This window comes from Mixophyes fleayi, chromosome 2, assembly GCF_038048845.1.
Source record: "Mixophyes fleayi isolate aMixFle1 chromosome 2, aMixFle1.hap1, whole genome shotgun sequence".
Classification (NCBI taxonomy): domain Eukaryota; kingdom Metazoa; phylum Chordata; class Amphibia; order Anura; family Limnodynastidae; genus Mixophyes; species Mixophyes fleayi.
The window spans coordinates 95164044-95236132 of record NC_134403.1 but is presented as its reverse complement, the minus strand read 5'-3'; the positions used below and the strand labels follow the sequence as shown (position 1 = coordinate 95236132).

The following is a 72089-nucleotide window of genomic DNA, read 5'->3' as shown; positions in this document are numbered from 1 at the left end:
CCATCTCCACAACCTCAGTATCACTGCCTTAAATAGTTTACATCACGTGATCACCATTGCAAAAATAGAATGTCGTGGAAGAAAAATAAGGATGAGAAAAACTCTGAAAAAGGAAAAACAGAAAAAACACTGCTCCATGATGGGATAACAGTCTTTGCAAAGTCCTTGGCTCAGGTGTTATTAACTGCGACCTTAGATTTCCCAGGAACAAATTCACGAGTGTCATCCTCAGCTATATTTTGAACCTTCTCCGGGTTGTTGACTTCTCTGCAGTGGATGGAATGTGGTGCAGGTCACCAACACTTGGAACAAGCCTTCTCACCTGTCTGTTAAACAACTTGAGCATGGGAAATTACAGTCCATAACATATTCTCCCAGTCCAACATCATGACAGTTAGTGTATAACATATCTGTCACACACCAGGCTCTCAGGTGCTGTCACTTACCTCTCCCCTCTCTTTAAAAGCTGTCCCTGCGGGCCTCAGGATCTACTGGTTTCAGATATCTCTGCAAGATGCTGCCAAGTCCGTTTCCACTCCAGAGGTCCCTCAAGAATCATGGATTCGGTCACATAATTCCTCTCAGCCAATCGGTATATCAGCCTCCTTGGATATAGTCAACTGATCCATCTGTCCGGAGTCTCCAATCAGGAATCAACAACTACTATAAAAGGACTTTCTGGAGTCGTCCAGTTGCCAGTGTAACGTAATTTCAAACGCCAACCTGGTTCCCAGCAGTCTGCAATTCTTTCTGTTGTTCCATTCCGCATTCTGGTTCCAGCATTCCAGTTCCATTCCGGTTCTGTTCCGGTTCATCCATCCCGGTTCCAGCAATCCACTTCCTGCCTGGTCTTCTCTGCTAGTTTATCACCACCTGCACCTGTTCTTTCACCTACATGCAAAGGAATATAATCAGGTCACCCAGCTTTGTGTACATAGTCACCAGCCTAACTCCAGAGACACAATCCAGTCTGGGTACAGATAGATCCTCAGACGTGACAATATCAAGAGACAGTGTTTTGAACTTCCTTTGTTGCTGTCTCACTATTTGCTTCTTTTTATAAGATTTTGAACAGTCTCTTCATCATTATATTTTAACTCATCTTGGGAATCTACCATCAAGCGAGGTTGCTTGTCAAAAGCTTTTCAAAAGGTTAAGAGGTGGTATAGGAGTGGTTCTGATGTTGGGTTCCGGCTACGTCAATCCAGTTTCAGCACATTACATTATTCAATTTATTCTTGATAGTATCATTTATCCTCTCTACTTTCCCACTGTTTTGGGTCCTATAGAGTGTATGTAACTTACAATCAAAATTCCCATAAGTTTTACACATGATCTGAAAGATATCACCAGTAAAATGAGTACCCCTCTCACTTTCTATAATTCTAGGGATATAATAAGTTCCTGGGTATGAAACATCAGTATTAGTGGCAGCTGGAAATGTCTTTACCCAGTTAGAAAATACATAAGTACACACCAATACATACTTGAGATTCCTGAAAGATGGCACTTGGATGAAGTTGATTTGTTTTACCTGGAAAATATCCATCTGTAGGAGGGATATGGGATGGCTCTGTTTGTATTTTCTTTCCAACATTTTTTCTCAATCAAGTCAGGACATTGCCTTCCTACTAGCTTGAAAAGAAAAGTGTGTTGCATACCAGTATGTTCTTACCAGCTTGCACATTCCTTTTTTACCCAGATGAGTCAGACCTTGTGCTGTCTCAGCTAGGCCTGGAAGATACGTTCTAGGAGCCACGGGCCTACATCGTCCATCTCTCCAGAGTCCTGAGGACTCCTAACCACATCCCTTTGCCTTTCAGACCGTCTTTTCCTTTAGGGAACACAAATATTACATTTTAATTAATTCTTGTGTGTTTATCGTTTCAAAGATCATTAACCTGCTGCCCACTTGACAGCTCCGTCCACCTTGTTATTACCCATTGATATTGAGTCTCTTTATTGCTTCTTGTGTGTCGTGACTGTGCTACTGATGTCCTGTTACTGTCATAAAAGTTCCTAAGTCACCATAGAGCCCCAGAGTCATGCACTATCTTAAAACGTACTTAAAGTCAGTGTATATATTAACTCTGCCAGCTCACATGTCTTTCTCAATCTCACGAGTTTGACTACTTGGGGTAAGTGAGGCAAGCCAAGGTTCAGCTTCTATAGTGCTTTCGTCATCTATATAACAATATAACCAGTACATGTCCATCTGTCTATAAGAAATATAGAACATAAAACATACAAAAAAATTCACATTTTCTAAGGGGATGTCAGGTCTTTCTGGTAAAAGTCTGATTCAAATATTCTATGCAATCATGCATGGGATCCAATTCAGGATCTACATTACCCCCACATCCCTAAGAAAACACAGATCCGTTGCTTGTTCTGCGGTAGTGTCATGTCTTGTATGGCCTGAATCCTGTCTGTTGTCAGGTGTCTCAGCCCCGGGGTGAAACAGTGTCCCAAGTATTTTAACCCTTGCCTGGCATGACTAATTATTCTTTGCAACCTTGTGTTGTGTCTGTGAGAAATAAAGTAACAAGTGTTCAGTATGATGACATAAACAAATCAGACACAGCAATACTACATTTACATACTACTTAAAACTGACCCATTACTTTGGTTGGACAATTAAAAACAGTCACGCCAGGCTTGAGCCAAAACACTAAGGATGTCCATGTACATTGTACCCTTTTATAACAGAAAGAAAATAGGTACTTGACAGTGAAAAAAATGTAAGAACTGAGGATAAAACAGCAAGAGATAATAATAATGAAATGATTTGCAGAAAAGAAGATTTACATCACAATGACAGCTGGATTGGGCACTACGGGTAATTGACTGTCAACTATTTCATTAATTCCCCTTTAATCTTGAACTAACCTGTAGTCCCTCCCCCATTCTTCCTAATTATAACAGAAAGTTACATCAGCCCTCCATCCAGCGTCCTGTCCATCTTTTAGCCCATAAGGGACCTGGTATCTTTGATCACAATATTTCTACTACCTGTGATGGACTTGTATCTATAACAGTGAAGTGCAAAATTAACTCTTGTGAAACATATTCTGTACCTCCCATGAGTGTCTTTCTGGAATATCTTAAAACACCATCAGAACTACAGTATATTACACATCCTAATTTAAATAATATATCTCGGCCAAATAAGTTAGTATGAGCCACCGCAACTAGTCGAAAGAATGTTAGATGGACCCAATATTAACTTCTGCCGTTGACCTAAAGGAAAAATTGTACACTTCCCCTGTAACCCCCTGTTATGTGCGTATTGTCGCTAACCAATAACGATTGTCGAACCTCGATTTGTGTTTCCAAAGCACAAAGATTTATTCGCAATAAGTAGAATAATATGCTCAAGCGAAGTAATAGTAAATACAGCCGTTACTTATCGCAGGCGCTCTGGATCCAGTGCAGTCATTCAATCCTGAAGTCTGGGGACAAGATGTCTGCACTCTGGATCACAAGCTGCTGCTTATATACACAATCACATACAGTAATACAATGAAGATGGAATAGCTTGCATCTATTGGTCCAGGTCTCAGGAAGGTCCAAGGGGTCGTGATCATTGGCCAGTTCATACAAAGGAGTCCAAAGGAGGGGGTCATCTCAGCAGGGGGTATGCTCTGCTTTTCCCGCCAATATTCCTTAGTCTTAAGTAGTTCATAATTCCCTATCATTCATAACTTGCGTATGCACTCTGCAATTCCCTCGCAGAGTGAACCAAACAGTAGGATATGTGACAAGGTTCATTATGATACCACTCATGATATGATTCCTTCAACCTGTTCCGTGTATTTCACTAATATGCATGTAACTCTGATATAACATATAAATACTACTATATTTCGACATAACTGACTATGTGTTGCAACTACCATTAATGTGTACTATTTTATAAGTATGCGTGTTTGTGCGAATGTATGGTAAAAGACCGATTACTGTTGCTGCCACGTGTAGTGGATGCGCACGCCCTTTCACGCCGTAGCGTACCGTACGCATCTTTTCAGACAAAGACAACCAAGTTTGCTAGACTTTAATTGATATGACTGTATCCAATTTGCTGACTTCGACACCCCACAACTAATAGATATATAAATCTCTCTCTCTCTCTGGCTATCCTTTTCTAAGGAAGAGAAAAAAATGTAACTAATACCAGGTAAAACACCTATTTTTTCGTTACTTTTCGATTCTTATTATTAGTCAACCAGACTTCAGACCTTAGTCTGTTTACTTATTTATCCATTCAATAGCAGCAAATGTTATATCTAGATGTTATTTTATCACTAGTCTTCTGTCTACTGGGTTTAATTCTGTAATAACAGTGCACTCAGAGTCAATTAGCTGGAACCATTGTCTTTGCACAATGGATATCTCTGTTATCTCATCTCTCAAGTATGTGTGGGACAGTATTCCCTCCATGATCTCTGAAAATAAGGCATTACAGGGATTACAACAAATTATAATTCCCTTCACTAATATTAATACATTATTAATACATTAATACATTTACAAGGCTCACAGTTTTCCTTGGCTGCACTTTGATTATCATCCACATAAGATGGGTGTGTTGAATTTTTTTGTTAAAATTTTGAAACTCTAGCCTGTCATTGACTGGAATACTAATCTCTACCAGTCTCACCAATTTCAGCAACTGTCCGAGGGTGGGAACGCTCCCCCTTTCTCTTTCCTATGTGGCAGTTCCTGTATATTAACAGCAAGGCTGTGGCTGAAAAAAAGTGGATTAATCATTTTCTTCTGAAATGTTGCCATTTTATACCACTCAATATAAAGTATAAGTTACATTTGTTATTTTTATTTGTTTTCTTTGGTATCGTTTATAATTTCTTCCAATGTCTGCACCCATCTTTCCACTCTACAATCTCTGTCACTGTTCCTTATATGCTGCAGCACTCTACAAATCACAAAACTGTGTCCCCATTACCTCCAGAATTTATTTAATTCCACTCACCTAAAAGCCTTCACCAACTCCTCCTTTTCATAAATGTCCTTGTCTTGAGATGACACTTCCTTATGTCCTCTTAGATCTGCCTCTGACCTGTGCCTCTTCTCTGCTCTAATAACTACCATTCAAATTTGCCTATAAGACTTCTCTCTGCCTGACCAGACTGTCCCCCAACCTTCAGACTTTGAAGCACTCTTTCAAAACTCACCCCTTCACTATAGGCCTACCAACCATCCATTTAATCCCCTCATCTTCTCTACTCAGTCTCTCCTCTCTCCTCCTGGCCTCCCCTTTCCTCCCCCAGACTTCAGCTGCCTCCCCTTGTGCCTGTTTGTTTACCCTTCTTTAGGATTCAAGCTCATATGAGTAGGGCCCTCTTCCCTCTTGTCTCCACTCCTGTTCTTTTGCTCCACCTCTACTGCATTACCCTGCCAGAATTTCTGAAGTATTGGTATTTTTTGTTTATTGTTCTGTACCGTCTCTCCCTGTATAGTCTACTTTTTGTTCTGTGTACGGCGCTGCGGAAATCTTGTGGCGCCTAACAAACGATAATAATAATATAGCATATCCTACTCCACAAGATACTACTCCCTCTTAATGTTCTACCAGCTACAGTTTTCCCATCTCCACTGTGAGTTCTACTAGGTCCAATGGACTTCTAATTGCCCTTAGGATTGCCCTTAGAAGTGTTACAAGTTGTATTGCGGGAATTGGTAATTCTATTCCATTTACAAAGCCTTATCTCTGTTTGTTTGGGCTATCCATGAATCGAGTTGTAGATAGAATAACTAGGCAATATCCAGGGCCGTAACGAGGGTGGTGCGGGCGGTGCCGTCGCCCAGGGTGCAAAGCCAAGTGGGTGCAGCAGCCGCCGCTACCTGCCTTCATACTTTCAGCCCTTAAGTTCCGCTTAAGGGCTGAAGAAGAGAGAGAGGGAGAGATTAACTAACCAGAGTTTGATGCTTCACTCCTTAACTTCCGCTGTGGAACGCATGTGCGTTCCACTGACAGGAAGTTCGGCATTTGGAACGCAAATGTGCGTTCCAAATGCCGAACTTCCTGTCAGTCGAACGCACATGCATTCCACGCGGGAAGTTAAGGACAAGCATCAAACTCTGGTAAGTTAATCTCTCTCTCCTCCCCCTCCCTCTTCTACCTCCTTAGATGGGGGGCGCCGGTGCCCTGTCTTGCCCAGGGCACCAAAATGTATAGTTGCGCCAATGGCAATATCTGATACATTTATTAATGCTAAAGTATGCATACCTGGATGGCCAATACCACCCCTAAAGTAAAAGACTGGATAACTTTAGTAAATGATACAGTTGGACATGAGACATTTTATGTATTCTAGAAAAACTGTGTTTGATAATTTGATCCAATATGGGGTAGGTGGATCAAATTTAGATATGTGTTGAGCTTGATTGATAGATCTGCTGACAGAATTTGTGGGTGACCAGCAAAAAATAACATTATATATAACATGTTGGTTTTGTCTATTTATCTGGATATTATCTGGATATTCTTGAAAATGTAGTATTGGAAATTTTTGATCTGGTTATTATTATTATTATTATCATTTATTTGTTAGGCGCCACAAGGTTTCCGCAGCGCCGTACATAATACAAACAGGAGACCATACAGGGTGACATAGTACACAGCAATAAACACAAAGTACCAATACTTCAGAACTCCGGGCAGACATATGAGTGAAGATGGAGTAGAAGAACAGGTATGGAGACAGGAGGGGAGAGGGGCCCTGCTCATACGAGCTCACATCCTAAGGGAGGGTGGACAAACAGGTACAGGAGGGAGCCATTAAAGTAAGGGAGAGAAGGGTGGGGCTGGTGGAGAGAGGGGAGAACAAGAGAAGGATGTTTGCGAAGGTGCAACGAGGTAAGGGTTAAGTGGATTGTTGGTAGGCTTTGAGGAACAGGTGAGTTTTGAGTGCCCGTTTGAAGGAGCACAGACTGGGTGAGAGACGGATGGAGCGAGGGAGGTCGTTCCAGTGGAGGGGAGCAGCTCGGGAGAAGTCTTGGATTCTGGAGTGGGAAGATGTGATCAGAGTAGAGGAGAGGCGACGGTCGTTGGCCGAGCGCAGGGAGCGGGCAGGGGTGTGAATGGTGAGGAGGTTGGAGATGTAGGGGGCAGTAGACTGGGAGAGGGCTTTGTAAGTGGTGGTGAGGAGCTTGAAAAGGATCCTGTAGGGGAAGGGGAGCCAGTGTAAGGCACGGTAGAGAGGGGAGGCGGAGGAGGAGCGGCGTGAGAGAAAGATGAGTCGGGCGGCCGCATTAAGAACAGAGCGAAGGGGGGCGAGGTGGGAGAGGGGGAGGCCAGTAAGGAGAAGGTTGCAGTAGTCGAGGCGGGAGATGATGAGAGCATGTATGATGGTTTTGGTGGCATCTTGTGAGAGGAAGGGCCGGATGCGGGCAATGTTACGCAGCTGGAAGCGGCAGGTTTGGGCTAGAGATTGGATGTGGGGGACAAAAGAGAGAGAGGAGTCAAGGGTGACACCCAGGCAGCGGAGCTGGGTGACAGAGGAGATGGTTGAATTATTAACCACGATGGAGAGGTTGTGGTGAGAGGGGAGCCTGGGGGGAGGGAAGACAATTAGTTCAGTTTTAGAGATATTAATTTTGAGAAAGCGCGAGGACATCCAGGAGGAGATGGCAGAGAGGCAGTCAGATACACGAGAGAGGAGAGTGGGAGAGAGATCAGGAGAAGATACGTAGAGCTGAATGTCGTCAGCATAGAGGTGATACTGAAGACCATAGGAGGAGATGAGAGTCCCGAGTGAGGAAGTGTAGAGCGAGAATAGTAGGGGGCCGAGAACAGAGCCCTGGGGGACACCAACCGGGAGAGGGGAAGGGGTGGAGGCAGAGCCAGATGTGGAGACAGAGAAGGTGCGGTTGGCGAGATAAGAGCAGAACCAGGCGTGGACAGAACCAGAGAGGCCAAGAGAGAGAAGAGTTTGCAGAAGGAGGGGGTGATCCACAGTGTCAAAGGCCGCAGAGAGGTCGAGGAGGATGAGTATGGAGAAGTGACCCCTGGATTTGGCTGAGAGGAGGTCGTTGGTGACTTTGGCCAGGGCGGTTTCAGTAGAGTGGAGGGGGCGGTAGCCAGATTGGAGAGGGTCGAGGAGGGAATTGTCTGAGAGGTAATTGGTGAGACGACAGCAGACTATCCGCTCAAGTAATTTGGAGGCATAGGGGAGAAGTGAGATGGGGCGATAGTTGGCGAGGGAGGTGGGGTCAAGATTGGGTTTTTTGAGGATGGGAGAGATGAGAGCGTGTTTGAATGAGGAGGGTACAACACCTGAGGCGAGTGATAAGTTGAGTAGGTGTGCAAGGTAGGAGCAGGCAGTAAGAGAGAGAGAACGAAGGAGGTTAGAGGGGATGGGATCAAGCGGACAGGTGGAGGGTGGAGAGGAAAGAATAAGGGAGCGAACTTCATCGCCAGATGTGGGGTGGAAGGAGCACCAGAGTTGCATGTTGGATGGGGGTGGAGCAATAGGGGCAGGGGGAGAGGGGGAGGAAGAAGAGATGTTAAGTCTGATGGCCTCAATTTTGGAAGTGAAAAAAATGGCGAAGTCAGCAGCGGTGAGGGAAAGTGGGACTGGAGGAGAGGGGGGAGAAAGGAGGGAGTTGAAGGTTGCGAAGAGGCGGCGGGGATTAGAGGACTGAGAAGAGATGAGGGATTTAAAGAAGGTGTGTTTAGCAAGGGAGAGGGCAGAGCAGAAAGAGGAGAGGATGAATTTGAAGTGAAGGAAGTCAGCGAGGGAGCGAGATTTCCTCCAGAGGCGTTCGGCAGTGCGGGAGCACTTTTGGAGGAAGCGAGTGAGTTTGGAGTGCCACGGTTGAGGAATAAGGCGGCGGCGGCGGATAGGAGCGGCGGGGGCGACAGCATCCAGGGCAGTAGTGAGTGAATGGTTGTAGAGAGAGGACGCTTGGTCTGGACAGGCCAGGTAAGGGAGGGGAGAGAGGAGAGAATCAAGAGAGGAGGAGAAAGAGGTAAGGTCAATCGTTTCAAGGTTGCGTCTGGTGAGGGTGACTTTCGGCGGAGGGGGAGCAGGGGAGGAGGACAGAGTAAAGGAGAGGAGATGGTGGTCCGAGAGTGGGAAGGGAGAGTTTGAGAAATCAGAGAGATCGCAGAGGTGAGAGAAGACTAGGTCAAGGGAGTGGCCAAGACAGTGGGTGGGGGAGGAGGTCCATTGGGTGAGGCCAAGGGAGGTGGAGAGGGTGAGAAGTTTGATGGTGGCAGGGTCAGAGCAGTTATCAATAGGGATGTTGAAGTCGCCGAGTATGATGGAAGGAAGGTCAGAGGAAAGGTAGTGGGGGAGCCAGGCAGCGAAGTTATCCAGGAAAAGGGAGGTAGGGCCAGGGGGACGATAGATGACAGAGACGCGGAGGTGGATAGGAGAGAAGAGACGGATGGAGTGAACTTCAAAGGAGGAGAAAGAGAGGGAAGGTACGGTGGGAATGACCCGGTAAGTGCAGCCGGGGGATAGGAGGAGGCCCACTCCACCTCCTGGACGCTCATCCGGTCTGGTGGAGTGGGTGAAGGAGAGGCCCCCATAGGAGAGGGCAGCAGGTGAGGTGGTGTCAGAGGGAGTGAGCCAGGTTTCAGTGATGGCAAGAAGGTTGAGAGAGTTAGAGATGAAGAGGTCGTGGATGGAGGTCAGTTTGTTACGAATGGACCTAGAGTTCCAGAGGGCACATGAGAAGGGGAGGGAAGGATGAGGGGAGATGCGGATAAGGTTGTCGAGGTTGATGGAGCGAGGGTGGGGGTGAGAGTTGGACCAGTGGGGGGCAGTGGGGGAGAGGTTATTGGAGCCCGGGAAAGAGAAGGGACCATGAGAGGAGGACCGGTAAGGGTGACTCTGGGAGAGGATGGGAATGGGAAAGGAGCGGGGCGGCATAGTGAGAGATGTGTGGCAGGAGTGAGAGTGAAGAGGCAATGGAGGCAGGAGGAGAATACTCGAGTAAGGTCAGGTGACACTAACGGAGCGTGGAGAGACGGGAGGTGAGTTGCACAGAACCAGACGGAGTGAAACAGAAGGGTAGTGGTATAGCAGTTTAACCAGTGAAGACAATGAAACAATGTAGATGGAGAAGAGGAGTGGCAAAGCAGAACAATGTACAGTAAGCAGTAAAATAAGGTGGAGTAATTAAATAAATAGATAAAATTAAGTTAAATAAATGGATTGGTGGTGGGGTGAAATAAAACACAAGAAAAAATAAAATAAAATATTAAAACACAAGAAATAAACACAAATAAAATAAAAAGAAATAAAAAGAAATAAAATAAAACACAAGAAATAAAACCCAAGAAAAAATGAGGAGTCCTCCGTACCAGGAGAGACGAAGGACACGGGACAAGGAGTTCCAGGTAATCGCAGGAGTAGTTCGTGGGGACCAGAACCAGGAAAGGTCCAGGGAGCAGGAGAGGTCCAGGGGTCCAGCGATTAGGGGGATCAGATTTCGGAGGGTCGAGGCAAACGGACCAGAGTTCATGTGGACCCGGAGGGTAGTGCAGGCGGTGTAAACGGTCCAGAACGGGTTCAGATGGACCCGGAGGCTAGTGCAGGCGGTGAGAACGGTCCAGAACGGGTTCAGGTGGACCCGGAGGCGGGTCAGGACATTGGGTGAGGTCAGTAGGCCTCAGTAAGGGCTGTAGGTGGGGGAGGGCAGGGGCACGTGGGGTAGCCTACGGAGGCAGGAGGCAGAGACTGGGGCACTAAGGCCAACAAAGATGGAGGCCAGTATTGATGAGGTACGAGGCCGTGGATGCCTCCAGGCACAGGGGCACAGCCAGGGAGAGGCAACAGCCGGAGCAGCGAGGGCGTCTCAGGAAACTGTATTGTCATAAGAGATCACAAAAAAATATTTGTGCTCACTGTGTATTCTCTTTGATCATATTATTATATCCTTAATAGGTGTTTACTTTATGTAGTTTTGTCTTTCTCTGTACTATAATCGAAAAGTTTAAAAACTGAAAAATAAACTTGATTTAAAAGAACAGAATTCCCTTCTCTATCTAGACTGTAAGTTCTGATGAGCAGGGCCCTCTCTACCCTCTGTGTCAAGTTTTCACTTTCTTCATCAAATTGTAATGTACTTGTTCTGTATTCATGTGTGATTTGTTGTTTGTAGTATATGTCATTCTTACTGCCTGGCACTTACATGCTGCTTGGCACCTCACAAATAAATCATGATGAAGATCATTATAATTAAATAAAATGGTACATTGGTGCTTTTTGCCTTGGCAGAGATCAGGTCTCTTGCTTTAATTTTATGAGACAAACACTTGCCATACACAGTCTGCTGTATAAAAAACAAATAAATAAATAATAGGCAGCGTGCCCCCCAAACAAATCATCAACCATTACTAGACAGCCTGGGCAGGTTTCCAAAAGAGACCATGAGTGTGGGTACCCCCTGCTATAATCAAAAACAACTCTAGGCTCATCAGTTCAGGTGTCACACACTGCTCTCCGGGTATCTCCACCCGAGCCTCAGCACACCTACCCTCACATTAATTCTCCTCATTGTGTGTCAGCAGCAGTTTGCACCTGTGCTATGCTTTACCTGTGTTATGGCCTGTCTAGTGTCGAAGTCAGCAAATTGGATAAAGTCATTTCAATTAAAGTCGAGCAAACTTGGTTGTCTTTGTCTGAAAAGATGCGTACGGTACGCTACGACGTATAAGGGCACGCTACGGCGTGGAGGGGCATACGCAGCTGCAACACGTGGCAGCTACGGTATTTGGTTTTTTACCATACATTCGCACAAACACGCATACTTGTAAAATAGTACACATTAATGGTAGTTGCAACACATAGTCATTTATGTCGAAATATAGTAGTATTTATGTTATATATTATAAGTTATATGCACATTAGTGAAAAATATGGAACAGGTTGAAGGAACCATATCATGTGTGGTATCATAAACCTCTTTACATTTGCTATTGTTTGGTTCACTCTGCGAAGGAATCGCAGAGTGCATACACAAGTTATGAATGATAGGGAATTATGAACTACTTAAGACTAAGGAATCTTGGCGGGAAGAGCAGAGCATACCCCCTGGAGAGGTGACCCCCTCCTTTGGATTCTTTAGTATGATCTAGCCAATGATGACAACCCCTTGGACCTTCCTGAAACCCTGACCAATAGAAGCAAGCTATACCATCTCCATTGTATTACTGTATTTCTGTGTTCATATAAGCAGCAGCTTCTCATCTAGTGTGCAGACATCTTGTCCCCAGACTTCAGGATTGAATGACTGCACACTGGATCCAGAGCGCCTGCGATAAGTAACGGCTGTATTTATTATCACTTCGCTTGAACATATTATACTACTTTTTGCGAATAAATCTTTGTGCGTTGGAAACACAAATCGAGGTTCGACAATCGTTATTGGTTAGCGACAATACGCACTTAACACTAGCCATTGGTCAGTGCTCCTTTATAAGGCTTCATCTCTCACCTTTTCACTGCTGGTTCTTCGAGTCTTCACCTGCCCTGTAACAGCTGTCTACTCTCCGTTGTATCTACCCCTGCTACCTACTCTGCATGCACCGCTGACCTCCACTGATCCATTCCACTTCCATGTGGTAATAGCTGTGGCTCACCATCTGCTGCATACATGGATCTCTGCTCACCTTTTCCACTCCTTAGTGGTATTTGCTGTGATCAACGCCCACTATTCTGCATGCACCGCTGACCTCCGCTGATCGGTTCCACTCCCCAGTGGTAATAGCCGTGGTTCATCGTCTGCTGCATATCTTGTACTCCATTGAACTCTGCATACATGTTCCACTCCTTAGTGGTATGTCCTGTGATCAACGCCCGCTATCTATTCTGCATGCACTGCTGACCTCCGCTTATCCATTCCACTTCCCAGTGGTATAGACATGGTTCATCATCTGCTGCATAACCTCTACTCCATTAAACTTTGCATACATGTTCCACTCCTTAGTGGTAATTGCTATGATCATCATCTGCTATTAGACTGTATATCTCTGAACTCTGCCTAGTCACCTCATCGTGAACTTACCCGTTCAGGTACATCATCTCCTCCTCTCGGGTGTTCTACTAAAGACTTTTGTAGCTGCCTGTCACTGGGTCACTCCTCAGTGTCAAGTTGCCTCTCAAAGCCACCTCTCTATTCTGTCTCACTGGGAACTCCACTAGAGGGCCGCAACTTGCAGGGTGAAAGCCGCTGAAACCCAAATCTCCTTGCGGGGATCCCTGGTGAATACCTTCCACTCTGTTAGACCCCGCGCCTCTGGGGGAGTCTAGCCAATACCAGCTGAGACAGCAGGATCTCACTCATTCTTCGTGTACAAACCTGACATCAGGGCTATTTAAACAAATCATCAAAACCCTTGTTCGCCACTTTATTAAATAAAAAATAAATCTAATTTTGATTTGTAGTAGTCCAAAAAAACACACAAAATTCCCCCCAAAAAATACATTGCAAACAACAGACTTGAAACAACACTGGTTAATAAAATTTGTATTACTTTTTGTCACGAGTGAATATAGGTGAGTGTAATAGTATTTTCTGTGAGGAATTCAAACATTGTTTTAGATTGTCTTTGTCATCCAATTAAAGTTTATAATATTATGTTTATTAACAATACATACATAGTAAACGATTAAGTTACTTAAAATGTAGAAGTATAGGATTTTCTGCTGTATTTTGCCTCAGGAGCACCCCTTTTAATGGTCCAACAAGTCAGCAAGCAAACTTGGACTCAGCTTGCCCTGATACCGCTTTTTCATTACGGAAATATCTTGGTGGAACTGTTTACCATGTTCATCACTGCTCTAGGATTTGCTGGGAACAAATTTTCAAAGCCATGTTACATCCCATGGTATTGTAAGTTTTTAAAAGATTGTCCACTATTTCTTCGTAGTTGTCTGTCTTATGTTTCCCTTAGAAGTTCTGGAAAATACTCTTGAGAGACTTCCATGCAGATTTTTCATCCTGATTCAACTGACCATCGAAACGCTCATCTTGAATCAGTTTTCTTCTTGTCCAACAAAGATCCCCTCTTTGATCTTTGCATCACTGATCCTAGGGATTTTTGTTTTATTAAGTATGCAAATCCAAGTCCACTTCAATCCATTGGTTTAATAAAGATCTTCATAAGACCAAGCTTGATATGTAGTGGAAGTAGATCAATAAGTGGTGTACTGACAACATATTTCTTTCCTAGAGTTAGTAATGCTGCTTCTGAGTGTAATGATTTCTCTGGTCTCAGCTGTCCCACTCACAAAGAAAACAACATTACATTGTGTAATCAAGTTGCAGTCCAAGCGAAAGAGCAATGACTTTAAGCTATAACAGACATTCCATTTGCATTCTTCATGCATTCTATTGCATTCTTATCCAGCAGGAGTTTCATGTTCTTATATGTTTCTTTCATATCAGCAGCATGACCTAGTGGTACTTATGGAAACTTATTTCTATTGTGGAGAAGCAGAGTTTTCAAGGTAACTTTAGAATAATCGATAAGTATAAGCCAATCTTCTGTTATGTACTCGTGACCAAGTGCTTCCATAACAGAATTCACATCATTGCAAAAAACAAGTCCATCTTCAAGGAAAAAGAAATCCTTAAAGTCACTATGCTTATATCTAAAAATACATACTTTGTTTCTTTGTGGAGGAGATTTCAGCCTTTCAATCTGGAGCCTAAAACTTCTACTTGCCTTTTAGATAGGTTGAAATCACGGACAATGTCCTTATGATCTCCTTGGGTAAGTAAATGTGGTTCAGAAAACAAACTAGAAGCTTCAAAGGTTGGATCAAGTCTTACATGATCATCACCATGCTGCACAGGCTTTATTTACGTGTGACATTTTCGGGATCCTTTGCCACAGGCAATTCTTCACTATGACACACCAGCCTTATGTTAGATAGTAAATTAGGGAATGTGATAAGGATATTCCATTTTCTAATATAATATATCAGATTCTGCCATGCTTCCACTTCCACTCCAGGAATCTCAGTCTTGTTAATTATCCCAGCACCCCCTAGCTGAGAGGGGCTGGTGAGTGCCCCAGAGCATCAAGTATGACTTTAGCTTCTGGTTAGAGGGACACACTGTCACAAACCACATAAAAGTTTCTACAGACTCCTGAAATATGTGATCAGATCAGTTATGCAGTTAGGACTAGTATCAACAAACTTCTTGCTAGTAAATACTGTTCACGTACTTTCATTTCTGTTGATGTGCAAGGCAGGGTTGGTTGTACAAGTCCCAGGTAGTGATGGCTGCCAGAGGCATCGCCCAATGGCGATTTTACATTAGACCAGCGGCTGTACACTTTGAAGGAGCTTTTATGCACTTGGGTGTTGCATCATCACTGAACATACGGAACATCAAACGGAGCCTACACACCCACAGTGTCTCACACCATTTTCACTTAAAACACAACAGTGATCCATCCTCTCTTATATTCATGGCAATCTCAAGAATCAAGAAGAATTGGCGAGGTGGTAATCTCGCCAAAAATATCAACAAAGAAGAACATAGATGGATTTTTGAATTAGATACGCAGACCCCCAAAGGACTTAATATTGAGTTCGATATCTGTAGCTGTCTGTGAAACTCATCACGTACGGCAAGGTCAGATGCGCACCGTGCTGACATACCACACAGTCCATGCCCGATCTCATCCGAACTCGCAAGCGATACTGTGTGGGCCTGACAAGTACCCTTTGTGTGAACAGTGGGGAATATCAGGTTCAGCACGGTGCGCAATCTGGAGAGTTGATCTCCCTACCCAGTGACAGAGAACAGACGCTAACTTATAACGGAACTAACACCATTGTGTGACTGCTAGCATTTACAATCATCACAGTGATTATATTAGCTATATATTGTTAATTACCAATATACACTCGTTCCCCATTGTTTCAATAAAGATACATTTAGATTAGCGCAGTATCACAATATCTCCTCCATTATTACATCTCTCCAATTGCAGTCAACTTTTTCGTTCCAAATCGCAGACATATGAACCATATGTATGTTATCTATATATAGACATAGCTGTCTAATTCTGTAATATACATGTATATTTGTATACATGTGTACACCTTATATATGCATCTCTATGTATATGTATACATGTCCACATGTAGTGGTATGTAAGGCATATGCCCCAAATCGCACCCAAATGTTCCGATCAGTTACCCCCCCCCCCCCCCCTTTTTCCTTATATCTAATATGCGGCACTTCACCCTTTATAAAACCATAATAATATTGTGTTGTTAGTTTGCTCAAGTTGCAATGCATATATGTTATGCCTGTGTTTTGACACATACCAGTAACGCTTACAATCAGTTTTTATATATATGTATATTTCTAATGTTTTAAATGGCCTTTTTGTTCCAATCAACATCCATCAACGCGACAGGACATATTCTGTTGAACATCAAGGACACTGAACAGACGGGGAATCACAAAAAACACATGACTCAGACTGTTTGAATATCTTTGCACAGCGTATATAAGACCCGCCTCCATCTACACGTATACCACTGCCTTGAAAAAGTCACCTAGGTGACGAAACGCGTCGGCCTATCACCCGCCACATCCGGTTTTGTGCACATCCAGTCGTGGACACTCAGGAAGCGTGCGTTCCACGTTTGGCACGCACGCCAACATCCCGCTCGTTACTCTGCCCGCTACACCTACCATAACATTCTCCTGATCCCGTATATCCGGCACTTAATATCTATTGCGAGGATTACCTATCTATCATCTGGACCTCACACGGACTATATTGGACATCTTGAAGATCACCGCTATATCCTGGATTGTTTCAAGCGCAAGTAACACAACCCCCTTTCTTTTTCTCCTCCTCTGGACATTGTTTTAACCTGCTGGAATACTTGAGACTGTCTCCAAGTGCAAGTATCGCTATTTCTCTCCTCCCCCTTTATTTTGGGCACTATTGTATTTTCTGGACATTTTACATCTCCAGGATTTTTCCGCTACAATATTGATCAATCCCTCATTCGATTCAAATAATCTATCAGCATCAGTGCAGCATGGCACTATGTTAACCATAATGATTTATATTTCCATGCTATGATGTATCCATGATGTATATTTATACCATTGCTTAATGTTTTACATGTCTTGTATTCCACTGACTGTATTACCTATTATCAGTTGATAAAGATAAATATTAACATATTAGGACATTTCATCATTATTTCACTATTTAGGTCTAGCGCAGAATATTATTATATATTTGTATCATCACTGAGTGCGCCTCAGCTATTATATTAACTTAGCAAGCTGAACTCCTGCTCATCGACTGTGTACAAAATCCGAGCTTTGTCCCTGACCATGATTATTGTTACGCTAGTGTCTATATGTACTAAACTATGAGTACTGTGTACCGAACCCTTGGCTTTCACTCCAACTACAGCTACAGATACCAGTCTATACTGTGTATCAGACCATTGGCAGTGATCCTGATCATGGCTACAGATTCCTTTAGTGCTAACTCTAACTACAGCTCCATTTCTTACTGTGTGTCAAGTCCCGGGCAGACTTTTTATCATTATACCAAGTATGGCCCTAGTTACAAATATTCTCCAGGCTCCTGATTACTATTATCAGGAGGCATACTTATGCATAGAGTTGGTGCTTTTTCTGCTAAACTTACATATTAACCAAAGGGTAGCCATCAGCCACTGGGGTCCATTGCTAAGAAACCCAACTGTGCAAAAAATCTACAACATTCATTATATACACCACTTTGAGGCACAAGCCCAGCACTGGGGCAAGGCACACTGTCCTTTATTTGTTTGCAGTTTTTTACTCAGGGCACTGTATGTGGGGACTTATTTTACAGATGACAAGTGCATCAACAACAGATCTTATTAAAAGTAAAGGATTTTGTTGGAAAAACATCTTAAATTTTCAATCTCACATTTACAGCACATCCTAAAGCTCACCAAGGCATACTGTTACTTTGCAGAGGCTGCTCCCGAGCGCTGAAGGGTGCGAGCATCTTGATATGCACTTAAAAGGTCATCAAGGCACAATGGTACAAAGCAAGAAGTATACAGATCCACTGTATACTCTAAGGGAGAAGTACAGTGAGGGGAGAGGGACACAATACATGCTGACTATAGTGTGACAAGCAGCCCTGTGAGCCTTTTTATTGCAAGTATTAAAAGTATTAACTGTTATATTGATTGGGACCATGGGTTAAATTCTGATTCAATCTTTGTATGTTCTCCCTGTGTTTGTGGGGGTTTACTCCAGGTACTCTGGTTTCCTCCCACACTCCAAAATTTATCCTGGTAGGTTAATTGACAAAAAAAAAATGACTCTAGTGAGTCTGTGTTTGCATGGTAGGGGATTGATTCTGAAGCTCCAGTGGACAGGGACTGTTGTGAATTATTACATATTCTCTGTACAGTCTTGCATAATATAATGGCACTACTTAAATAAACCATAACAAATTTACATGCCATAATGCCCTGTAGCTATGCATTGTAAATCTGCTGTTCATTATGTGGCTGCACCAAGGAATAAAACAGATGTAGTAGTCTATGAAAACTTTACTTTACAATTATTTGATCACACTGATACTGACATGCTTTTACAAGGGGCAGAGGTTAATCAATAGAAATACAAAAATGCACTGGTTTATGTTACAATACATTTGGAAGTCATGTTTCATTCTATAAGTTGGCATATCCAGTGAAACAAGAAAAATAAGTAATTTTGTTTTGGAAAGTTAAGGTCAGCACTACATTCTTTTAACAATATGAGCAGATATAATTTTGACCCCAGTTAGAGCTTCACTACATGTTGCCTTTATTAAGGTTGGAGGAAGTAAAAATCCATAGGTCCCTTTATCACGAAGTTCAATGGTAAAAGAATACTTGATACCAAGGTCATACGCCCAGTCGTCAGAGCCTCCAGGGGCCAGGTCTGCAAAAATGTAATGACAAATGTTTCCTTTTTAGTTATCAGTTGCTTTCATGAAAAGTACATTTACCAGGGTAATGAATAAACCATGTAATATATGTTCTACAAAGCTCCACAAAGTGGTAGGACATGCTGGAATGATACAGTTACACAATAGCTAAGTGGGGCCAGTGTATGACTATAGTGTGTGTGTATGTGTGTGACAGTGTATGACTATAGTATGTGTGTGTGGGACAGTGTATGACTATAGTGTTATATACAGTATATAAATATAATGTGTGTGGGGGACAGTAAATGACTATAATGTGTGAGTGTGAGGGGGACAGTATATGAATATAATGTGCGAGGGAAGGGGGGGTCTTAATATAATGTCAGAGGTAGGCTATTTATCTAATGGTGAATTGCAGGTGGGGGCTAATTATTGTTATTTGTGGGGTGATGGTGGGGCCATTTAATTTAATAGTGGGGCCTATCAATTTAAGATGGGGTGATTGGATTTTTAATTTAATGCTGGGGTGGTTTAAGAGCTATTAATTGAATGTGGGGCTGTTTGGGGAAAATGCTTATATTTATTAAACGTAAATGCTATTTAATTTCTTGCTGGGGATGTTTGGAGGGAGGCAAATAGGTTTAATAATCAAATGTGAATACTATTATTTTAATGTTGGGGCTGGAGGGAGGCCTAATTTGAAAACGTGGGTGCTATATTGATTCAACACTGTGGCTGGTTGGAGTTTTCTAAATTTCATGTACTCATTTTTTTTTTCTCCAAATAGGGCCCCCAACATTCCAGGATCAAGACAAGCAGCAACTGATATAAAGACACCAGCAGCCAAGTGGTGAAAGTGACAAGAACAGGTAGGAGAGACCAAGACAGTCTGCCAACTGTCCTGAATTTGGTGGGTGACTGTCTAGCTTATTCTGGATTTGGTCTGACTGCAAGGACAGTTGAGAGATATGTCCTGCTTCACACTGTACTGCTTGTGAAGGCAGAACCACGTGCAGCTAACAGTAGTGCACACAGTATTGCCTGTGTATTTGTCGAAAATGTGTCTAATAACCAAATTACATCATAGAAGCCCCTGTCTTAAGTGCCTAGAGTCCCCCGAGCCTTAATCCAGCTCTGGTTAGCAGGAGGAATCTGATAGTTGCTCCCAGTCCCGGACAGGACACAGCCTGCAGAGCAAGCCGAGGAGCTCTAATTCTCATGAGACAGGAAGTTCCCACCCTGACGGATGTCAGCAGCATCAAAAGCATAGATAAGTACAGTAGACTGGGGGTGTCGTAATGTGTCTGGTGGGGTTGGCGTGATGTGGATGGTGAGGGCCTGATAAGTGTAATGTGTTATTACAATGTATCTGTCAACGCACCATGTTGACCATGCCCCCAACATAATGTGGCCACACCCTTGGCAGCACACAGGCTTTTCCCGACTCATCAACAGAAATGGACTCGTGTGCTTTAAATGCTAAGGCTGATTTTTAGTCCCAGTCCGGCCCTGGTAGTGCATAATCAGTACATTTCAAGACACTTTGTAGATAGCTGGAAACAGATTTAAAGAGAATAACTTACAAATAGTATCTGCTCCTGGACCAGATATGTATCTGTTTCTTGATGTTGACCTGATTCCATCTGTGACTTTATTTGCTAACTGTAACTGAAAAAAGTAAAATATAAACAGTTTAAGTTAAACTGGATGAAAATAGTATTTTGTGAGTTATTAGGTGACTGAGCACAGTTGGGGCTGATGCTGAGTTGGATTCATAGGCGATCAAAAATTAAGCTCTAAAAAGCTGCATATAAAAACAGCATATTTACACCCATATGCATGAGATGTAGGCATCTCAAGATGCAGCTAGCTCTGTACCAGTCGAATGCGCACCAGGATAACATCAGCCGCACTTACATTCAAATACACTTATGCACACAACCACGTCATAAGCACAAGAAAAGGTTTTTAACATTTGTTTTCCTAGCGAAAAACAATTTTGCTATTAGGTTTGATTTAAATTGCTGTAATGAAACAGGTAAAATATTCCTTCTCACGTACGAATGCATGGGGCAAGCGTAAGGAGGCGCAAATGCAAATTCTGCATACGGATATAGGCACACATATTATTTGTGGACATGCATAATACAAATTGAGTATATTACGCTATGTAAAAGGGCATATGCCCAACTCAGTATGAGCCCCAGTTGTGTGTAGAGATAATTATAAATCCATGTAGACCTCATTCCAAAAAATATTGTCCCAAAGATAAAGTTTTTTTTTTAATAAGTTAGAAATAAAAAAAACACAAGGCATCTACAGATATCCCTTACATTTTTACATTTTTTAAAATGTAGTTTGTAAACTATATATTACATAATTGTATGTATATGTATGTTATGTTAAAAACTGTAAAAAATTATTATTCCTATTATTTTTACTTTGGTACAGGTTCACTTGGCACTAATATATTCATACTATATATTTAAATGATCTGCACTATGTGTGGCACTTTTTCTCTTTATTTTGATGTAGGAATTTCGAGTTTTCCATATGATAGCACCCAACCCATTATACCTTTTTATATTGGTAATACCTCCTAAAAAAAATACTGATTTTGTTCATGGTGAACTACGCTAAGCTAAAAATTTATAGTGAGAATTTGGTAACAAACCTCATGTTTCTCTGTTCCAATTTTAAATGATCTTCTTAAACCCTATAGTAATGATGTTTTATTAATCCTCATTTTTGTTTTTACCTATATATTTTCATAAAGCGCATTCTGGATAACTGTTACACTAATAACTATTAGAGATAGAATGGACTTTTTATTAATAACATGTGGTAACAATCAGTATGTATTGCAGCAATGCATAATGAAACACCACTGTAATTTACCATGGCGGGGCGGCTCTGGAAACCCAGGCGTTGGCCCCCATCCTCTCCGAAAACTTTTTTCTGTTCAGCAGCAGCTCAAAGCTTTTGGTGAATGGATAAATTGCTATGGTAATGCCCACATTGCTTTTTCCCGAAAGGGGTCCAGTATAGCTGGAGAAGCTTCAGTTGGATCCCATTAACAAAGACAGGTAACACCATCCTAAGAGGGTGTTACTTTGCTGTGAAAAGGCTAATGAATTACCTAATGCTGCTCTCCCCATAGAGGTTGATGGGAACAGGGTAAATGGTGGTAATTAGGATAATGCCCGAGAAACCAATGATTCTCCAGCATTTGATAAATTGTTAAACAGACTCCTATTATATAATATTTGACTAAACTTGCTACAAGTCAGCTTCACAGTATGCCCTGGAATATTACCTTCACAAAAGTTTGCTTTCATTAAAGGTAAACTTTGATCACCTCTAGTAAAAACCAATTGAAGTAAAGTTAGTAAGTTTACCTTCAGTGATGAAAAATACAGTACGAAAAAGTGACTGTCTCTTACCAGTTCATCATGATCTTTTGATTTCTCTCTTGTATATGAATAGGGAAACAGTACCATCTGGGAGTAAGAGTGTATTGTTATATAGCCCTTTATGATATCTTTCTTCTGTCTTATAAAATCGGCCACTGCGGACACCTCAGGTTCTGATTCTGGAAAGCGTCCACAGAATGTTTCATGGCAAGGATTACTGGAAGCACCTGAGCCTAGAAAATAATTTAATTGTTTGCATTTTAGGCACAATCATTGTTGCTTTTTGAATACTGTACACGTGGACACTTTGACCCTGGGCAAGGTACATCTCTGTTTGTCACACATGTGATTAGCCCCTCATGTGAGGTTTCCAAATAAGAGTACCCTAAGATGACTTACAGTTGGGATTTTTAACTAATGTTTGATAAGCCCCAAAAAAATGGTATTTGGAGTGGATAATCATGACTCTTATTATGTATAAATAATAAATGTAATTGTATTTTCATATTATTTTGTACATTTGTTGTTATTTTTTGTGTAACGCCCCCCTAGTGGCGTTTTAGTAAAACCTGCACCTCAGTGAATACAGGAGGGGTCACCTAGAGGGCAAGCTAGAAGTTTATGAAAAGTTAAATAAACTGGTTACCATGTTGATAACCCAGCCCAGCCTGTGAGACTAAGTGAGAAGGAGGGGCTGTCAGAAAGGGGGAAAAAGGAGATACAGAGGAGAGACAGGAGAGAAGAGATGTAGCTGGGTACCTGGGAGAGTGGGGTTGGAAGCTCCAGGATCCCCCAGCATTGCCTGGAAGTCTGAGCGCGGTGACTGCACCAGGGCAAGGAATGTGTGCCCTGGATGAGGGGGAGAACTCCATGTCACTGTAGAGAACCCAAGAGAGAGGGGGACATTTGCATGGAAGAGACCCTGGAGTGAGGGTTGCTACAAGAGGCATGGTAGCTGTATTGTCAGAGCCTGAGGCTGGGAGTACACAGAGTGAAGTGACAGAGCCCACAGGAGACATCATCCCTGCAGAGGAGGGGTGAGCTGCAGTTGAGAGTTACACAGCGTGTCAGAACTGCATGGAGGAGAAGCTGCCTGCCTGTTAGCATCCATGTCAGTGCCCTGCAGAGAAAGCCTGATCTGCAGTGACGTATGGCGTGTAAGAGACATGTGATTTACGTTATATAACATCTGGATAACATTAAGAACTGTGCTGGAGAGAGTAAGGAGCTGTACATATATTTCTTTATTGCTGAAACCATTATGATTATCGTGCTGGAGGAAGAGGAGTGTAAATAAAGAGTTCAGTTTGTCATAGAGATGGTCTGGCGCCCAAATTATTGTGACTTTGATTACACTGCATCACAAAGTGCCATCACCTGTGTCCCACTAACTACAAAGAAACACCTGCATGTGCAGGGACCCCCTGATCATTTACACCCATGTCCATCAGCTAGCCAGGACTTGAGAAGGAGGTGCACTGTGTACCCTTTGCACCCCACACTACACACAGTGACAGGGGGTTACATTTGAATGCAAATATTGTACTTGTAGCCATCAGTAAATAACAAATACATTATGCATAAAAGGGTTATTCAACTTTCTTAAAAGGTCATATTAAAATTCCCATATTTAACTGAATCATAGGATCCCTCTCTCAGACCCAATTTGCAGAATAGGTCAATGTAATTATATTTCACAGTCACAGCAGTAGGACTTTGAAATGTAATTAATTTGAAGCTAAAGCAGCGGGAGAGCCAAGAAAAAAAGCACATCATATTCATTCCTCAATTTAAAACATAACAGTATGCATCTTACTGTATACTGTTTTAAAATATGTGTTATCTTTTTTAAGTACTTGCCCCTAGTCTGATTTTTCTGACTTATTGCACATTGTACTCCTTTGGAGCTGATACTTTCTCCTACATGTTTTTGAGATGGAACATAGAGGCAGGGCTGCCAAGAAGAATTCAGGGCCCGGGTACAACAAATTCATGGGGCCCCCCCTCATAGTCAAGTAAGCCCCAAAATTTGGGTGTATGGTCATACATTCAGGGGCGTAGCTAGCCAAACGGCGGTGCAAAAATTTTGGGAGGTGTGGTCATGCATTTGGGGGCGTGGCAAACGTGCCATTGGGCGTGGCTAACATAAAAACCACTAGGCTCTCAATTCGCCGGAGCGTCACATATGTTCAAGCACTCCTGACTTTCAGGACATCTACCACCACAGTGTAGATTACAAACAATGCAGTGTGTACACAAACAGTTCAGTCTTGGCCTACACCTTACATTGGGCACAACATTCACCAAAAATTGCCATTGTCCCTACTAGAATCACAACATTTCACACACTGTGCTGCTCTCTCCTACCTGTTCTTCTCACTTTCTCCACCTGTGGCTGCTGGTTTCTTTAGTTGTGGCTTGTCCGGATCAAGAAATGTTGAAGGACCTATTTTGAAAAAAAAAATGGCTACATTTAGAAAATTACAGCCAGCCCCGGCGTTAAATCAATAGCACCCACGATTAATAATTAGGCCTTCCTCCAGCCCCAACATTAAAATAATACTATTCACATTTAATAAATAAACCTATTTCACTTCCTGCAAACAGCCCCAGCAATACCTATTTCCCGCAACCATCACTGCCATTAAATAATTCATAGTCACATTTAATAAATAGACCTCATTCTCCCTAAACTCACCCCAAGATTCAATAGCCCCCAAACCACCCCATTTTAAATTAATAGTCCCTACTATTAAATTGCCTCACCATCATCCTACAAACAAAATAGCGCCTATTAATTAGCCGCCACCTACCTCACACACACTACATTGCAACAAGCCCCCTGTGCCATCACACACACAATACTGTGCCCCTTCATCACAACTACACTGTACCCCCTTATGCTCACACTGCGACCTCCATGCTGCTTTTCCCCCTTCTTTTTTACTTTGTGCCTCTCTCCCACTTTTTTTATTCCTCTGTTCCTCTCTCCCACTTTTTTTCCTCCTCTGTTCCTCTCTCCCACTTTTTTTTCCTCCTCTGTTCCTCTCTCCCACTTTTTTTTCCTCCTCTGTTCCTCTCTCCCACTTTTTTTTCCTCCTCTGTTCCTCTCTCCCACTTTTTTTCCCTCCTCTGTTCCTCTCTCCCCATTATCTTTCCTCTGTGACTCTCTCCCCCATTATCTTTCCTCTGTGACTCTCTCCCCCATTATCTTTCCTCTGGGCCTCTCTCCCCCATTATCTTTCCTCTGTGACTCTCTCCCCCATTATCTTTCCTCTGTGCCTCTCTCCCCCATTATATTTCCTCTGTGACTCTCTCCCTTCTTTATAGCACTGTCCCTTTCTGTTTTCCCCCTTGCCTCTCCGTTTCTTTGCTCACCTTATGTCAGCTTCTTTCTGTTCTTTTCTCTTCTGTCTTCTGTCTTCTCTTCCCTCTTCTTTCTTCATGCTTGGTCCTCCTGGCTGCAGCGCTCCTCACTGACTGACGGGCGTGACTTGATGACGTCACGCCCGGCAGTCAGTATGAATGAAGCAGAGAGAAGGAGCGCAGCTGTCACGTGAGTATGTATTTTTTTATTTTTATTTCCTACAGCTCCCCCCACCAACGATCGAGGAGGACCCGTACCCCACTACCCCCCACGCCCCCGCGCGGAGGGGGGGGGGAATCCGCAGGGCATGAAAAAAAAAAAATAATAATTTTTTTAAATTAACAGTAAGGTTCCGGCCCGGGCCCCCTGGCATGGCCGGGCCCGGGTAAAATGTACCCGCTCCCCCCCCCTCTCGGCGGCCCTGCATAGAGGTCTGTCTCTTCCACTTACTGCTGGGGCCCTACATGGTTTTACATTACAGGGATGTCACTATACTCTGCTAGCCGGCACGTAAAGCTGAAATATAACAATGCTAAGATCTCTTTACACCCCGATTATGCCCATGGTCAACATCAGTTTTCATCTGCCTTAGTCTGCCAGACTTAGGGTGGTGGACACGGACACTACCAATCCCTTGATAGAGCTTGACCAAGAGGCAGTTGGTATTACACATATATGCTGCATGCTCAGAAAGTGAATGTTATGTTATAGCAATTGTGGCTTCTCAGATCTGCAACTTTTTGCCACTAACGACTCCTTTGTCCTGAAGAAGCATGACGGGTGAGGGCAGTGGTGTTGTATCATAGGCAATGTACAGTAAGGACGTCTTCCAAGCAATTGCATACGATATTAGAATGGGACATAGTCGCAGATATGCCTGAAAAAGTGTATTTATTTGCGCTGGTTAGGGGCAGGTGTAAGTAGCAGATGATGACAAATACCCAAACTAGCAAACTGTTTGTAAATAGAGGTTTGCGTATGATTAGGATTTGCTAAGTGTGTTACGGCAAAGATTAAATAAATATTTTTTGGGATGCATGTCACTTGTGTGCAAATTTTCAATTACAACTTTTGCTTACCCTTGCTTTACACTCTATATCAGGCCTGATGTGTTTTATAAGTTTTTAGAAAGTTTAATTAAATGTTTAATGTTGTAATAAATGTAATGGCTCTTAGCTTATTCCATGTGGGTCATCAATTTTCCATTTGATAATTTGGTTGCGTTCTATTGATAGTCTAACTAGCACTGAAATTTAGTGTATTTTTTTACTACTCTCAGGATCACTACTTAAGATGCAGAGCAGGTGTGGGAGTCAGCCGCTTTTGCTGTCAAAGTTCATAAGTAAAAGTTGTGTATACCTCTGAAGATCTTGAATTGTATTTTAATGATATAGAATTCCCTAATGTCAGGCGCCGTCCCCCCAGATTCACTCGGTGCCAGGGACGGACACCTTCTCCTCTGACAGCTCCAGCGCGTCCCATTGCCTAGCAATGGGACGTATCGCTTCTTTCTGGTTTTCGGCTGGTGGGTGCATGAACGGTAGGCATGCGTACTCGTTGCTGGGCAACAGGACGCTGACTGTCGGCATCAGCTGTTCCGCAGGCTAATTCACTGCCACAAATGGGAATGCAGCTCTATTCATTTAAAGGGGACTCTGGTGCCAGAGTATCAAGGTCTCTTATGGTCCAAAGTTCCTGTTTGCTCCCTAGCATTCTGACTGACTCCTCAGCTCCAGACTTGGCTTCCTCTGACCTCCCCTTTTGGTTCTCCTTCTGGCATTACAGATTTCCTTGTTTGACCTCCGGCTTTCTGACTATGCTTCTGCTTGACCCTGTTGTACCTCTCTGCCCGCATGACTTCGAATTGTTTGACCTCGCTTATTCACCTATTACTTCACTGGTGGCTAACTAGTAAGGCCACGACCTGCGTGTCTCTGCAGCAAACTCTAAACTCCCTTGCGGGGGTCCCTGGCAGAGACCAGGGGCACGTTTAGACTCTGCACCTCCTTGTTTAGCGGTGCAAATACCAGTAAGTAGGCCTCGAGTAACCTGCTCGCCGTGACACCTAAATTGTCTTTGAAAAAGGTGGAGTACCTGCACTTTAACTTGAAGATGTTTAGTCCAAAATTACCTGCTTCCCTGCTGGTAAGGGACCAGGCCCTGATTAGGCTCCCCAGTTGCTGCAAATATTCCTTTCATATAATAACATAGAGGACTTCCTTCATTCTTTTTCTGAGGTCTTAATCGTAGTCATTTGAAAAGTGGGAAACCACTTAGTAACTGTGGTTCTTATAGACTGATTTCTCTCCTTAATGGAAATAACTTATTTGGCTAAGATTCTGTCCACTCACCTCTCAACAGTGCTCTCTTCCATTATTGGGCTTGGTCAAACATGTTTTATGGCAAGGCTATCCATAGGCATCAATCTCAACATGCTGAACATTAATATACAAGCCTTGGCTTTGTTTTGTGCTAATGCTCGTCAACACTAAAGCCTTTGATTCTGTCAAATGCAATACCTCTGCAAAGTGATGGACAGATTTGGTGTTGGCCTTAAAGTCGGTTGGATTGCTTTACAAATGTTCTGTGGTAAGGCTTACAGTTCATATTTCAGTGTCCTCTGTGTTCCTGTAGAGGTTGACCCTTGAGGACTGTCCGCTTTTCCATCTTTGTATTCAAATCGTTACTGAACTATTCTCAATACAGATTAGGAACACTGCCTCTATCCATGGGTTTTGATTGGGTCACTTCAAAGAAAAATGTTTTGCTTATGCAGATAAGATGCTGCTGTGTGTGGAGAGTTCAGCTGATCTACTTCAGAATTTGTGACTGTGGAAACATTCAGGTCTGTGTGGTAATTGGTCAAAGTCTGTTAATTTCTCTTTGGATGGAATGGGCCAGGAATGCATGTCTCAGTGACTCCACTACAGTGCATCAACCTTTTTTAAATAACAGTGTATTTCTAGGGTCCTGTCTCTCTTCACTACCATTAATGTTTACCCAAATGTATAGCATATAGAAGGCAGGTTGTTGACCTGGAGTAACCCACCCCTCTTGGTTCCAGGCTGCATTAATTGGCTGAAAATGATTTTTCTTCCAAAGTTTTTAGATATGTTACTTTCATAATTATGCACCAGCATTGCTGCTCTTGCTGGCAGCCTAGCTTGAGCCGAGGTCTACCGCGGCTATCCAGATGCATTTTACAGGCTTCCCGCACAGATAGTGGTTTGGTCTTACTTAGCTTTGAGCTCTAAGTTGGTTGTTGTACCCTCAAACAGACAATCCAATTACTACTGGGGTACCAGCTCACCCAAGGTGATCTCTATGGAGTGATGTACATACTTCTACTTTCCCTGGTCTCTGCTCTGATATCTGCTTCTGAAAACAGCAGAGTACACAAACACTTCGTTACTCAGTAGAGATCAATGAGATAGGTTTCTTCATTTAAATAACATATTTATTATTAGCAACAAAAGCTCTTACTTCAGGGAAGCAACAATTGTTAAATAATACAGGTATATTGATGCAGTTTCAAAACCCATAAATAATCATCAAAACATACCACACCACCCAGCGTTAAAGTTCCTATTGAGGTCAACACCATAGCAGTTGCTGTTTGGATGTTTTGAGCGATTCTTTCTCCACATTCGATTCTGTAAACATTAAGGCATATGTACTGACTGTATTCATATCTCAGATAAACAGCTGTGATTTATTTTTTTCCTTTATTTTAAACAATGGATTTACATGGATTACAATTGTAACACACACTGGGGGATAAAATTACATTCTCATGTATACAAACTAAAGCCTCATACAGACTCTGTCACTATATGGCTGTCACTATGGAGATCATCAATTTCTATGAAAAAACGCTAACCCTGCACTCACTAAAGAGCAGGGCACATAAAAAATAATGTATTCTGCATTTAATGTGCATCTTGCTCTTTTGTGAGTACAGAGGTCATGTATACCATATACATTAATTATCTCTATAATGATAGCAATTCTCGCTACACCGTTTTGTTGTAGACACAACTGAGTGCAACTGAGATAAAACTTTATGGTATTACCTGGTGTTTCCATAACCTTAGATTTGAGCTGTACTACATTGTGGCAGTAATAGTGAATGAGCAGGAGCAGTTATCATGAAAGACAAATTGCTACTCTGCACTTCACTCCAAGCAATTTGGCTCATTTTACCAGGATTTTGAAACTTCTTTGGACTGATGAAAATGTGCCCTCATTGACCCATTATAAATTTTAACAAAATTATGCAATTATCCAATACATTACCTAATCCAATAGTCATGGATACATTTTAAGAAATAATATACTTACACTAGTCCATGAATAGTGATATCCATCTGCATTCATCACAGGTAAGACATAGAAGTCTGCATATTTCAAAAGATTTTTTATGTATTCGTCCTTACCATAGAATTCCACAGCCTAGATGGTAAACGACATAAGGGAAGATGTTCATACAAGAGCAAAAAAAGGTAGCTTATTGGTGAGCTTTATCCAGCTATTTCTTATATCTTCACATATTTCTGTTTATATTTCACCTTCTATAGCTGTTTAGACCATAAGATATAAGCCCAAAACATTCTGACATTTGTGAAAAAACTCTTTAATGATAACCTGGAACCTGTTTGTCACTACCAAGAATGACACTATGGATTCTATATTTGTGATTTTGAAAAAAAAATCTAATGAAAGACATGAAAAGATCGAATTAAATGAATTAATGATTATGAAAATTATAGCATTAAGAATTTGAGTAGATATAATACCTAAAAACAATTCTCAAATAACCATAAAATAATCCTGACCACTAGGAAAAATTAATGAAACTAATCCTTTCAATTGGACTACTATCCATCTAAGAGCTAAAACTATGCCAATGCCTGCAAAATTCCCTTATATATGAGTAATAATGCCAATAAAAGAATTGCTCCTCTACAAAGGACACATTCTACCAATGAGGAGGATCCCTTTCGAAAACACAGAAGACAACGTATAAGAGTAGCCTTACTGACAGGAGATACTCTAAGGAGAGGTATATGGGAGGGTGGTGGTGTAAGAAATGTGAAAAGAAAAAACTACACTAGCTCCAATTAACCCTAAAATTTGTGGTATCTTTAATCTTTCACAACATGAATTATCTAACACTGAGGAATTATATACATCAAAGAAGGCCTTTCCTTAGCACCCACACAAAAACAAGTTTCAAACCTTCGTAAATGTAAATAAATCCATAAGAATACTTACTCTCAAAAAACAGTTTGCTAAAAAAATACATTCCTGTTTCCAGAGATCCACCTAAATATACACGCCCATCTAAATATGGGTAAACACTAGTATTTGTCACGACCTGCAGAGGCATCCTGCGGCTCCTGCCTGCCAGAAACCATGTTGGGCCTGTAATAAATATATATATATATATATATATATATAAATATATATATATACATATATATATATATATATGTATATATATATATATATATATATATATATATATATATATATATATCCTGCCTGTAGTACCACTGTTCCACCAAAGGGGCCACTGTGGTATTCGGGCTGCTCTCTTACCTTCCAGAACTGCCTCGTTATTCCAGGATGATTAACACCTGCCTCTGGCCTTGGTCAGATCATCTGTTGCCATTACCAGTGTTGCTAGTTCTGGAATTGACCTCTGCTCGTCCCTCTGTTTTTGCACCTCTGCCTGTGACCTCTGACTCAGCTTGTCTGTGATTTTGTACCTGCTTTCAGCTCTCCAGTATTTCTGCATTATCCTGCTGCAGAGTATTACCAACAATACCTGCTTTCAGTGTTGCAGAGGACTAACCACTTGCAGATTGTTACCAGCAGTCTCCACTACCTTGTGGTAAAGTCTTGCAGATCATTGCATCCTGTGTCTGTTAACTTCAGTGCCTTGCTCTACAGACCATTGCAACTTGTGTTATCTCCACTAGTTTGTGGTAAAGTCCTGCAGACCATCACATTCTGCATCTGTTTACTGAGTTCTTTTGCTATTTCTGCTGTACCCTACCATACTGCATCCTGAAAACTGTAGCTGGTGCTTAATAAAAAACACTTTGTTAACTACCCTCTCTCTGTGGTTTCATATTGGGAATCCTGACAGTATGTAAATTTTATCAGCTAAAGGAAGTTATATAAATGCTTTTTACAATATGTAAAAAAAATGTATGTTTGTGATATAAAATGCTACAGAGCATGCTGGTGCTATATAAATAAATGTTAATAAATAAATAGTAAATAAATAGTGATGAAAATATGAAAGTAAAAAGTAGGAAAAAAAACCTTCCAATGCAAGAAATACAAGCACTGAATGATCAAGAGCTTATTATCAAAACAGTTGATGAAGGAGGTAGGTTTGTTGTAAACAAAGGTGATTATATTAAAAAGGCTTATAGACTCCTTAATGACACAAAATCATATAAAACTTTAACAATGATCTCATGGAAGAATTTATTATGTCCCTAAAAAAACTTTTTACTGCTAATTTTAAAAGAGGTCTTATTAATTCATTCTTTTCCCATGCATCAGAATACATGGATATTTTTTTCTAAAAAGATATCTAGTGGAACTTCCTTCTTATCTAAAAGATGTCCCTATTGATAATTTTGAGTGGCAAGACAAGTATTGGCAGGGCTCTATTGATGTGCAATAATTATATTCTATTGTACATGAAAAAGTCTCAGTCACAGTATGCAGGAAATTTGGGGATTTGGATTTAACTCTAAGTAATGAACAAATATTTAATTTTTGACTACATATGATTTATTCTTACACATAATTGTTTTCCATTTTAAGATACATTTTATTTACAGATCTGTGGGACAGCTATGGGTACTGTTTTGGCACTGAGGTTTGCAAATCATTTTATGTGTATTTGGGAAAGGGATTTTATCTACAATAATATGTTTTATTATATGAATATTGCATTATACAAGATGTATATAGACAATATTTTAATTATATAGAAAGGTGCTAGGGAAGATTTCTTGAATTTTTATTATATTCAGAATAATGATTTTAATCTCAAATGTATAAGTAATATTGATAGAACTAAGATAGAACTATTAGATTTAGCTTTAGAAGGAAAAAATAACAGTGACAAGTAAGAACTTTATTAAGTTATCTACATATTAAAAGTGGTCGCTTGGACAAAAGGAAAAATAAAACATCCTTCTCACAATTTTGTCGAACTAAAAAAAACTGCAGTGAGATTGATGAATGCGTCCAACAAATAACTACTTCTGCCCAGAGATATAGAGATAGAGGTTATCCAGAGAATATCATTAATGAGTCTATATCATCATCATCATCATTTATTTATATAGTGCCACTAATTCCGCAGCGCTGTACAGAGAACTCATTCACATCAGTCCCTGCCCCATTGCAGCTTACAGTCTAAATTCCCTAATATAGACACACACTCACACACAGACAGACAGACAGGGAGACAGACAGACAGGGAGAGACTAGGGTCAATTTTGATAGCAGCCAATTAACCTACCAGTATGTTTTTGGAGTGTGGGAGGAAACCGGAGCACCTGGAGGAAACCCCAGCAAACACAGGGAGAACATACAAACTACACACAGATAAGGTCATGGTCGGGAATCAAACTCATGACCCCAGTGCTGTGAGGCAGATGTGCTAACCACTAGGCCACTGTGCCATCTATAAATAAACCATTGCAGTAGATAGAACTCTTTATTTATTACAAAGAACAACAACCGAAAAAAGACTGTTTCCTTCATCACAGAATATAATTATAACAAAAATGTATCCTTAGGTACCTGACAAATCATCGAGACAACATATTAATGGATCTGAAATTAGAGCATGTGCTTCCAGAAAGAAATTATATTTAAAAAAACAGAATTATAAAGGATATTCTAGCACCAAACATGCTCAAAATAATAACAAGACAGATGCTAATATTTTTGAACAACGAACAGTAGGATTTAATGCAGCAATTACAATATCTGTAAATATGTTTGCTCTAAGAATATTTTTTTTCTAGGTGTAAAAAAAATTATACTTTCCAAAGTAAATATGTAATGAATTGTGTTACAATGTCAGTGATTTTGTCAGGCGCCGTCCCTTCGCTCCTTTCGGGATGGTCGCCTTCTGCTTCCTCCGCCGCATCTGGCAACCAGACGCGAGACTTTCGGCTCCACTACTGGCCCTACTGCACAGGCGCGTCCCGTTGCCAGGCAACGGGAGGCTATTCGGATCACCGCCAGCGGCAGATGATATCACGTGGCCGGCATATTATTGTCTGCCAGGAGTATTTAGAGCAGACGCTGACACCATGCTGGTACCAGAGTATCAGGTCTTCCCTGTTCCAGCGTTCCAGTGTGTTTTCCTTGACTTGGCTTCTGACTACTCTCCGCTTCTCTGTGTTCCTATTGACCCGGCTTGTCTGACCACTCTCCTTGGATTCTCCTTGTGTCTTTCCAGTTACTGACCCAGCCTGTCTGACTATTCTGTTGGATTCTCCCTGTGTACTGATGTCTTCTGAAAGTTACTGACCCAGCTTGATTGACCATTCTTCTGCATTATCCGCTGCCAGCATGTTACTGAACCGGCTTACCTGACTACCATCCTTGTACCTATATTCGTCTCACTAAGGGACCGAGACCTGCGCACCCCCAACAGCAAAACCCATACCTCCTTGCAGGAGTTCCTGGAGAAGACCAGGGGACGCGTTAGACTCCGAACCCCCTACTCGAGTTGCGCCAACGTTAGCAGGTACCCCTCATTCAGAATTGTGACAGCGTTAGTAATTGGAATGTACTTGCAAATTGCAATATATTGGTAAAACTAAATGTCCATTGAAACTAAGAATTTCAGAATTAAATTTAAGAATTTAAAATATATATATTTCCCCCCTCTATGGTTATTATTTTAAGACTGGCTGGCACATTCACAACATGCTTGTTCACATGTTTTTTTATTATTTTTGGAATTTATCTCTAGTTTTCCAAGATGTATTTAAAAGAAAGAAAGCATGCAGTACCCCATCTATTCAATTGGAATATTGTATGCGAATATTGTATTAGATATCATGACTTTATTTGTTTGCCATGTTTATATAACAAAAAATTAATATAGCAAAAGGTGAAATAGTGTGGTGTCTTCTATACTACTATACCTTTTACTTTTGGAATCCACTTCAAAAACACAGTGCTTGCTGTTGGCTTGTGTCCAGATAAATATGGAGCAATATAGACAGACTATTGTGGATGGGCCACATAGTATCCTATTGATTTTATGTTTCTTTATGTTTTTGTCTTGCACCCATTCTTCTTGATGCTCATGGCTGCATTCATTTAGAAATGTGTTACATATTTAATTTTAACATTCACTTTGCATTACTGAAAACCTCAGCTAAGAAACTTATACCCTGTCAAGTTGCAATGCATTAATATTTAATGTTGGGTTACATGTAAATCATTCTTCTGGAACCAGGCATTGATGAAAATGTTTGAAGTAATTTAAAATGAAAGGAAAAGTAGTTTACTGGTACTCACATGTCCAACAAACCATAAGCAAAACGCAGGAGCGACCCACTCCCTTGCATGTATGCCACAGTCAATCCAAATTGCATTTTGTGCCGTTTTCTCTTTCCCAGTCACCTGACATATAATTAGAAATCAATGTAAATAACAATATATAGTAGTATCAATACAGTACAATTATCAGTAATTGCATTATAGTGGACCTGTTGCCACATGAAGTCCAAGCATTAGGCCATTTTGATTTAAACCAGTGAATTATAATCTTAAAGTCACCTACGCTCTGTGGATGATATTTGTGGTATAGCACAAAATCCTCTTTAGTAATGTCACACACCTCAATTTGCATTGATGCAAGTTTTTTGGGTTTGTAGAGCTTTTGGTAGCTTTTGCGGAGGAGCAGAAGCCGATAGGAGGAGTTGGGTGGAGTTAGAGTGCTCTTTGTTAAGTATCTAGTAGGAGCACTGGTGCACCTGGTTTTGCTGAACTGTGCAAAAATGAGTTTCTATTTTGTGGAGCGAGATTTTTAAAAAGAGAAAAAGATGTGGAGAGGGAGCATTTTAGTGGTGTTCTTTGCTATGCAGAAAGGAAACAATTTTGCTACACAAAAAAACACTTAATCTAGGAACAAGCTCAGAGCTGCTGGAGATAGGGACTCATCTTATACAATTAATGGCATGCATTAAACACCTTCCTTTTGCACTTAAACAAAGTAGCCCTACATAAAGAAAAATCACATGAGTGTAATAAAGGCAGTCCAGGTTTAATTAAAATAAATGAGGCTAAACTGAGCAGCCTATTAGGAGGAAAACATAAATGTTTTAATTAAAGTGGTGGAAGGTTGGACTTTAACACTTTTGCACAGTAAGGGACAGATTCAGTTGGCCTCAATGTTCCTCAGACCATTGCGGCAGTGCATTTTTTACCTTTAGTAAGGCAAAAATAAGTGAGATTTTGGCAAAAAAATCGTTAAAGACACATCACGCAGATTTTTTTATGAATTGAATCTGCTTCTAAGTCTCTTTAGATTTCTGTGTCTTGCCGCAAAGCTAGGTGCACGTCTGGTTTGGCACCTCCCAATAGCAAAAAAGTATTTTTTAGTTGACTAGCTAACAGCAAATGTTATGCTGTTAGCTGCCTGCTGTCACTGTAGGAATTACACAGTGTGTAGTAATCTCCTTAGGAGATCTTGTGAGAGTAAGACTATGAGTCATAGTCTCACTCTCACAAGATCTCTTCAGTAAGGAGATTACTGCGCGCTGCTTAAGTGCTACAGGGAGTGGAATAATGGAAGGAGGTAAGCTCAAAGGGGGGGAAGGCTCATGGGGGGAGCCTCACAGTCCCCTTAGCCCGGGGGCCTCCCTTCCTTTAATCCGGCCCTGGGTGCACACCAGTCACAGAACAATGACCAGGTGATGGCAACAAAGCGGTAGCTATGTTGAAATACACTTTAAAAACCAGGAGACAGTCTCACACTGGGATTACATTTACAGTCCCAAATCTTTTATTTCTGCATAGCATCTGTCTGCAATGTAGCCTGACAAAATACTTAAGAAAATAAAATCTAATTTCCCAAAATGTCCTTTACTTCTCACTTGCCCTGTTACTGGAAACAACACCATAGGCATATATTCCTTATATGAAGCATAACTGATCAAATAAATAAATCATATAGTTAATGGTTGGAAATACCCCTATATAAATTTGAAACTTCTGAAAGTAGCAAAATAACATGTCATTTGTATATGCATTCCCTATAAGAAACCTATATGTATATGATATGTATCTATCCTAGGAATTAATAAAACCAAATTTATAGCAGGTTTGGGGGAATTAAGTCCACATTTCTGTTCTGTTCCAGAAGGGAGTTTTTAGCATGTTTCTGTGACCCATTAATAGAACTGTTGGACAATAGGGCAATAAGTTGGTTGTAACACATATTAGCATAGCAGCCCACCTCTGCCAGTGTGGCAGGGGGTTTTGAGCAAAAGTTTTGAAAGGCTGTGATTGGGGATTATTCTAATACTAAGAAACTGTCCAAACCTTCTTGCCCAGGATACAAATTATACCAGAGATTCCTTGAGTGTAGATCTGTGGTTACAGTGTTTAATTTATGTTTTATTTTTGACAATTGTTTTTCATTTACATGTCTATAAGAGTCAGCTACTATTATTCAATAAGCATTGTGACTTTGTCAGATACGCTTTTGCCAGATGCTACATTTATGAAGGGAATTGTTTTGTTTTCAGTAACACTCAATCAAGTTAGGCTGTGATTGTATTTTGCAGTCAGACAGTGATTAAGTGGAGACTTCCTAAGTGTGTCAACTTAGTGGTTGCAATATATTTATTTCTGTATCTGTATTTCAGTTATCTGATATGTATGAACATAACAAGTAATATCTGGGATCTATGGCAAAATTGTCTGCTCCATTGCTAGTCAGTTTCCTATAGGGCAGGGTATTAATTGTTTCAGTGCTTGTAGGAAGCTACCAGCAGCAGAGACCAGATTAATAAACTGGGGCCAAGAGACAGAGTTGAAGCATACTTGCCAACTTTTCCTTGTTGGCTTCAGAGAGATCCCGGGGAGGTGAGAGGGCGGGGGCGGGGCTTGACAAATTGTATCATTTTGACTCCGCCCCCTAAACGATTGTCACAATTTTGGCCAATTACAGCAGGGAGCGGGGCTAAGATGATGCAATATTTGCGTCATTAAACCCCGCCACTGCCACTTATCTATTGTAGTTGCCCTGCTCTCCCAGGAGGTCTCCCAGAAATGCGGGAGTCTCCAGGACATTCCAGGAGAGTAGGCAACTATGCGTTAAAGAAAAGCAGCTAATGACTCTCTAGAGACTGAAGTGTCTTTTACATTTCTGTCTCCATTACTGAAGTCATGTTGTCTTACCTGTCAGTCTTTGATTAAATCTTGGTCTCCATGAAAATGGCCACCTCCATAGGCATCAATGCATGGACATAGGACACAATTTCTGACCTGTGCCATCGTGCCACAGATGGCGAAGCCAACCACGTCTTGTACTGGCTCAGCATCAGGGAGAATGCCAGACTCTTCAGGGAGTGAGGGAGATCACCCCTATTTCAGGGAGTCTCCCTGACATTCAGGGAGAGTTGGCAAGTATGAGTTGAAGCCCACAGTCTACAGAGGTTATCATGCTACACACATATGTCATAAAGAACATGCATCGCCTGTGCAAGTGCAGATGCCTATATTGTAGTAATCAGGCTAATGAATTTAAGATATTCCATTTATAAATTGTGACTATACCTTCAGCACATAGAGAGGACGCTTTTCAAATGATTCTCCAATCTTAATCCTTTCCAGCATATCAGAATGTTTTGCTATCATTTGTTCCATCCAGAAGTATATCTAGCAAAGAAAAACACATTTTCTATGAACTCTATGGAAGGACCTTTTTTTTCTTTTCAATGAATAAATGTCTACAACACATCTCTCTAGCTCTCAAAGTATAGTTAACACAACCTCTGCAGGGTACACATTTAAACGAGATATATTTCTGCACAATTTAATGTACCATTACCATTTATTTGTTGAATTTAACAGATTAAAAAACAGTGACTGAGGTGTCAAAGTCGAATAATTGGATGAAAGAAAGTATATTGATTAATATTGTTTCACCGTGCGATTGCGATCAGTACGCCACGTGTCATGGCGCAATTGCACAATAAATAACATGCGCATATACTCGCACTTACACATTCACTTGCATATAGCTCATTTTATAATAGTTCCAATCCACAGTCATTTATGAACAAATGTTATTTAGTTTATAGCTAAGTATTGTAATGTTATATGCACTTTAGTGATATTTAAGGTTCAGGTCACAGGACGCATGTCATGTTTGGTATCATTCTAATCCCCTATTGATCCGCAGTTGTCTGGTTAATTCGCCAAAAGGATTGCACATTCCGTATGCTAGTTATGGATGATAGGGAATATATGGTTAGAATGATATTGTCTGTGTAATGCTAATAGATCAGTTTAAACCAGTTCTTGGCAGGAAAACTAAGGATGCATCTTCTGGAGAAGCCAAGCCCACCCCTAGATGGCATCATTTGAACTGGCCAATGACCTGCATTACACTGGACCTTCCTGAAGCTTGAACCTATGAAAGCAAGCCACATCATCTGTATTGTTTTCACTGTATCACTGAGTGTATATAACCTGGGCTCCGAGACCAGCATGCAGTCACATTGACCACAGTACTGAATGATGGACCCATCATTGCGCAGCGCATGTATCGGCTGTACTGTATTTATTTATTGAACTGTGATACTTTGGTTTTGCTAAATAAATTGCTTGTGCTTTGGAACCACACAAATTGCATAGACAATTATTGGAAAACGATGAAATTACTTTAATAGAGGCATATAAAACATTGTGCTCTACCACAAGTATTCCATGAATGCAAGGAAGCTAGCTGAAAATTGATGTGCAGGATGGCTGTGACCACGTTATATAAAAAAGGAAAAAAACTTTTGATACTCTGCACTCACTGAAACATTATTACTGCTACTGTAGCTGTAGTCTGTATTAAAGCTATATTCTGATTTAAAAACAGGGTATGTTAGTTCCACATATTGTAATACATGTTAAGCTGTAAACATGAATTTAATCTCAATTTGCTTGAGGAGTACTTGCATTTAAAAGCTGCATGGAGACAAGACTTAACCCAGTTAAACAGCATAACAATTATCATGTTAAAATTCAGATTGAATTCATGTTTATATTTAGTGCATGACTGGTCAGTGAGATATGTATTTCAATGTGTGGAACTAACATTCCCTGTTTTTGATACAAAGTACAGCTTGAAGTAGCCAAAATAGCACTAGTAATGACTTTTATGAGTGCTGAAGATTCAATGGTATTAGTGAATTTGACATGTGCCAAACCTTGGGCACCCTGTACGTCAATACTTAGCAACACCACGTGAGGATTGTGCATCCGGGTGGGTTTGTTCAAAAATCACCTATGCAAATTGTTGCTACCTAACCGCAGTTTATGCAACAGATGGAAAAACAGTCAGGCGTAGGCACAGCGCAGACATGTGACAAAAGCCCAGTTTCTGGTCACTACATAAGATACAGTCACAGAACCCAAAAACACAGTTTATATAACACTTATTATTCCCATGATCATGAACCTAATGGGGATGTGTATTAGGGCGGTAACTCGCTGGTGATTGGTGATAATGTGACCGGCTAATCCCAGAGTGTCCTCCCCCCGCTGACTGGTGATCGTTGGTTACCTGGGGAGAGGGTCCCTAGGAGTCTGGGCCAGAGTACAATCATCCCATGCCCTTGTTGACTAGAGGACTAAAGTGGATAATATGAAGTTTGTTTAATCTCCTTTTTAAGCCCAGACCCCTTGTCCTATCTTTTCTTTGATTAACTCTTCCACCTGGCGACATTTAAGAATAAACCATTCTAACACACAATCAATAATCTAAAATGCGCAGCAAATATAATTGCATATTTTATCACACACATGTAAATAAACTAAATAAACTAACACAGCCTGATGAGAACAGTTCAGTAGGCAGAAAGAGGCAATGGAATGCAAATGTTCTTGTATCTTATATGCTCGAGTCCAAGTTCACAGCGTGGGATTTGGCACACCACCTTTAGCAGAAACCACAGCTGCCAAATGTTTCTTGTTGCCAGCTAAGAGTGTATCTCTTCTTATCTTTATTAATTAGTATTCCAGTTTTTCTTGGAGAACTCTTCTAGCTCAGAAATTCTTCTTGCATAAACTGCATGTTTGAGATCTCCACACAGATTTTCAATGATAAGTCTGGAGATGGCCTGTCCAAAATTGTCATCTTTTATCCCTGTAAGCACTGGATGATCTTGAGATATGTTTTAGATCTTTGGCTTTCTGAAATATCCAACTACTCTTCAGTTTCAATCTCTTTCCTGACTTTCCTGGTTTCTAGAAATTGTTGCCATTTAGTTTAATCCATTAGTCTTTATTCCCAGACAGTATTTCCTATGCCTTTGGCTGCTATGCGACCCCAAAAAGCAATAGCCCATGTTTAACCATTGGCCAGGAGTATTTTCTTCAAATGCGTCACCTGTTTTTCTCCAAATGTATCTTTTGTGGTTATGGGCTTGATTTCATCAGTCAACAACACTTTTCTCCATAAAGTTCCTATTTAAATTTGTATTCAGGTTGTAGGAAAGGTTTCCTTCTGGTAACTCTTCCCTGCATATATTTTCCTGGGTCTTTCAGATCCTGCCTTGACTTCAGTAGTTCTCCTTAACTTCCATTTCTTAATGATGTTTCTGACAGAGGAACCTCTAAGCTAGAAAGCATTTTGATATATTTATATAGCATTCTCCTGCTTCATAATAGGCAATTATCTTTATTTTCAAGTGCTGCTTAGTGAAGCACATCGTTGAAAGTAGGGACAATATCCTGAGAGCTTATTTATCTCTGGAATAGTCTTCACCTAGCTTATATACACACAGGCCTCTAACAGAGGAATCAGCTATTCAGCTGGCAGTCTGCAGGTAAAGGCTGCAGATCGCGTCACACACAGGTATAGCAGTGCACCTAGGTTCAGAGATATACAGGTGTAAGACATGTGACATATATGTTTTGGAAGTGTTTTTTCCACAGGTACAGAAGGCTGATGGGGTGTGCCTGCAAGAAGAAGTAATTAGAGAGTATCTGCAGGGAACTCCTTTGTGAAGTGGGAGTATCGCCTGTTCATCAAGCTAAAGCTGTGGGAGGAGTCCCAAGTTTAAAAACCTGTATTGCACACTTGTGCATTGTGACTGATGCCAGCTAGTGGCCGTTGACCAGAGAGGGAAACTGGGACTAGCCAGTGTTAGGTTGCCTGGTGTTGTCCTGACAAAATATATGCAAGAATGTCATCACCAAGAGGGTGTACACACACACACACACACACACACACACACGTATACACCAATCAGCCACAACATTAAAACCACTGACAAGTGAAGTGAATAACATTGATTATTTCATTACAATGGCACCTGTCAATTGACAACAAGTGAACTGTCAGTTCTTGGAGTTAATGTGTTGGAAGCAGGATAAATGGACAAGCATAAGGATCTGTGCGACTTTGACAAGGGCCAAATTGTGATGGCTAAACAGCTGGGTCAGATCTCCAAAACGGCAGGTCTTGTGGGATGTTTCCGGTATGCAGTGGTTAGTACCCATCAAAAGTAGTCCAAGGGGGGACAACCAGTGAACCAGCAATAGGGTCATGGGCGCCCAAGGTTCATAAATGGGAATGGGGAGCGAAGGCTAGCTTGTCGGTTCCAATCCCACAGAGAAGCTACTGTAGCACAAATTGCTGAAAAAGTTAATGCTAAATATTATAGAAAAGTTTCAGAACAGAGTTGGTTACCTGGGGAGAGGGACCCATACGCAGCTTGCTGCGTATGGGTCTGTGTAGCTTCAGATCGGTCAGAGTGCCCATGCTAATCCATGGCCACCACCGAAAGCACATACAATGGGCACGTGAGCACCAGAACTGAACCATGGAGCAAAAGAAGAAGCTTGCCTGGTCTGATGATTCATGTTTTGTTTTACATAATGTGGACAGCCAGGAGCATGTGCATCATTTACCTGGGGAAGAGATGACACCAGGATGCACTATGGGAAGGAGGCATGCCAGGGGAGGCAGTATGCTGCTCTGGGCCATGTTCTGCTGGGAAACCTTGGATCCTGGCATTCATGTGCATGATACTTTGACATGTATCACCTACCTAAACATTGTTGCAGACAAAGTACACCCTTTCTTCATCATCATCATCATCAGCAGCAGCAGCTATTTATATAGCATCACTAATTCCTCAGCACTGTACAGAGAACTCACTCACATATCAGTCTCTGCCCCATTGGAGCTTACAGTCTAAATTCCCTAACATACACACTCACAGACAGACAGAGAGAGAGAGAGAGAGACTAGGGTCAATTTGATAGATGCCAATTAACCTACTAGTATGTTTTTGGAGTGTGGGAGGAAACTGGAGCACCTGGAGGAAACCCACGCAAACACGGGGAGAACATACAAACTCCACACAGATAAGGCCATGATCAGGAATTGAACTCATGACCCCAGTGCTGTAAGGCAGAAGTGCTAACTACTACGCCACCGTGCTGACTCATCTCCTCATGGATCTGGTCTCGCTCCATGGACTATTTTTATTCTTCCTGCGGGTATAGTACCCTCTGTTGCACCATTAGTCACTGTATGTCCTTACTGGTATAGCACCCTATGTCACATTTTAGTTACTGTTCACTATTAGCTTCTAGATGCTGTTTCTCATTCTCACTATTTCTTTTTTTCACCATTAGTCACTGTATGCCCTTTCTGGTATAGCACCCACTGTCACCTTTTAGTTACTGTATCAGCTTTTAGATGCTGTTCTCATTTTCTCTATTCTTTTTTGTTTATCACCCTATTTGATACCTCTCTCTGCTGACTGTTCACTTCGTACTCCATAGCTGATGTTGACTAGTTTTCACTGTCTCCCCTGCTGCCTCTCCCATCCTTCCACTTCCCCCTTCCTTCCACCCAAACATCCATTTGCCCTGTGTCTCGTCTTTTCATCTTTTCGCCCCTGTGCCTAAACATCCTGTTTCGCCCTGTGTCTCCCGCACTCTCCATCCCTCTTTTCCTCTCACTTTAGCTTCCTCCATCATTCCCTCTTTCCTCCTTCACCCTCTTCTCTCCCGTTCCCCCCTTTTTCTTACATCATGCCTCCTTGCACACATCCCATTCCCATTCTCTCCTCCCTCCCTTTCCTCCCTCCTAGACCTATCTCACCCCTGTGCACCTGTAACCCCGCTAATTTCATCCACATTTTCCCACTTCCCACTCTTCCTTTCTCCTGTGCCCTTTGAAATGCCAGATCCATCTGCAATAAACTGCCCTCTGTCCACAACCTCGTCTTATCACGCTCTCTCAGCCTCCTTGCACTCACTGAAACCTGGCTCTCCTCCTCCGATACCACTTCTGCTACTGCACTCCTATGGCAGCCTTTCCTTCACCCACACCGGCAGACCCGGAGACCATCCTGGCGGCAGCAAGAGTATCCTTCTTTCCCCCACTTGCACCTTTCGTGTCATCCCTCCTGAGCCTTCTCTTACGTTCTCCTTTTTTGAGGTCCACTCCATTCATCTCTTCTATACTATTCACCTCTGCATCACATTTATTTATCACCCCCCTGGCCCCACCTCTCTAATCCTCGATAATTTTGTGGTCTGCCTCCCACACTTCCTTTCGTTTGAACTCCCCTCCATCACTCTGGGTGACTTTAACATTCCCATCGACAACCTATCTGACCTGAGTTCAATCAAACTTCTTGCTCTCTCCTCATGCCTTGGCTTATCCCAATGGACCTTTTCCCCCACCCACTCTCTTGGCCACTCCCTTGACCTTGTTTTCTCCCACCTTTGCGCTCTTTGACTTTTCCATTTCCCCTTTTCCACTTCCTCTCCTTCACCCTCTCCTCATCTCCCTCACCTTCCCTTTCACCTAAATACACACTCACTAGTCGTAATCTTGACACCATTGACACTGCTGCCTTCTTCTCCTCCCTTGACACTCTCCTCTCTCCCTTAACCACCTCCTTTCCTATCCTGGCGACCTCCCACTATAACAATACCCTCTCTTCTGCCCTTGATGCTGGCTGCTTTGCCACCGCTGCTCCAACTCACAACCTTGGCATTCAAAACTCACACGCTTCCTTAAAAAATGCTCACGCACTGCTGAACATCACTGGAGAAAATCTCGCTCCCTTGCAGATTTTCTACACTTCAAGTTCATCCCTTCCTCCTACAGCTCTGCCCTCTTCCTAGCCAAACAATCCGACTTCAAGTTTCTCATTTTATCTCGGTCATCCAACCATTTTGATCCCTTTTCCTGTCACATCCTTAGATGCCTTTTGCCTACTGCCTGCTCACATCTAGCCCACTTCTTCAAATTATCCCTCTCCTCCTGTATCTTCCCCTCTTCCTTTTAAAATGCACTTGTATCGTCCATCCTCAAAAAAACGAACTTTGACCCCACCATCTTGTCCAACTACCGACCCATCTCTCTGCTCCATTTTGCCTTGAAACTGCTAGTTTCTACAAGCGTCTCTCCAGCTATCTTTCTGATAACTCCCTCCTCGATCCTCTTCAATCTGGAGTCTGCCCCCTCCACTTCACTGAAATGGCCCTGTCCAAGGTCACTAAAGATCTTCTTTCTGCTAAATCCAAAGTCCAAACTCCCTCCTTATTCTCCTGTACCTATCTGCAGCCTTCGACACAGTTGACTACCCTCTCCTGTTGCACTCCCTTAGCACCTTTGGCCTTTCTGACACTGTCCTCTTATGTTTCACCTCCTATATCCTTAATCGCTCTTTCGCTGTTTTCGCATCGGGCTCCTCCTCCCCATTCCTTCAACTGCCCGTTGGTGTCCACCAGGGTTTCGTCCTCGACCCTCTGCTTTTTTCCCTGTACACCTTTTCTTTGGGTGAACTTATCAGTTCCATCGGCCTCCAGTACCACCTCTATGCCGATGACACCCAAATCTACCTCCTCTCCTGACCTCTCCCCTTATGTCCTCTACAAAGTGTCCTGCTGCTTCTCTGCCATCTCCTCCTGGATGTCCCATCGATTGCTTAAACTCAACATGTTCAAATCTGAACTTATTGTCTTCCCTCCCTCAAAAGTTTCCCCTCCTCCCACCCTTTCCATCATCATCTCCTCTCTGCCACTAATACAATGCCTGTGTGTCATCCTCGACGCCTCCCTCTCTTTCGCCCCCCACATACAATCCCTCACCCAATCCTGACGTTTTCACCTCCACAATATAGCTTGTATCAGACCCATCCTCTCCGTCAATGCCACCAAAACTCTCATCCATGCCTTGATTATTTCCCAACTTGATTATTATAATCTCCTCCTTATTGGCCTCCCCCGCAACCATCTTGCTTCTCTTCAGTCCATAATAAACGCTGCTATCCGACTTATCATCCTCTCCCGCTGGACTACATATGCCTCCCCTCTCTGACAATCACTGCACTGATTCCCCCTCCACTACATTATCTTCTTTAAACTCCTCACCCTTACCTACAAAGCCCTCTGTAACTCCACAGCACTTACGTCTTCGAACTTATCTCCATTCATGCTCCCTCTCGCCACTTTTGGCCAGCTAATGACCGCCACCTGTCCTCCCATCTGGTTAATTCATCTCATTCCCGCATTCAAAACTTCTCCCATGCTGCCCCTCTTCTCTGGAATGATCTCCCTCGCTCTATCATGCTGTCTCCTAGCCTGCACATCTTCAAACACTTCTTTAAAACCCACCTGTTCAGGGAAGTCTACCCTTCCTCTGACTAACCCACAACTTCCCTTCACTACCTACCACTTCTTGATCCCTCTTCACCAGTCTTAAGTCTCACCCTCCTTCTCTTACCCCCTCTATTTATCTCACCACCTGCTCTTTTCTTGCCTCTGACCTCTACTTTCCTTACTCCCTGCTTTGTGTCTCTTGTTAGTCCTCCCCTCCCTTCTAGATTGTAAGGTCACTGGCTTTGATCCTGTTAATTGTGCCCACACTCAGGGCCACAGGTAAAGCTTGCTTCATGTTTCTCTCCCCTCTCTTGCTTCCTTTAGCTCTCTCCCCCTTCCACTCTTTGCTTCTTAGTATCTTGCCCTCCACTTCTACCTCCTTAGCACTAGCGGACTGTTTATCTACTGCACTCTATTTGTATTGCTCAGTATGACATGTCCTGTTTTGTCCTATGCTCTACTGGGCTAATGATTTACTGTAATGCCTTGTGGGTCACATCTTGTTATGTTTTTTGTTTTGTTTATTCCCATGCTCTTTGTATAGCGCTGCGGTGGTGCCTTACAAATAAACAATAATAATAATAATATTGATTTGTTTGCAAGAATTAATAATTTTGATGTAAATGATGAATAAAATCATATAGGACATACATCTTCCAGCGGATGGTACTGTTCATAGAAAGAGACATGGCTACGTTGACCGGTAGTATCGTTGAATGTTTGCTGATCTATTAGATGCTGGGCATTTTCAACCAAAACGCTAGGTAAAAGAAAAGAAATTAAATTTGCAGACTTATTAGAAAAGCAGAAGTGAAATGTCATGACTGCAAAAGTGGATAAAAAACATCACATTAGAAGCTGTGCATCACTTACGTATATGTGATGGTAGAGTTCTTCAACTTAGCCTTCACTTCGTCTACTGAGGATGCATTTACATAAAAATGAACTTCTTTGTTCTTTGCTATATGCTCAGGAGTGTCAGGCTTCCACAGGACAATCTAAACGTGTTTTAAAAAAAAATCTGAATCTCAATGAAGTTATGTCTTAAAATATTATTATGCACAGACAATATAAGCAAAATGCTACTGGAAAAACTAAGTTAGTGTAGCACTCTTACCTCCAAATACATAAATACTCAACCATATTTGCCTTGCCATAGATTTGCCACCAATTATGTTCAAGTGCTCTGACATACTAGCTGCAGTTGTCTGCAGATTCTTTCTCTACTTTATGGAACAAATAACTAAACCCAGGGGTATATTTACTAAACTATGGGTTTGAAAGGGTGGAGATGTTGCCTATAGCAGCCAATCAGATTCTAGTTATCATTTATTTAGTGCATTCTACAAAATGACAGCTAGGATCTGATTGGTTGTTATAGGCAACATCTCCACTTTTTCAAACCCGCAGTCTAGTATGGATGGTAAAACAGCCCAGCTCGATTATTACCCCCCCCCCCCCCCATCTCTTAAAGTACACTTGAATAAATGCCCACTTGGCCATTTTCTTATACTGTTTTACTAACTTAACTGGTGGGGTAGGATAATCTTGGAAAAGATAGCTTATATTGGTTTACATAAGTCCCAGTCCCAATCTACTTAGCCAAATAAATTGCAATGCATTGTGAAGAAAGGTTGTTGGAAATTTTCAGTGACAGGCTACACATCATATGACTAATCAGCAAAATGACTAAGATGTTTGAGAAAGGGCAATTTTCCTTGTCTGAAATTGTCCTCTCACGCTGGTTCTCTGGGTCTCACAGAGAAGAGTAGTTTATGCCTAAACTAGGGATTTAGATGCAGAGTTTAAACGCTCCCAGGAATACAAGAACTATTTAACTATGACCATAACTTGAATTAAAAAATGTCAAAACATACACCTGTTCAAAAAGAGAATGTTTCTCATTACCTCCTCGGACAAGTAGATTATATCCTTAAGAACTTCGACCTGCCGTTCACTTCGTGGTAAAATATATATCACTTGATCATGGCTGTCAAAAGAAAAACATATCAAGTGCACTTTGTATGCTATAACCATCAACAAGTAAAACATAATGACACACATATAACTATGATTAGGTAACAAGTCTTGGGTCTATATGCACATCTGTATAAATGTGTGTTAGCTCATCACTGAATATGCTTTCCACGTGAGAAATTGAAGGGGAGAGACATGGGGGGGAATGGAAAGTTGTGGCCCCATGAAATTACAGTTTCCCCAATCTAGCCCTCTACTAAGACGACTGCATCTTAACCTATCACAGAGATTGGTCCCTCCCACCTACTGCTAACCCGTGGATGGATATGGACCGGGGATCCTACTCGACCTTGTCCTTAGTAGACCTGCTGTGGACCCCTAGAAATCTACCTCCCTCCTATCGTCTCCTCTCCATCTGGGATGCTCTGTTGATTTGGGATAGATTAATGAACCGACTTACTGAGCTATCATTACCAACGCGTAATATTTTCCTTCGTGCCCTTTCTAAACTTATTCCAGAGCTCAACCGCACCACCTGGAGGTAAATGTATCAAGTTCTGATTTTTTCAGCCTTTTAAAATCGCGGCAAATCACGGGTGATAAGCCGCGATTTTAGTCCCAAATGTATTAAACTGTGATTTTCCCTCTGATCTTAAAAATCGCTGGTCATTTCTGGCGATTTGCTGCAATGTCAAACATTCCCACTCTGTCATGGGAATCCACGTATACTATAAATAGACCTCGCGGCTGAGCTAAGTTTATTGTGTATCAGAGCTTCTACACTGGACAAGCTGTTTTGTGGCATCTCATCTTTTTTTCTTTTTTTAACCAAGCATGTTCTAGAGTGGAATACAAATATGGGACCTCTCCTGGGCTTAAGATAAAAAGACTGCAATCAACAAGGGGGCCCTCCTGGCCAGAAAAACTGAAGATTTTTTCAAGCAGGGTTTTTTTGATACAAATTTATTTGGACTTGGTTTTCAAACATCTTTGGATTAAAAGCTGCTGACCAAAGAAGAAAAAATCTGATTGGTAAGTATTTTGGGGTTTTCTTATTTTTATTAAAAGTGTGTGTGGTTGTAAACAGGGAGTTGTGGTTTATTAAACATTTTCTTTTGTGGAACTACAGGTCGCAGCCAGCCATGAGTGTCAGGGCATGTTGGCACTTGTGGTTCTCCAAGTGCCAGCATGCCCTCGCTGTCAAGGGTATGCTGGTGCTTGTAGTTATACAAGCATCAGCATGCCAAGACTGTTTAGGGCAGCCTGGGCTGCCTGGGACTTGTAGTTCCACAAAACAAAATGGCGTCCATTTGTTATTTTACATTATTTTGGGCATTATTACCCTACTACTGACAGCCCACAGGGGTAGAAAAAGCCGTAGTACTTTCAGCACTGGGCTGGTTATTCCTACAGAGGGGGCCCACTTGTTTTTTTTAGCGGACCTTACTCCCTAGGGAATCCAGCCCAGCACTGAACAGCCTGGAGTTGGTTTGTCATTATGGCAGGTGTCCCCCTGCTATAGTGCCACCCACCCTGGCTGGTTTGCCTAGTGCTGCTTCTGTGAAAATTTGGGGCGTCCCCACGCAAATTTTTCACTGATTTTCACATAACCTGCAGTAGGCTGGCAGCACTAGGATTAATTGTGCTAGGATGGGGGGACCCCACGCTTTTTTTAAAAAAAACTTTTATCTATTTTTCAACATTTGACCGCTGCCGGACCTCCGGCTCTATAGACAGGGCAGTGTAAAAGTGATGTGTTTACTAATCAGGAGAATTTGCTGAATCGCAGCTTCATATATTTGAGACTTGTATAGCTAGAATGGCAAACAGTCGGGACTTTGATCTCTATCGGTTTTGGAAATAGCGATTTTGACACAAACACATCTCTGGCAATTTTACATGAAGTCTCAGCTTCATATATCAGGGAGTTTCAACTCTCCCGACCTGCATATAATGAGGTACCCTTGACGTTGGGATGCAGGCTTAAGTCTTTTGATCAAAATATGAACTAATACCTCATGTTTTCATTTTGCTAGACACACACAGATATGCAGTTTAAAGGATAAGCACTGACAACTTTCTTTTTGTTTTGTATACATATATGGGCATTTATATTGCCACGCAGCTGGTACCACATACAATATGGGATATACCGAGCGCAGGCTTATTGCCAAGCAGCTGGTACCATATATAATTAGGGGTGTGCACCGGCCACTTTTGGTGTTTTGGGTTTTGGGTTCTGATTAGCTTGAGGTTTTGGGTTCTGATTTGTTTTGCCAAAACACCCCACGAAAGGTTTTGGTTCTGATTTTGGGTTTTGGGTTCTGATTTTTTTTTTGAAGAAGCATAAAAAGTGTTAAAATCCATATTTTTAGTTTTTTTTCACTCCTACACTATTATTAACCTCAATAACATTCATTTCCACTAATTTCCAGTCTATTCTGAACACCTCACACCTCACAATATTGTTTTTAGGCCAAAAGGTTGCACCGAGGTAGCTGGATGTCTAAGCTAAGCGACACAAGTGGGCGGCACAAACACGTGGCCCATCTAGGAGTGGCAGTGCAGTGGCAGACAGGATGGCAGTTTGCAAGAGTTTGCTAGAGGTGCAAGATGGAACTGTCCTTGGGCCCTCCCACCCACCCTGATGTTGTTGAAACAGCACATGCGCACTTTAACAAACCAATCATTTCAGCAACAGGGCCTACCAAACTACTGTGGCTGAAATGATTGGTTTGTTTGGGCCCCCACACCAAAAAAGCTATTCATCTCTCCCTGTACAAACTAAACTGGCTCTACTGAGGCAAGATGTCATCCTCATCCTCATGTTCTGATTCCTCGCCCCCTTCAGTGTGTACCAGTGTGAACCTTGCACAACACCGAAATCAGTCTCCACTGCGCTTAACTCAGGCACATCCCCACTCCTTTGCCTATGTCGTAGGTGGCTGTGTAGGCTTGAATGGCCTTTTGCTGCTCCTCCATCCTCTGCAGCATATAGAGGGTGGAGTTCAAGCGCGTCACAACCTCTTGTTTTAGTTGATGGCAGGGCAGGTTCATGCTTTTTTGATGTAGCAGGAACAGTGAACGTAGTTTAATATCTGATACTAATATTTCTGCACTGCAGGAACAGTGAACGTAGTTTAATATCTGATACTAAAATTTCTGCACTGCAGGAACAGTGAACTTAGTTTAATATCTGATACTAATATTTCTGCACTGCAGGAACAGTGAACGTAGTTTAATATCTGATACTAATATTTCTGCACTGCAGGAACAGTGAACGTAGTTTAATATCTAATACTAATATTTCTGGACTGCCTAGTGAAGTGGAATCTCGACAGGATTTGGTACCGGGGACACAATACCTCCATCAACCGTCTAAATCCCACTGCACTGATGGCGGACACCGGACGCACGTCTAACACCAACATAGCTGTTACGGCCGCAGTTACCCGCTTTGCCATAGGATGACTACTGTCGTACTTCGTGCTCATGGCAAACGACTGTTGGACGGTCAACTGTTTGGTGAAAGACGTAGCGTTCTTACAACTTCCCCTCAGGGAAGATGACCGACTACCAGCAGCAACAGCAGCAGCGGCAGTAGTAGGCGTACCGCTGCAGGTTCCTCCGGAAGATTCCCGGATTGAAGAGGACTCAGTCATGCCGGTGACATGGCCTGCAGGACTATCTCTGATGGAGATCGTGGAGGAAATTGACAAGGAGGGTGTTGCTGGTGTGGATACAACAGGACCAAGGGATTTAGGTGTCCCATCTAGGAGTGGCACTGCAGTGGCAGACAGGATGGCAGTTTGAAAAACTAGGCCCCAAAGAGCACATAATGCCAAAAAAAGAGTTGCAAGATGGAATTGTCCTTGGGCCCTCCCACCCACCCTTATGTTGTTGAAATAGGACATGCACACTTTAACAAACCAATCATTTCAGCGACAGGGCCTACAAAACTGTGGCTGAAATGATTGGTTTGTTTGGGCCCCCACACAAAAAAAAGCTATTCATCTCTCCCTGTACAAACTAAACAGGCTAAACTGAGGCAAGATGTCATCCTCATCCTCATCCTCTGATTCCTCGCCCCCTTCAGTGTGTACTTTCTCATCCTCACACATTATCAATTCGTCCCCGCTGGACTCCACAACCACAGGTCCCTCTGTACTATCTGGAGGCCAGTGCTGTTCTTGATTGAAGAATTGATATTTCATTTTTATGAACATCATTTTTTCAACGTTTTGCGGAAGCAACCTCCTTCGCCGCTCACTGACCAGGTTCCCCGCTGCACTAAAAACTCTTTCCGAGTACACACTGGAGGGGGGACAACTCAGGTAAAATATAGCCAGTTTGTACAGGGGCTTCCAAACTGCCTATTTTTCCTGCCAGTAAAAATAAGGACTGTCTGACATGTCTACTTGGATGGTGTCAGCAAAGTAATCCTCCACCATTTTTTCAATAGTGATAGCATCCAATGCAGCGACAGTAGACATGTCTGCAATGGTTGGCAGGTCCTTCAGTCCGGACCAGATGTTTTCAGCATCCCCGCCAGCGGGTCTTTTAGGAAAACTGAGCATTTTCCTCGCAGCCACAGGTGTTGAAGAAAATGAAGGAGGAGCTGTTGGCATGTCACGGTCCTCTTCAGAGGACAATCTCCTGACCAGCAGGTCTTTGCACCACTGTAGACTTGTGTCCGCCGGAAACAGAGACACAACATACGCTTTAAACTGAGGATCCAGCACGGTGGCCAAAATGTATTCCTCTGACTTTAAAAGAGTGACCACCCTTGGATCCTGGCAAAGCGTACGAAGGGCTTTATCCACAAGAGCTACATGCTTTGTTGCATCGCAATGCTTTACCAGCTCCTCCCTCACTTTCTCCAGCTGCTTCTGCAACAGCCTGATCAGGGGAATCACCTGACTCAAGCTGGCAGTGTCGGAACTGACTTCTCGTGTGGCAAGTTCAAACGGCTGGAGAACCTTGCACAACACGGAAATCAGTCTCCACTGCGCTTGACTCAGGCGCATCCCCACTCCTTTGCTTATGTCGTAGGTGGCTGTTTAGGCTTGAATGGCCTTTTGCTGCTCTTCCATCCTCTGCAGCATATAGAAGGTTGAGTTCCAGTGCGTCACAACCTCTTGTTTGAGGTGATGGCAGGGCAGGTTCAGCCTTTTTTGATGTTGCTCGAGTCTGCGGTAGGCACTGGCAGAATGCCGAAAGTGTCCAGCAATTTTGCGGGCCACCACAAGCATCTCCTGCACACCCCTGTCACTCTTCAGGTAATGCTGCACCACCAAATTTATGGTGTGGGCAAAACATGGGACGTGCTGGAAATTGCCCATATGTAATGCCCGCACAATGTTACTGGCGTTGTCTGACACCACAAATCCCCAGGAGAGTCTAAGTGGGGTAAGCCACTGCGAGATTATTTCCCTCAGTTTCTCTAAGAGGTTGTCAGCGTTGTGCCTCTTATTAAAACCTGTGATACACAACGTTGCCTGCCTTGGAACGAGCAGCCGTTGTGGAGATGCTGCTACTGATGCAGCTGCTGCTGTTGCTGCGGAAGGCGATGCATCTACCCAGTGGGCTGTCACAGTCATATAGTCCTTAGTTTGCCCTGAACCACTTGTCCACATGTCCGTGGTTAAGTGGACAGTGGGTACAACCGCATTTTTCAGAGCACTGAGGACACTTGTTCGTACTTCTCTGTACAGCCCGGGTATCGCCTGCCTAGTGAAGTGGAATCTCGACAGGATTTGGTACCGGGGACACAATACCTCCATCAACCGTCTAAATCCCACTCCACTGATGGCGGACACCGGACGCACGTCTAAAACCAACATAGCTGTTACAGCCACAGTTATCCGCTTTGCAATAGGGTGACTACTGTCGTATTTCGTGCTCATGGCAAACAACTGTTGGACGGTCAACTGTTTGGTGAAAGATGTAGCGTTCTTACGACTTCCCCTCTGGGAAGATGACCGACTACCAGCAGCAACAGCAGCAGCGGCAGTAGTAGGCGTACCGCTGCAGTATTCCCCCGAAGAATCCCGGATTGAAGAGGACTCAGTCATGCCGGTGACATGGCCTGCAGGACTATCTCTGATGGAGATCGTGGAGGAAGTTGACGAGGAGGGTGTTGGTGGTGTGTATACAACAGGAACAAGGGATTTAGGTATCCCTGGACTGCTGACGGTCCTAGCCACAGGTCCTGAACGAAACACTGAATTATGAAGGTTCTTCAGGTGACGTATAAGGGAGGATGTCCCTAGGTGGCCAAGATCCTTACCCCTGCTTATTTGAGCTTTACATAAGGTACATATGGCCATACATTTGTTGTCCGGATTGGGATAAAAATAACTCCAGACCGAAGAGGTGGATTTTTTGGTCTTCTGACCAGGCATGACGATGGGCTTTTTCATCCCATGGACAACAACTGTTTCCCTTCCTGGTGCCTCATTTAAGATAACCACATCAGCATCCTCCTTGTCAAGTTCCTCCTCAGCGCCAGCTACATCAATATCCTCCTCCCGTTGTACAACATTAACACCTTCATTAGCCAAATCTGTAACTGGACTGTGGGTGATCCTTCCAGCATATGCAGAGGGCGTGTTGCAAATGGTGGAAGGAGCCACCTCTTCCCGTACAGTGATGAGAAGGTCAGGCTTCGCAACCACCAACACCCTTGGTCTCGCCTTGGGGATTTGTGATGCCATCTCTTTAGAAGGCAGAGTTGTTTGCTGTGTTGCTGATGACAGCTTAAGTCTCTTAAATTTTTTAGAGGGGGGGGAGGAGGAGGGCTTAGATCCTTGGGTGAAGCTGAACCACTAGTCAGGAACACGGGCCAGGGCCTAAGCTGTTCCTTGCCACTCCATGTCGTAAATGGCATATTGGCAAGTTTATGTTTCTCCTCAGATGATTTCAATTTTCTTTTTTTGCTAATTTTAGTGAACTTTGGCTTTTTGGATTTTACATGCCCTCTACTAGGAGATTGGGCATCGCCCTTGGCAGACGACGTTGATGGCATTTCATTGTCTATGTCATGACTAGTGGCAGCAGCTTCAGCATTAGGAGGAAGTGGTTCTTGATCTTTCCCTACTTTATCCTCCAAATTTTGGTACTCCATTATATGCAGCACAAGAGAGCGTACCCCTAAACCACACACACTCGGCAAAGCCTTTACAAATTATCTGCGGCACAGGAGAGTACCACTGGACTGGAGTTATACAGCAGTACCTATTTTTTGGTACAGCAGCAACAGTGAACGTAGTTTGACTTTGAAATAGCAGTACCTATTTTTTGGTACAGCAGCAACAGTGAACGTAGTTTGACTTTGAAATACCAGTACCTATTTTTTGGTACAGCAGCAACAGTGAACGTAGTTTGACTTTGAAATAGCAGTACCTATTTTTTGGTACAGCAGCAACAGTGAACGTAGTTTGACTTTGAAATAGCAGTACCTATTTTTTGGTACAGCAGCAACAGTGAACGTAGTTTATATAAACTATATAACGTATTTTTATATATTGCAGTACTAATATTTCTTGACTGCAGGAACAGTGAACCTATTCATATATTGCAGTAGAAATTTTTAGAGACTTTTTTTATAATTTTTTTATATATTTTTTTTATTATTTTTGTATGTTTTTTAAAAAAAAAATTTAATTATTTTTGTATAAGTTTTTTATAATTTTTTTTTCATTTTTTTATAACTTTTTAATAATTTTGAAATAACAATTCCCTTAGCAGAACAGAGCACAGGACACAGGCAGCACCACTGGACTCAGCACAGGATCTCAAAGGAAACCACTGAAAAGCAGGACAGGAGCTCCCTAACTACAACCTCCCTCACGAGTGATCGCAGCCAGAATGAAGATGGCGGCCGCGAGTGGTGAATTTATGACATCCGAGTCTTGCGAGATCCGACGCGAGACTTGGATGTCATAGCCTCGTTTCGAACAGTGCTCGGATCTCGTCGGATCCGCACTGTTCGGGTGGGCTCGGATTAGTACTGGTATCAGTACCTCCAATCTCTCATAGTACCAACAAAGACCACATTCCAAACTAAATGTGAGTCAGACCACCACCTTAACCTCTCCCTCCAGCAGTGGGAAACTTCACACCACATATCTAAGTGTATTAATCACACCCCAATGCACATTAAACTGGTTAACAGATTATACCTCACCCCAGCCAGACTGCATGTTATGTGACCCTACCAAACAAAATGTGTGCTACATGAAAAAACAGTCAGTATTTAACTTACGTGCAAAACATAATACTAATTTGCACCCCTTGTATTGTAACATGGTTTTGTCTAGGAGGCTTAAAGAAGAAGTTTCTTAAGTTAAGATCCTTAATGAATCAGGCCCATGATGTGATTTGGTAGAGCATTTTATACTGGTGAAAATCTGCTGCAATACCAGCTCCAGATAACAGGTGGCAGTGCACCATCAACACTTTTTCCCTTACTGCAATCAGCACTTTACTAAGGTCAAGTCAATTGGGACTAAGAGGCCTCGCCTGTCTGCAGCCGCTATAAGGCACTCCCTCTTACCAATCTTTGCACGAACAAAGCTGGAATTTAATTTCTCTTCTAGTGCTTCAAAGAGTCTTGTTTTGTTGCCTGTTTATCGAGCCATTCTGCATCCCTCATGATTCTACATTCTCCAAACCATAGATTTTGGCTCCATCCCTCCCACTGTTACTCATACTTGCCAACTCTCATGGAATGTCCAGGAGGCTCCCGAGTTCCAGGTAGGTCTCCCGGACTCCCGCAAAAGTATGGCAGCCTCCCGCAACTGCCCACTTCCTAGTGAAATGGGCAGAATTAGATCCAAAATGCTGCGATTCTCAGGGAATCAATGTATTTGGCCCCACCCCCTGCTGTAAAATGCTGTGTTTGAGTCATTGATCACTGAGGTGGAGTCAAAATGGAGTGATTTGCATAATCCCGCCCCCAAAATGCCCACCTCCCCCAGACAGCTCCTGGATGCTGACTTTAGAAAGTCGGCAAGTATGCTGTTACATTCTCCACACCATCAACTTCAGCTTTGTCCCTCACAAGCCGTCCTCTCAGGCTAGTTGTTGTGTGTTTCTGATAGTTATCCCAGCCAAGTTGATTTCTCCTCTGTGCAGTACATTTAGTCTGAACTGAGGCCATTGCAACTTGCAACGTGAGATGACAACAGAGAGACCAATCACATCTATAGTGAACACAATGAGCTGATGCAGCGTAAGACCAGATTGTGTAGCGTATCTTGTGGGAAATCACATGACCAGAAAATGGGCACACACATATGTGCCTATGCAGACTTGCACGATTCTGGGACTTATGTTCATCTGTGTTTGAGGGGCAAAGGAGAGAATGGGAATTCTAACTTGGGCGGAGTACAGTAAAGGCGTGTTTATGTAAATGCGGCCCATGCAGACCTGCAGAAACATGCATATATGCCTGCTAGGAGGCGTAACTTTTCTACATGTTATAAGGCAAGTGCAAATACACACTGATGATATTGACTTGTAAACTAGGTGTATATGCTGCCAGCAGAGGCGGCCGCATCTGAAGATGTGTAGGAGTCTGCATATGGGTGTCAATGTGCAATTTTTCCATGCACTTTTTGTTTTTAGAGTATTTTATGCCCAATTTTGCCAACCACTCCGCATCAGCCCCAATGTCAGTAACAACTGATGAGCCCCAGCAATGCAACAAGCAGAGTTCCCATTGGGTCATAATGCCTTAGGCCTTGGCCATACTGAGTTCATACATGCCAACTTTCCCGGAATGTCCGGGAGACTCCCGAATTCCGGGTAGGTCTCCCGGAATCCTGGGAGAGCTGGCATTTCTCCCACATCAGAGTCGGCATGAAGTTGTGTATGGGCAGAGGGGGTGGGTCTTCGCAAATCGCTGCATTTTGGCCCCGCCCCCAGTGACGTAATGCCTGCCTTGGGTAATTTAACCAGTGTAAAAAAGACCCAAAACAGACATTACGTCAGACACACACACACATTACGTCACTGGGGGGCAGGGCCAAAATGACGTGATTCGCTAAGCCCCGCCCCCTTCCACCCACCCCCTACACCCCTCTTCAGTGATCTCCCGGAGGGAGCCAGCCAAAAATAGGCAAGTATGACTCAGTTAAACAATAGCATTCCAAATTCTGGGGCAGATAAAATGCCTGTCACTGAGATCATTGATCACTATAATGGTAAACACGACTTCAGGCCGTTTGAGCGGCATTTGAGAGCTCACTGTGAGCTTCCTGAAGTGCTTCCATGTGGGGAACACAACAATGGAACAAGTAACAGTCAGAAAAATGCTACCACAAAGTAATGCATGTAAAAATAGCAATGGGTAAGGTAACACTACAAATAATGTTTTCTAGTCACAGACCTGATTACATGTGATTTACATGTGTTACACATGTAGACCGCATTGAAAAACTGACCATCCTACCCACTAGGTAGAGCAGGAAACTAGTACGTGGTACATTTTGGGTGCATCCAGCTCTCACTAAGTTCAAAAGACTTGTTTACTAAGAAGATTAATGATTCCTATAATGGTTGGCATCCGCCTACCTGTGGACATAGCTAAGTGCACCAGACTAAAACACTGTTAATTTTCCCCGTATGCAGGTTGCCTGATGTATTCATTTCCCAAGATAACCACCAGGATAAGAGTAAAGGGTAAAAGTGTAATTTTATCAATGCTTCAGTTTTCCAAAATATCGGCAGTAAAATATTATGATCTCTCTATATCAAAGCTAGATGTCTACATGGACATTATGAAATTCAGTCTCTTCCACTCCACAGTGAAATAATAAATAAAATAATATTTACGGCACGACAGGAGCAGGGGTTGTTGGATCCAAAGGAAATCTGAAACATTACAGTTATAGTTTAGAAACTTCACCATTGATTAATCATCGATAAATTTTAATAAATGCTGCCATCTACTGACAAAATATATAATGCAAACGTTGTGCAAGAATATGTTTAAAAATGGGAAAAAAAATTACATTTCCTGCAAAGGTTAACTGCATGACATTACTGTAATCATTGGGTTTAATGCAGGACATATGCATTGACAAAATATATTAACAATACATATAAATAATGTCTCTATGCCCCTTTGAACGGCATTGTGGATAATAGTAGTATCACACCTGGGTGAACTATACTGTTTTGCCTTTCCTTGGTCAGAACAACTCTAATACCTGAGTAAATAATCTATTAGTTTTAGTTTCTTAGCTAATACATCTTGCCATATCTCTGAGAGTCTACTCCACATACTGTGATAGAGCATATTTATGTTAGACATTAATATGCATTCAATCCATAATCTTATTGAGTTACTTATTGTGCAGAAGACAGCGATAGATTATATTCTGAAATGGAGAGCACACTGACTCACAATGCTTGGGATTCATACTAACCCAAGGTGCTATCTGAGTGGAGTTTTGTATGTTCTACCTTTGTTTGCCTGGGTCTACCACCATGGTCTACAATCATAAACTAGTAGGTTAATTCATCTCTGACTACTTTGCTCCTCATGTGTGGCCAAGGTAGGAAAAAAATTGAAAATAATTTCCACTATGACCTAAAATTGTCGGATCATACAGTGTACTAGATAATATGTTGGCACAATGTTATGGATTTTAATAAAGTAAACATTACCTGAATGCAAACACTTGATTCTTCTCAAAGAAAAGGACAAATATAACTGCTAATAAAAGCGTCTTCATTTCCAGCAAAGTATGTGTTTACGGTCTGTAGTCCAAATGCTGGAAGATTCACCAGCACCCAACAGTTCAGATTTGTGGCAGTGTTTACACTTTGGTTAAACTTTAAAGAACAGTGTCCACATTGCTACACCAATAATTTGTTTTGGAATTCTGGAATTCTCACTACACTTCAGTTTGTTACCAAAATATATTTATACATATTACATTTGACTTATATCAGTGCTAAACCAAATGCTATTCTAGGTTTAAAGAGACAAGTGATATGAATAAAATATTTACATTTAAAAAATATTTATATTTACTTGACATAAAAGAAATCAGCCAACCTCTTTAAAGCCTGTATACACTATATGGACAAAGTATTTGGCCACAACTGTTAATTATTGAATTGAAGTGTTTCAATCAGACCCGTTGCCAGAGCTGTATAAAATCAAGCACCTAGCCATGCAGTCTCCATTTGTAAACATTTGTGATACAAAATGGGTCGTTCTGAAGAGCTCAGTGACTGCAAGCGTTGTACTGTGATAGGATGCCACCTTTGCAATTAGACGGTGATGACATTTCATCCCTGCTGAAAGTTCCACAGTCCACTGTAAATGATATTACTAGAAAAATGGAAGCATTTAGGAAAATCGGCAACTCAGCTACGTAAAGTCACAGAGCAGGGTCAACAGCTAAGGCGCATGGTGTGTATATGTCACCAGCGCTCCGCTGATTCCATAACTGAAGTATTCCAAACTTCCATTGGCATTGATGTAAGCACAAAAACTGTGCGGCTGGAGCTTAATGGAATGGTTTTCTATGACCAAGCAGCTACATGCAAACCTCACATCACCAAGACCAATGCAAAGCGTCAGATGGAGTGGTGTAAAGCACACCGACACTAGACTGTGGAGCATTGGAAACATGTTCTCTGAAGTGACGAATCACGCTTCCCTGTTTGGCAGTCAGATGGGCGAGTCTGGTTTTGGCAGATGCCGGGCGAACGTTACCGGCCTGACTGCATTATGACAACTGAAGTTTGCTGGAGAAGGTGTAATGGTATGGGGCTATTTTTCAGGGTTTGGGCTAGGCCCCTTATCTCCAGTGAAGGGCAATCTTAATGCTTCAACATACCAAGTAATTTTGGACAATGCTATGCTTCCAACTTTGTGGCAGCGGTTTGGAGAAGGTGCTTTTCTATTCCAACATGACTGTGCCCCAGTGCACAAAGCAAGGACTACAAAGACATGGTTTGATGAGTTCAGTGTGGAAGAACTTGACTGACCCGCACAGAACCCTGACCTCAACCCCATTGAACACCTTTGGGGTGAACAGGCCTTCTCGTCCAACATCAGTGCCTGACCACATAGATGCTCTACAGAATGAATGGGCACAAATTCCCAGAAAAACGCTCCAACATCTTGTGGAAAGCCTTCCAAGAAGAGTGGAAGCTGTTATTGCTGCAAAAGGGGGACCAACTCCATATTAAAGTATATGTATTTGAATACAATGTCATTACAGTCCCTGTTGGTGTAATGATCAAGCGTCCGAATACTTTTGTCCATTTAGTGTATATACAGTCATTTTTAATATATATTTTATCTATCTAATAAGATATTAAAGGACATTTCAGGCAAATGCAGAGCTGTATTGGGAATTTAAAGTGTCATTTAAAAAAATATGAAAGTTGTCTCATGTAGGCAAGACCAAGTCAACTGTGGGCTGGGGCAACACAAAAGTAGGCAGGGTTAGCACACTGTTAGCCCTAGCCACATCCAAGGCCGCCAGGTTGGTGAAGGGAGTAGTAGAGTAAGGAACCCACACTCACCAGGGGCCCTACTGCCCACTGATGATCCCGGCAGCAGCAAACTTCTCTTCCCATGTAAGGGAATTACCAGCCTGTGGGGGAAAGACACCTGACCCACACAAGTGACAGCAGCCCTGGCCACACCACAGTGATAGTGAACCAGACCCGGGGTAGGGGGATCAATAAAGACAGCAGCCCGGTGACTACCATACAAAAAAGAAAGCCTCCAAGTGACAGTTCTACATTACAGAGAGCATTCTTGTGACCACAATAAAATACAGAGAACACCCTAGTAAATCGCCATGTAATACAGCATTTTTGTGACTGCCAGTCAATATCATCCACCTCATCCTTAATTAATCCCCTCAAAATCATTAACTCCTTCAGTATCATAATAACAACCCATTCAACATCATAAACCCCTTCATTAGCTACCTCACCCCTATTATTCGTTAACCTCCAGATCATCCACCCCCACTCACCTGTTGCTGATTGTGTCTCCTGTTTGTTGCTGACACACAGCGCAGCCCTAGTGGGAAGGAAGGGTCATCTATGCCCATATGATTTCATATCATGGTGTCTATTAATTTTACCAGATTATGTTTAACATCTACCCAGATGAAACAGAGGATTAATTCCAGAGTGGCTGGTGATGAGTGAATATTAGTCATTGACTGGTGTTTCAAATAAGGATAGTTTATATGAACAGCCTGGTAAGGCCTATGGTCAGTATGCCTCTAGGATTTATATAGGCTGACAATAAATATTAATGTAGTAAGTTTATCACTTAGCTTGTTGTATTGCTGTTACCCTGGGAACATAAATGTTTAAGGGATGGGCATTACCCAGCATGCCAGAGGGTGAAAATGAAAGAGGCACAATTTCAGTAACATTCTTCTACTGCCCTTGATCTCTTCACTAACCCAGCTATTCATCAATATGCTCCCACCCTATTACTCCTATGCAGTGAGCACAATCTTCTACCACAAGGTTTCACTTTTACGCACCTAGAGACAGGCCACTCCATCCACAATGCTTTACAGTATGCCACACCGCTCTGGTCAGATAGGTAGCCTTGCGGGACAGATTGGGCTTTTTGAATTAGACTGAGGCTAAGTTTTAATGAATTAAGAATTATTATAAAGTTAATTTAAAATAAAACATTAAAATAATACCTAGGTGAAATAAGATGGATATATGAGCAGGCACTAATGTTGTCTATACCAAATTTCCCATTCTGAGGTGCTCCTCAGTAGAAAAGAGGATTGAAATATTAGACTGTTAAAGACGTCAAGGGACCACTGACTGCAGTGAGTCCAGAGAAGTAACATTCTGTATTTTTGTATTATTTATTATATTGCGTAAAACACATCCAGGAACACACAAAGGGTAGATTCCAGCAGCTGTTGCCCTGTCCCATGCAGATTTTACATAATGTAAAGTAGTTGGAGGTTAGTGAACCTATAGATTGCTTTTCAGCAAGACAAATAATTATAGATGTGTGTGCATTCCAGCCTTTCAAAATATTGTCTATCCTATGGATGGTCTATGGATGTTTTTGTAAGGGATGTGTAGGATGATTTTTAAGTTAACTCCAGCAGCACAATGATTAGTCTCACTTAATGATGGTTTATGACTAATGATGATTCTAATTCTTGTTGATGATGGGTAAACAGTGTGTAATTAACTTACAAAAAACTGTGCAAAGGACAACATGCCAAAATAAAATATAAGTGCGGTATCCAAACAGTAGGTAAGTCTTTATTTGAGTGTTTCTGTTTTTTCAGTGAATACAAATATGTAATGCCCAGTATTATATATCACAACCATCGTTGACCAGCATGTTATGCCAAGTAATGACCAGCAGACAACATTCAGAAATGATAATTAATTTATATATATGTATATTATATATTATATATAGCCAGTGAGGCTTCTGCTCCACGGGAATTTTCTGTCCTCCCTGAACTCGCTTTAGGATACCTGCGTTACGCTTTGTGTCACATTTCACAATTTGTTTCATTTTGCTTCTCAGCATGTCTTCTCTTTCTTGCCATCCATCACTGCTTCCCTGTAACTGTGCTGGGCATTTTGAAAATAAAGGCTGCCTGGTATCCCCTCTATTATTATTATTATTATTATTATTATTATTAATTTTTATTTATAAGGTGCCACAAGGCGTCCGCAGCGCCGTACAGAGACAAACGAATTACAATACAATGGGAGACAGCACAGTACAGTAAACAGTAAGCACAGCAACTCAGTAAGCTCAATGCACAGCTAGAGAGGGCGGGGAAGGGGGAGGGAGGATCTGCAAATGACGGGGCCCAAGAAGGAGGGCACGGAAGACAGGGAGACCCCCAGGGGGGAGGAAGGAGCGAGAGTGGACGTGGGGTGGAGGACCCTCAAGGAGGAGGGCTAAGTAGCTGGAGAGCAGAGTTAGAAGTGGTGGAAACAGGAGGAGAGATGGCCCTGCTCAGAGGAGCGTACAATCTAAGGGGAGGGGTGGACAGACAGAGAGACACAGGGGAGAGAGGGAGAGTAGGGGGACGGAGGCAGAAGTTAAGGTAGGAAGTTAAGTGGGAGACAGAAAGGCTTTAAGAAAAAGGTGGATTTTTAGGGCCCGTTTGAAACTGGACAGATTAGGGGAAGTTCTGATGGAGGGAGGGAGCTTGTTCCAGTGGAGGGGGGCAGCGCGGGCGAAGTCTTGGATACGCGCGTGGGAGGAGGTTATAAGGGGGGAAGAGAGGCGACGGTCTGTTATTAATGTTGTCATTACTGTTGTAAATGCCTTGTACTGACCACTGGTATGTATGTATTTTAAAGTGTGGTGTTTTAATATTATTATATTATTAAATGTCATCAGATGGGTTAGTCAGGTGCAGCTAGCTTATAAATATGTTCTCTTAGAGATCTATTTTAATAAGGGCTTTTATGGGGAACAAGTCATCTGGATGCATGTTGTTCCAGAAATAACGATCAGCAGCAGAACCACTTTTGCCCAAAAAGACATTCATGAGTTAAATCAACGATGTGAGATGGGCTTAAATGATTTATTATTTATGGCCTGACTAATGGTTGACCATTGTTCTTTACCCAGCTCTGGTAGACTCATCGCAGAGTACCTGCTGCAATCCTCCATTATACAGGTAACCAATTGTAAAGATACCAGAGCTGGTACCTTCAAGTGCGTTCGTTCATCATTTGGACACAACATGATCTGGATGGAAAAGGCTGTGTTTTATTGCAAATTCACATTGTGCGTACAACAGTTCAAATAGTCGCAGAGAGGGCCCAATTCAAAGATTTTTCCATTAATGACTATATTATTAACAGGTGAAAATAATTTTAAAAAAAATCTATGCGTTTTCCTGGGACTTTATATTGCACATATGTATTGTGCGTATCCTGCCGTTTGTTGTGTTTCAATACAGCAGGTGCTGTATGTGCAGAACAAACCTACACTCATATTCAACAAAAATGGTTCTTCAGATCTGCTTCTAGTTAAATATAAATATGTGTATGCCAGAATTACATGCATTTATTTTTAAAAAAAATGCACAAATCATTTGTTTTGTCTGCCTTAATGAATCTGTCCAAGAATTTCCAGATAGCAGGTCTGCAAGACAGGTGATGGTAAAGGAGGTTAGCACACAGAGATGGCAACCATACCATAGACCATCTCAGACAGGATCTGAGTCTTTTAGCGTTCTCAGGTAGTGGGGAATAGCTCTATGTCTCATGGTTTGGGATACCGTCTCACATGGCCGTCTAGATTGATGCTGGATATGGTGAACTGACGGAAACGAGATGCCTACTCAGTTTTCCTCCAAAGTATAACCACATCAGAAAATTTGCTTCTCTTTATGGCTCTGCTATAACGAGCTTTCCTATATTGAGCTGTATGGTGTCATGATGTCTGGGGTGGCCTGATCCTATGTTTAACACAGCTAACCTCAGACAATAGGTTTCACTGTGAACATAATGAAATTGCCTCCCACCCTACACAATTTATAAAGTTCATTAAATCCCAGTGATCAAACAATGGACCAATAAAATCTTCGACACTGATCGGGCTAGATTTTAAAGAACCTTTAAATACAATTTACGCAACCATAAAATTTACACAAATTTCAATTACATAATTAACTTTTACAAATACACTAAACACAATATCATATACAAGGGTGTCATAACAATATGCTGGTAATCCTTGGCCCCATGTATCAAAACTACAAAGTTGTTATGCTATCGCACACTGCACGTATATTTAGTGGTAATACATATGAGAAAAGGGATGTTTCCAAATGTCCTTTGTGGTCGTCAAGCTGGTCACCCTGCTTTCCCACACAACTAGCCCCACTGAGCCACACCACCTTGGGATCTGTATTGTGCTTAAAATGGGGAGCTCAGCCATCCAGTTGGCGTGTTCTACAATCTACCACGGACAGGTTGACTAGGGGTTATCCTTGGACTCTTCCAGGATCGTATCAAGGATTGAATTTCCTAAGCCTTGGCATACCTTGCTGCTTTGTGGACCTAAAAAAGCAGAAGGACATTGGGCTTGGTCCCTACCTTGCTGACAAAGGAGTTAAAGATGTGGTACGGTGGCCCTTTAGGGTAGGGTAGTCCTGGACACCAACTAGCTTGAGTGGGCAAAATAACTATTAGCTGGGTATCCTTACACCCAGTAATGACAAACATATAGTATCCAGTAATGACCTCCATATTATATCCAGCAATGACAAGTATATTGTTGTCAGGATCTGCCTGCAAGCTTAAGCATTACATGCTGCTTTGCGTGGCAGCTCCTGCCTTTTGTCCTTATTATTGTATTGCAGCAGTACCTCTGATAACCAGAGGTGCTGCTTTTGTGCCTTTCTTGTTTGCATTAGGGGTTAACCTGTTCACCAATTTTCCCATGCACCTGGGTGTGTCCTCATTTCCCCTATATTTACTTGTCACTCCCAGCATTCATTGCTAGTTATTGATGTTACTGGTCACTTCCTCCTGCCATGCTCCTGGGTTTATGCTGCTTACATTCTGCTGACCTGTTTCATCTGTGAACCTGGTATTTACCTCTGCATTTCCCTGTACTTGCTGCCTGGAATCTTTCCACACCTCCTGCAACTGCTATATACCTGGTAATTACAGCAAGCTCATTATTACAACATCTGTTCTGACTCTTCAGCAATAAACTTGAATGTTTTTTCACCTTATTCGTGGCTCCTTAGCTGTATTCCTGCTTTGATTCGTGACAATTGTTTGACAACAATTACCACCACATTATATGTTCAATGATCAGCATTTAATACTCAGCATATTATTATTAAATAGTTACCACCATAATAGTTCCCAGGATATAATACTATTCCCCAACAATGAACACCATAGAATAAAGCCAGAAGGCAAGCATAAAATTTATTACCATGTTCATGTCCACCATAGAAATATCCTGATGTCTAGTATATGCCCATATATCCATTGCCCTTTGTGGTGGATAGCTGTACCATTTGTGATATGAAAGCCCCATGCAAAGCGCCATGCAATCACAAACATCATTATGCCCTAAATATTAATAATATACAGAGTGGATGCTATTATAAACATATAAGTGAAATACATACATACAGCACGCCCAAAAAGGCAACAATTTGATAGAAAAATGTAGTAGGCAAATTTGATCCCAAAGAAGGACCTGTCCCTCAAGTACACCCTTACACTGCTGGGGTTGCATTGTGTATCTCTGGGCACCACTGCTGCCATAAGCATTCTTTTTATAATGCAGCATGGGCCTATGTCTGCAGGTGGGATTTAAATGGAGATTCACCCTAGATATCATAATATTAATAAGTAACAATGATGCTGAATCATTCTTTTTTCCATGTTCTCAATAATCATACAAAAGGAGAATATTGCACAAAACGAAGACATATTCAGTGTAAAACAACTTGTAGTTTCCCCCAAATCAGAAAAGAGAAATGATCGTTAGTACAAGCTTTCACAAGCTATGATGGCAGAAACCAAACAGAAGACTTAATACAGCTTTCTTGCTTCTTGCTATTTGAATTTGATCCAGGAATTGGACAGAAGGAGTTTTAATAAAAATCAAGTGTTTACACTGAATACAGTATTGCCTTTCATGTGGGAATTAGCTGACATGTTTAAAGAATGTTTAAAGGGTCTAGTTATTCTTTGCCCATCAAAACCCAAAAAAGCATCCAACAAAATAGGCAGCAAATATTTAGTACTTGTGCTGGTTGAATATATATATATATTGTCTAGGACATAAAAGGCAACAGGGATTAATCTCTGTGGTGACTGAGTATTCTATTTATTTATGGTCAAGAGAAAACAAGCACCAAAAATTTGCATTTGTTTGCTGCATTTTTCCTTTTCTTGAATACTTAAATTATGAGAACTGATTATATACAACACAGCCACGTTTAGCTTAGAGCACCAACATATGGGTGTTTTTTTTTACACCAAAACAGATTTAGTATGCATAGGCATTTGCTTGTGTTTGTACATGCCCCAGAGTAATTAGACCTATTCCATTTAATAAATAAGTCCAAACAGATCAAAAATAGCATAGTGCGCTGACAAAACAGTGCAACATGCTGTAAATGATGAGTTCTACTTATAACCCAATAGTGCATTAACTGTACCAAAAATTCACTTGTTCTGTATCCTAAGAAATGTGAAGCAAGATCAAAAAAGTGATTTACAAAGCTGCAATAAAGGACATTGTTTCACAAATGTCCAGATTACATACCTCCCAACTGTCTCTATTCACTGACTATGAACGGAGCTGAGTCATACAAGACAGGGCATTTCTGGGCAAATTGGAGGTGTATTTTGTCCTGATTTTGCATGTCTAAATGTTGTGAGGCAGTGGCAGAACTGCCAATGGTGCAGTGAACCGGGACCTATGGAGATAAAAAGGGCCCACTGTATGGCAGATGTAGAGGGTCAGGGGCCCGGTCCATTCCTCCCCACCTACATGCACCAGGGTCCACAGCTCTTTAGTTCTGCCTCTGGTGGCAGGTACGATATTGACTCACAATTTCGCCAAAGGTTACACAGACTGTTGGAATGTTGTTACAAATACATTTCCCAAAAGCAGAATGAGCAGGGGGTGTATATATGTGCTTTGTGGACAAAAAGGAGCATTTGCTCATAATTATATGCACCGAGGAGTCCACAATTTTTTTCTGTCTCGTAAAAGACCACCAGGGCCCTTTTGAATCATTATTTAGTGATCTTTCATATTTTAAAATTCCAAGCCCTTAAAATAGTCCTGTGACTATTGCAGTAGCAGAAGTAGCCTGCACAACATCATGGGGTAAATGTATCAAAGTGCGATTTTGCAACTCCAGCGATTTTCTCGGGAGAGTTGAAACTCGCAGATGTATGAAGCTCAGATTTCATGCAAAATCGCTATTTGCAAAATCGCCAGAGATCAAACTCCCGACTGTTTGCCACTGCAGGTATACAAGTCTCCAATGTATGAAGCTGAGTAAGCAAACTCAGGAGAGTTTGCTTCAAAACACGCCAGATGCAACACGCTGCTTGATAGCAGCGTGTTGTACAAACACATCACTGTTACACTGAAAAATCGGGGAAAAATTTTGCGTGGGGTCCCCCTGGTTTTCACTTTACCAGCACTAGGCAAACCAGCCAGGGTTGGCGGCACTATAGCAGTGGGACACACGGCAGGGGTCCCCCTGCCATAATGACTAACCAACCCTAGACTGTTAAGCGCTGGGATGGATTCCCTAGGGAGTGGGTTCCGCCGAAAAAAACGAGCGGGGCCCCCCCCCCCCCCCCCCTAGAAAGAACCAGCCCAGTGCTGATAGCACTAGGGCTCTTCCTACTACCCCTGGGCTGTGGGTAGTAAGGTAATAACGGCGCAAAAGTGTTAAAATAAACGGACGCCATTTTGTTTTGTGGAACTACAAGTCCCAGCCAGCCAGGTTGCCAAAAACTGTGTGGCCATGCTGCTACTTGTATAACTACAAGCACCAGCATACCCACGGCAGCCAGGGCATGTTGGCACTTGGAGAACCACAAGTGCCAACATGCCCTGACATCCCTGGCTTGCTGGGGCCTGTAGTTCCACAAAAAAAAAAAAAGTTAAATAAACCACCGCACCCTAGTAAACACCACATACATTTATTAAAAATAAAAACACCCCAAATACTCACCAAAGATTTCTTCTTTCTTGTCCAAAAGCTCCGTGCTTGCCCCAGTCCCTTATTAATTATACCTTCCAATAGTTCTGCTTGCCCTAGTCCCAGAATAATTATACCTTCCAATAGTTTTGGCTTGTCCAATCTCTTCTGTACTTCGCCCAGAAGGGGCCCCTTGTTGATAGAAGTCTTTGTTGCTTCAGCCAGGAGGGCCCCATATTTGTAATTCCCACGACACTTTAATGTTGATTGTGGAAAAATCAAAAAAACTGTGGACCCGATGCTAACACCTCCTACCTAGTAGGAGGTCCGGTACGCAATGAACTTACGTTCATTGCGCAAGCTCTAACTACTGTATAATATGTTTTCCCACGCTAGTGGGGGAATCACCTAATACTGTAAATAGAGCTTACGCAAGTAACGTAGCTCATTGCGTATGCGCTACTTGCGTAAGCTGTAAAACTGTAAATACAGCTTACGCAAGTAGCATAGCGCATGCGCAATGAGCTACGTTACTTGCGTAAGCTCTATTTACAGTATTACAGCTTACGCAAGTAGCATAGCGCATGCGCAATGAGCTACGTTACTTGCGTAAGCTCTATTTACAGTATTAGGTGATTCCCCCACTAGCGTGGGAAAATCACATAATACAGTAGTTAGAGCTTGCGCAATGAACGTAAGTTCATTGCGTACCTGACCTCCTACTAGGTAGGAGGTGTTTGCGTCGGGTCCACAGTTTTTTTGATTTTTCCACAATCAACATTAAAGTGTCGTGGAAATTACAAATATGGGGCCCTCCTGGCTGAAGCAACAACGACTTCTATCAACAAGGGGTCCCTTCTGGGTGAAGTACAGAAGAGATTGGACAAGCCAAAACTATTGGAAGGTATAATTATTCTGGGACTGGGGCAAGCACGGAGCTTTTGGACAAGAAAGAAGACATCTTTGGTGAGTATTTGGGGTATTTTTATTTTTATCAAATAGATGTGGTGTAAATGAGGGTGGTTAGTGTGTTTATTGTGGGGTTTTTATTTTTAATAAATGTATGTGGTGTTTACTAGGGTGTGGTGGTTTATTTAACTTTTTTTTTTGTGGAACTACAGGTCCCAGCAAGCCAGGGATGTCAGGGCATGTTGGCACTTGTGGTTCTCCAAGTGCCAACATGCCCTGGCTGCTGTGGGTATGCTGGTGCTTGTAGTTATACAAGCACAGCATGGCCACACTGTTTTTGGCAACCTGGCTGCCTGGGACTTATAGTTCCACAAAACAAAATGGCGTCTGTTTATTATTTTAACACTTTTGCGCCGTTACCTTACTACCCACAGCCCAAGGGTAGTAGGAAGAGCCCTAGTGCTATCAGCACTGGGCTGGTTCTTTCCAGGGGGGGGGGGGGGGCGCTCGTTTTTTTTTCGGCGGACCCCACTCATTGCGGATCGGGTGGACAGATTGTTGGGAGGGGCTGGGAATGACCCAGCGGTTTTGGTGCATGTTGGCACCAATGACCGAGTTAGAGGAAGAAGGGGTGTCCTAAAGAATGATTTCAGGGACATAGGTCGCAAACTTAAGGCAAGGACATCCAAGGTAGTATTTTCGGAAATACTACCTGGCCACGCGCTAGTCCAGGGAGGCAGCGGGAGATTAGGGAGGTTAATGCGTGGCTAAAAGATTGGTGTAAGAAGGAGGGTTTTGGATTCTTAGAGCACTGGGCTGATTTCTCGGTCAGTTGCCATCTTTATTGTCGTGATGGATTG

General features: G+C 42.2%; 1 protein-coding gene across 1 annotated transcript; it reads right to left on the bottom strand.

Annotated features, from left to right (window-relative positions):
- Positions 1-18363: 18363 nt before the first annotated feature.
- Positions 18364-60411, bottom strand: CPB2 (carboxypeptidase B2). The gene is made up of 12 exons (XM_075199723.1): positions 60290-60411; positions 59453-59491; positions 48545-48626; positions 47510-47634; positions 47288-47396; positions 38567-38668; positions 35300-35404; positions 30065-30175; positions 29286-29376; positions 22387-22589; positions 20527-20611; positions 18364-18957 (listed from the first exon to the last, which is right to left on the bottom strand). Exons 1-12 carry the CDS (start codon positions 60355-60357, stop codon positions 18773-18775), a joined length of 1305 nt encoding a protein of 434 aa, XP_075055824.1. The 5' UTR covers positions 60358-60411; the 3' UTR covers positions 18364-18772.
- Positions 60412-72089: the final 11678 nt, after the last annotated feature.

Bases quoted from the DNA above. Each gene is read 5' to 3' on its own strand.
- CPB2 (XM_075199723.1), bottom strand. From the start codon at position 60,357: ATGAAGACGCTTTTATTAGCAGTTATATTTGTCCTTTTCTTTGAGAAG. The intron at 59,492-60,289 runs GTAATGTTTACT...GTAATGTTTCAG, and splicing joins AATCAAGTGTTTGCATTCAG to ATTTCCTTTGGATCCAACAA. The intron at 47,635-48,544 runs GTAATGAGAAAC...AAACACGTTTAG, and splicing joins TAATCTACTTGTCCGAGGAG to ATTGTCCTGTGGAAGCCTGA.